Below are 72,089 nucleotides of genomic sequence, written 5' to 3' on the forward strand. Positions count from 1 at the left end.
TTTGCCCAGAGGATCCAGACTCAATGGGCAAAGAAAGGAAAGGTTACTATCACAGACCTTGAAAATGACTATTATGTCATTAAATTCACAAGGGCTGAGGATTTCAATGCTATTGTGAATGGTGGTCCGTATATTATCTCCAATCATGTGTTGGCTCTGAGACCTTGGGTCCCAAATTTTGATCCCCATGATTGCTCTGGTAACAGGATCCTTACTTGGGTTAGGTTCCCGGGCCTACCTCTTGAATACTACAGTGATAGGTTCCTGAACAAGATTGGTAGCCTTGTTGGGAAAGTCCACCATGTTGATAAGACTACCATTGGGGTAGTGAGAGGCAAGTTTGCCAGGGTCTGTATCGATATTGATCTCGCTAAGCCTCTTCTTTCTCAGTTCTGTACTCAAAACAAGGTCTATCATATTGAATATGAAGGTATACACAACATCTGCTATGAATGTGGTATGTTTGGCCATACCCTTGAGGGTTGTCCTAAGAGGAGGAAGGACGTGGATGAGTTGGTGCAACCTATCATAGGCGAAGCTGAGAAGAGTCAAGGGGAAGTAAGGAGCTTTGGCCCATGGATGCTTGCCAAGAGGCCAGTGAGAAGGAAGCCACGGGCTAATGTTAATGCTAATCATTCACCAGATATCAGTACGAAGATGACTACTCTCCAGATTGCTCCTGAGATCAAGGTCAGACCCCCGGATATTAAGAAGGGGATTGAGACTGGAGTGGACTCAGCTTCGGGTTCCGGGTCAAGGTTTGGTGTTTTGTCTATGGAGGAAGATCAGGACTCGGATCCTTCTGATAAGCAGATTGATTTAAGCATGCCTGGTCTGGAGTCGGTAGAGCATGCCTCTAGTCTGGGTAATTCTATTAATCCTCTCTTTGTCTCTAATGCTTCTGCTAAAGGCAAAGAGATTCCCCAGTCTATCCTGTCAGCTGGGAAGGGTTTGAGTAGGGAGGCGAGTACTCTACATCCTCCTGTTGATGCTCCTATTGGTAAGACTGTAGGAGTGAGTAAGTTAAATATGAAGAATCCCAAAGGGAAACCTAAAAAGAACCTTCATGGTTTGAATTCTTTGGATAAAAGGGGTCCTTTTGGGACCGCCTCTAGGCTCTCTGGAGCCCCGAACAAATACCTGATCGAGGGTTTGGGCCTGCGTCTGTAGTCTCCCCCTCTGATGGACTTCTTCGTTTGGAATGTTAGAGGTGCGGCGAGCAAGGCTACCCGCATTCATGTCAATGATCTCATTAAACAGTTTAACCCTTCCTGCTTTGTCCTTCTTGAGACCAAGGTTAGTGGAGCCAAAGCAGATAAGGTGGTTAGAAAGTTTAAGAATTGGAATTGCGTCAGGTCGGAGGCTACTGGCCGGGCAAGGGGGATTTGGCTCTTTTGGAAGCCAGGTCAAGTCAATATTGATATTGTTACTATGGACAGTCAATTCATCCATAGTAAGGTGTGTTACCCGGGTAATAAACCCTTCTTTATTACCTTCGTCTATGCTGATCCTGTTTCGACTAACCGACGAAGGCTGTGGGAGATCCTTCATTCTTTTAGCTCTAACATGGTGGAGGCGTGGTTGGTTGCCGGGGATTTTAATGACATTGCCCTCTTGAGTGATCAGAGAGGAGGGGGTAATCATTATGTGAACCGGTGTCTTAATCATAAGCAAAGTATGGATATGTGCGGGCTTTCGGACCTGGGTGCTGCTGGCCACAAATTTACCTGGAAAAGGAATAGTGTGTTTGTTAGGTTGGATAAGGTGTATGCTAATGTTGCAGCGATTTATAGGTTTCCTGAGGTCAAGGTACTTAATCTCCCTTTCCGTCACTCAGACCATTGCCCTATCCTCATTAATTTGGTCAAAGGAAATCGGCTGAAAGGTAATAGACCTTTTAGGTATCTGGTGGCTTGGGAGTCTCACCCCGAGTTTAAGGATTTCGTTAAAAGCAATGGCATCCCCACTCTGATGTTCTCCTCGCTACTGAGGAATTCAGGAGGAATGTGGCTGTTTGGAATAAAAATACTTTTGGTCATATTATCAGGAGGAAGAACAAACTCTTGAGGAGAATGGAAGGTGTTCAGTGTTGCTTGGAGGTTCGTTTTGATCATAGCCTGAATGGTCACCTAAGAGCTCTTCAGAACGAGTTGGAAGCTGTGCTTAGATAGGAAGAGCTTCTGTGGTTCCAGAAATCTAGGAAGGCTTGGATTCAAGACGGGGACCGGAATACCAGGTTTTTCCACCTCTCAACGATCATTAGGAGACAGCGAAATAGGATCGAGGCTATTAAAGACGCCAGTGGTGAGTGGATTTTTGAGGAGGAGGACATTCGGCACCTTGCCCTTAATTTCTACAAGGACCTGTTCAGAGAGGAAGCTGTGGACCTAGAGAGTGCCCACTCTGGCATTTCCTTTCCTCGTTTGGGGGAGGATGCTATTAATAATGCTTTCCATCCCATTGAGCTTAAAGAGATTGATCTGGCCTTCTCCAGCATCGATTCCACTAAGGCTCCTGGTATTGATGGTATCCCCGCTAGTTTCTATCATAAACACTGGGACACTGTTAAAGAGGGTATATATTGTGTTAGGTGTCTTTGGTGGTTCGAACGATATCAGTTTGGTTAATAAAACCCTCATTGTCTTGATTCCTAAGGTTGCCAAGCCTTCTTCCTTTCTCCAGATGAGACCCATCAGTCTTTGTAATGTCTTGTATAAAGCTATTACTAAGATTGTGGCTAATAGAATCCGGAAGATCCTTCCGGATATTATCAGCCAAAATCAAGGGAGCTTTGTTCCTGGAAGACAATTGATGGATAACGTTGTTATTGCCCAGGAGGTTGTCCATTCTATGAAGATTAAGAAAGGCAAGAAAGGGATCGTGGCTCTCAAGCTGGATCTGGAGAAAGCCTATGATAGGTTGAACTGGAGCTTTCTTCTGGATAGTTTAGCCAAAGCTGGTATCCCGGAGAACTGGAGGAATTTGATTGGAAAGTGTATCTCCTCTCCTGTTTTCCAGGTTATGATCAATGGGGATATGTCGGATGAGTTCTCTCTATCCAGGGGTATTCGTCAAGGGGATCCTATGAGCCCCTTCCTTTTTGTTATTGCCATGGAAAGATTGTCTCACCTGATCCAAGAGGCGGTGAGCAAAGGGACTCTCCACCCTGTTTCCATCAACAGACATTGCCCCCCTGTTACCCATTTACTCTTTGCTGATGATGTCATGCTTTTTGTGGAGGGTAATGAGGAACAAATTAAGGCTGTGATGGATATCCTCGACTGCTTTTGTGAGGCTTCTGGCCAGAAGATTAACATCCATAAATCCCGTATGCTTTGTTCCAAGAATATGGATAATAGCTTGTGTAGAAGACTGGGTGAGATGTCTGGCATTCCCCTGACTCAATCGTTTGGGAAATACCTTGGGGTCCCTCTTCATAGTGACAGGGTGTCCAAAGCCTCTTTTAAAGACATTTTGGACAAATCTAACGGTTTGTGTGCTAGCTGGAAAGCTAATTCTCTTTCCCTTGCAGGTCGCCTTACTTTAATCCAGTCTATCAACTGCGCTGCTCCAAATCACATCATGCAAGCCTATAAGCTCCCTGAGCCGGTCCTCAACGACCTTGATAAAATTAATCGGCGTTTTCTATGGGGAGAGTCTGGGGATGGGAGGAAGATTCATCTAGTCCCTTGGAAGGAAGCCTGCCAGCCTAAGAGCAGGGGGGTCTTGGTATAAGGCAAGCTAAGGACAATAATAAAGTCCTGTTAATGAAGCTTCTTTGGAGAATGTGGCAATCCCCCTCCTCCCTTTGGGTTCGTCTTCTGTGCGGCAAGTATAGGAAAGATAGAATCTTTGGTGGCCCGAAGGAGAGGGTTGCCAGCTGTTCCTTCCTCTGGAAAGGGCTTAGTGCTGTTTTTGCTGAGTTCTGTACGGGGATTGGCTTGGAGGTGGGTAATGGGAGATCCATTAGTTTCTGGTATGACACCTGGATTGGTGACAAACCGTTGATTGAGGTGTGCATCGCCCCTCCGCCGAATGATCTCCTCTCCTAGAGAATTGCTGATGTGGTGGACTCGGAGGGAGACTAGATCTGGTCTAAGTTCGACTCCTTTCTTAGCCTGGAGACCCTCCTTAATATTAGAGGTGTGAAGATTAGTAATCAGGAGGAGGATAAGGACAGACACTGCTGGGCCTTGACTAATAATAGTTCTTATTCTTGCAAATCGGCCTATGAAGCTTTTACCCCTAATAGGGCTGATCCTCCCTTGGAAATTTGGAAGTCCATTTGGGCCCTCAAAGTCCCCTACCGCATTAGGAGTTTCCTATGGCTGGGAGTCAAAGACAGGCTCCTCACGAATGCAGATAGACACAGAAGGCACTTGGCTGTATCTGGTGCCTGTAGCAGATGCAGCGGCCATGTGGAAACCTTGTGCCATGCTTTGAGGGATTGCCCGAATAGTAGAAAGGTTTGGGAAGGGGTCCTTCCTCACCACATCCTTCCTTCCTTTATGGGGTTCTCTGATATTGACTGGTTCTCTGAAGGCGTTAATGGGAATTTGTTGGCCAGTATGGAGCACGGGGCTATTCTCTTCGCTATTATTTGTCACCAAATGTGGAAATGGAGGAATGAAGAGTTATTTGCTGAGAAGACTGTCTTTATTCCTGACCTCCGGTTTTACTTCTCGAAAAAACTCTCTGTTATTACAAAGAGTTTTGAAGGAGAGCCCCTGGTTCACCCCTCCCCGGTTAAAGAGGTCCAGTTAGTTGGTTGGAGGAAGCCCAGGGAAGGGGTTGTCAAGTTGAATACGGATGGCTCCTGCCTTAGTAATGGCAGAATTGCTGCTGGTGGAGTTCTTCGGGATGCTGGTGGCACCTGGCTGGCTGGGTTTACCCATAACTTAAGTACGGGCTCCTCCTTTACTGCGGAGCTCTGGGGGATCTTGTCTGGCATTAAACTCGCCATTCGCATGAGTGTTAAAAGACTTTCAGTGGAGTCTGACAATTTGGAGGCTATCAACAGGATTTCGGATAGACAGGATGTTTGTCTTAAGAGTCAGAATCTCATTAAAGCCATCTTGAGGCTTCGTCCTGCCTTCGATTCTCTTACCTTCTCCCATATTTATAGGGAGCAAAACCGCGTGGCGGATCGCTTGGCAGCTGCTGGGCATGGGGGGATGTTAGGTGTTTCTACCCTTTCCGTTCCTCCTTCTTTTCTGTTACCTTCTCTTCTTGAGGATAGGATTGGGGTCAGTCTTCCTAGACTGATCCCGGATTAGGTTTTTGTTTGTTTGTTTTTTCTTCCTTCTTACCAAAAAAAAAAAAAAGAAAGTCTATTTATAATAAAGAAATCCAAATATAAAAATCAATATAATTATCAACAACATTGAAAATTTCTAATAAAAAAAGTTAATTAAAAATATTTACTAATATCAACTTACATTAAAACAGCTCTCCATAAAAAAAACTTACATTAAAATATAGAAATATAAAATTCAAAAAATAAAAATAACATAAACGTCTAGTATAATAAGGCTGGTTATTTATAAAAAAAGAAAAAATTGGTTAAAAAAGCGAAAAAATAACCATCAACAAAGATGATGGATAAAAACGTGGAGTGTAACAGATATAAGTGGGAATCAATTTGATTACCATGGCTATGGGAGGTTAACTCACTAACCAAACACTCTCTTATTATTATTAAGCATAACCAACGAACCGTTTCTTCTGTCTGGAAAATAGATAGCAGAGTTTGGTCCAGTTTATTTGATGGTTTTCTGGCAGGCAGGCATTCAGAGCCCAAGTTAGAAATGGCTAGGCCTTCAAATGTGAGCCCAGCTTCTTAATCAACATCCACAGCTTTTAAATTATTTAAAGCCTAAAATCTCATCAAAATGGAAATATTAATAAATTCTCATATTGATATTTAAGTTATTTTACATAGCTACCATTCGATTATATTTTATCAATATATAAATATAATTAAAGTAAAATAAAATACTATTGATTGTCATTATGTGAGGTGTGATAGCCACATGCCTCACCACGTGGTGAGGCGTGTGATAGCCACACGATCGCGTTTCGTAGAATTTTTTTTTTTTTTACAAAGACTAAAATAATAAAGGCAGTTTCGTCATTTCACGGGGCTAGAGATGGGAATTGATGGCTAGGTATAACAACACCCATAACAAAGCACATCAGATAGTAAATGGATAATCGCTTACTCATATTCAGAGCATATCTAGCTTAAGATTAGGATCTTTGCCTAATCAATCACTAAACACCCTAAGTTAATATTCTGGTTGAAATATCTTTCTCTCGAACATATCCCTAAATAACATACAACGTTAATGGCCTATTAACATTTCATACAACACAACTTAGAAATGCTAAAAAGATAAATACCATCGTATTGAGATGGGATGCTTACCTTTCTCTGCGGCTACTGTCTAGCCCATACAAAGATCATAAAGAGCTTGTAGATGGTACATCCTCAAATCCAAAAATAGTAAAAACCGGAGCTTCTAGCTCTCTCAAAAAGATGAAAATGGAAAATAGATCTATATTAAAAAAAAAAAAAAAAAATTGTATCCAGAATAATGTAATGTGTTTGCAAAAGCAAAAAGTTCCTTATAAATAGCCCTACCCCTTGGTATGGCAAAAATGAAACCTTCGGGTAAAATTGTATCAAATATTCTAGACATGTAGCATAACATCCACTGCAATTAACAGGTAAAACATGATTTTTCACTAGTGGAACCATTCATAGGTTGCCACCTTACAATCTATACAGGCTTCTCTTATCTTGTCCCGCCGTGCGTAATCCATATTTCTTTGTTTGACTTGCTTCTTACGGCAAACCCTTTCCTAAATGAGTGGATTTGTCCATTACATGATCATTGGCCTACAAAACACAATTCGTTCGATAAGTTTATATGTTTCATCATATTCGGCCCATTAAATAAATTAATCAAGGCTATCTTCTAGCTTTTATATGCACAGTTTACATCGCATCACCGTCCGACCGTTGGAACCATCCCTATTATTGATGGTTTTAGGCTCCTAGTCATTGGAACTACCACTACTATGGATTGTTTTGGGCTCCTGGTTCTGATAAATTAAGGCTGGGATGGTTAATTAACTCATTGGGTTTGTATTTATTTACAAAATTTAACTTGATTAATATATGATAAACGATAAGTTTTCCTAAGTTTGTTCAAAATGACTTAATGTTACTGTTTTAATCCAAATCTTGCTTAATTTTAAGAACTTTTATGATGCTATATAAAAATTGGGTTTTTACCACTTAAATGATAACATGTATGTATATGCAAAAAAAATTATTTAAGCGAGTTCAATTTAGTAATTTTTTTTACGCACACGCGCGTAAACTAATCATGTATTCATTACCGCTATTAGTGTTTGTAATTTTTGCATGATTAATTTTAAGGTTTTTTTTTGGTATGATACTTTTTTTGTTTCACCAAGTTTTAAGAAGATTCATGGAGTGAAACGTTAGTGGCACTATGAGACCTGTTTGTTTTACCTACTGTTTACTATTACTGTTGTTGTTGGAAAAATTGTTTTTCAAAAAGTAGGACTTTCATGGTTTGCTAAAAAGCTATTTTTGAGGTGTAAATGGCAAGTAGGAGGTCGTTAACCAAACACCTAAAACTCTCATTTTTGAAGTGAAAATGTAAATAGAAGCCTCAAAATGAGCAACCAAACACCACTATATCATAAAACTCATAAAAACAATTTAAATTTGTTACTATGAAAGTGTTGCTTTAGGTGATTTTATTTTGGTTTATTTCAATAAAATTGTATTTGTGTTACATTACTTCCAAATTAATAAGATGATAAAAAACTATTAGGAGAATATAAAAAAATAGGCTGAAGGTTTTAGAAAAATATCAATTGGACCCACACGTATAGCAACATTTTAGCTCTAACTTATGTGAAATAGTGCAGTTATAGCTGTGAGTAATGAAACTTGACGCCTCAACATTTGTGATTTGAGACTAAATTGATATCACTTCACAAATGTTGAAGCGTCAAGTTCCATTATCGAATGTTAATACTAAAATGGTGTTGTTTTGTACATTGAGGCTAAATCCACACTTCTCAACAAACCCAAGGCTATTTTGGTACCTTTAACTCAAAACTCTTCCAACATGGTTCACTTCCATCCTCATATAAGTTTAAAACCTCAAAGGTGATGAGGTTGATGATGAAATTGCTTGGTTTGATTTGATTATAAGGTTGTACATAACATAGCATTTAGCCACGAAATCTTTCTATTATTACGTTGGTTTTAACTGCCATTACAATTTCTATGATGATTTTCAAAACCGTCAAAAAACCCTTGTAAATCTAGAAATATTTTGGAAAAAAAAAACAAAAGTATTAAATAGTTTGAATTTACTACTTGGCTATCTACGGCTCACATTTTAACATATTTTAATTTTAATAATGCATGTAATTATAGTCATGCCTTCAACTTTGATCTTCTTTTACCTGTGTCTAGACTTCAAACTAGACATAATAGAGCTAAAAAAATTTCATTAATTTTACTAACGTAAAAGTCCTTAATCTTTGATCATTTTAATGTTATTTAGATGAGTATTTGATTAAGAAAGATAAAGTAGATGTTTAGTAAGATAAAACTCTCATAATCCATATAAAAAAAAATGTGGTTTTAAACAATTTTGAAGTCATCTCGGTTATTTTACTATTGTTTACTTTAATAAGGTACCATCAGCAAAGCAATGTAATTTATCTAATGTATTCATGATGATTTAGTTATAAAACTGGATAATATTTTGGATTAAGAAAACATATATATATATATATATATATATAAACTCATTCATTCAAGAAGACACATCGTTATATGGCCTACAATGATGTGGAACATTTCCGACACAGCCAAGGGAAAGAACCAACTTCAAAGCAGAGCCATCGACACACCTCCAAACCTTGGAAATCCCTGAAATTGTGTCATTTCAGTCTGACAGAACGTGTCAAGAAGTGACACGCCGTGTCGGGCTCTACAAAAGCCCCTACCCGAAATTGGGCAGTTGACATGTCGTGTCACTGACACGCTGTGTCAACTGCTATTTTCAGCATAACGCTGAAATTAGTTCTTGGTTGGTCAATTACGCTTTGGTCCCTGCTTTTACTATTTTGTCCCATAATTATTGACCAACATATCCCCTATCATTTATGTTTTACTATCTTACCTTTAGCTTGCTTTAATTAAAGGAAATCCTAGTGAGGTTATTGATGTAATTTCATTTCCTATTGGGAGGAGTATTTAAGCTCTTCTTTTCTTTGTAAGAAACAACTTTCAATTAATATAATTTTCATTATCTTTTTCATGAAACTTTTGTTAAGGTTTTCACCTCCAACAATGGGGGATTCTTGTTTTCTACGGTTTTAGTCCGTAAGTAAGATCTGGGATTAACTCCTTCAATTTTAACTTGAGATGAGAAGAACCTCTTTATTAGTTTAAGATTAAAACTAACACGTTCCGAGACCGATCCGTATCATACAATTAAAAAGAAAAATGAGTAAAATATATGTTCGATGATGGAGAGTACATGGATAAAAATTAAACTTTATTAATAGCAGAAACAGAATCAGTAAGCCTGATTAATTTATTTAAGTAACATTATTAATTGCATAAATATGCAGATATATAAAAAGGATTATCCAGCTCTAGGGACTCGAGTAACAACACCCTTATCGTTAACCCAAACTCTGACACGGTCGCAACGTAAATCCTGAGTTTCAGAAGTTCCTTCCTTCAACAAAATAGCCTTCACATTTTCATTTTGTTGGTCTATAATATTCGCCGCCGCTTCTCCGTTCTTTCCCAGCAGCTCCGGCCATGAAGTCTTTCCTATTCCTGTATAAATAATAGGTAAGTATTCATCTCGAACCGAAAAATCAAATTAAAAAAAAAAAGGTAAAAGTATACAAGTAGGCATAGTTACCTGGACAGTTGGTTGCTTCCATTATAATATCTTGAAAATCTGAGGTAGTATAGTATGATATATATTAAGGTGCATTTGAACTGGGTTTATATAGTTGTTGAGAGATGCTTAATCTTCAGTTTTCTGAGCCAGAAATAGTTGAATTTTCGCTTTCCTTTTTTTTTTCAAACATCCATAAATTTTGATACGACTCTTTTTTTTTTGGCATTATCTAATTAAGGCAAAGAAACATTACGCGTTCCTTATTTTTATTTGTTGGTTTATTAAAATGTTTAATCTTTTATTGAGTATATTAAACTTAAATTTTTTATTTTATTTTATTGTATTAAATTTTTGATGATAAAAAAACCAGCTTTATAAACTCAGGTTATAGTAAACTCGTCATTCGCATGGGTGTTAAAAGACTTTCGGTGGAGTCTGACAATTTGGAGGCTATCAACAGGATTTCGAATAGACAGGCTGTTTGTCCTAAGAGTCAGAATCTCATTAAAGCCATCTTGAGGCTTCGTCCTGCCTTCGATTCTCTTACCTTCTCCCATATTTATAGGGAGCAAAACCGCGTGGCGGATCGCTTGGCAGCTGCTGGGCATGGGGGGATGTTAGGTGTTTCTACCCTTTCCGTTCCTCCTTCTTTTCTGTTACCTTCTCTTCTTGAGGATAGGATTGGGGTCAGTCTTCCTAGACTGATCCCGGGTTAGGTTTTTGTTTGTTTGTTTTTTTTTCTTCCCTTCTTACCAAAAAAAAAAAACTCAGGTTATAGAGTGCTATTCATTTTAAATGCATTCGAAAATTTATATTTTTCATGGATGGAAAACAATTTTTCATATATGTATTTTGGTTATAGAGAAACTGTCAATACTTTATTAGTTTTTACTTTTTTATCTGTTTTTTTTTTCTTTTGTCGCTATTAATCTTTGGTCCTTTTGTCATTTTTTAGATTTTTAACCAAACATATCTTAGGTTTCGGGACAATTATAGTATGATACAAAATAACGTTGTTACTCTTATTTTTTATCTAACTGTTTATACCAAATATAGCGATTAAAAATCTATAAAAATAGAAAAAATAACTAACCGGTTAAAATGACAAAGAATAAAAACTTTATAATGTGTTTTTCAAAATAAAAAGCTTAAACAATGTGTGATTTAAAAAGAGAGATCCGCCGGCCTAGGTCTCTGGTTTCCGGCATGCAACGAGTTGAAACTGCAAGCGTTCAGTGACTCAGATTGGGGAACTTGTATGGAGACCAGGAAGTCCATCACTGGCTACGTTGTTCTTCTGGGCTCCGCCGTCATCTCTTGGCGATCTAAGAAACAAAACACGGTCTCGCGTTCTTCCTCGGAGGCTGAATACCGAGACATGGCCTCGACGTCCTGCGAACTTCACTAGCTCTGGCTCCTCTCCACCGATCTGGATACACCACCACAAACGGCAGCCCTGCTCTTCTGTGATAATGTCTCGGCCATGCATATCGCCCAGAACCCCGTGTTCCACGAACGCACGAAACACATCGACATAGACTGCCATGTGATTCGTGAACGGGTTCGCTCGGGACTAGTCCATTTGATGCCGATCTCCTCCGTCATGCAGTTGGCTGACCTTTTCACAAAAGCCCAACATTCTCCTCAACTTCGTTTTCTTCTTGGCAAACTCGGCTTGCTCAATAGCTACCAAGCCTAGTTTGAGGTAGGGTAAGAAGATTAACAATCAAAGTTTTCCAGAAGAAGAAGTTTTACAGGTTACAGAGAAGCAAGAGGAAGAAGAAGAGTAAAAAGGAGAAGTACAAACTGAAGTCTTCAAGTCTTCCCCTTCTCTTTTGATCGAATCCAACCCTTGAGTTGCCAAGGGCATTTCAGTCATTCACATCATATAGGGGCATTTATGTCCTAACACACTAATAGCACATTCCAGAACATAGTGCACAGGATACATTGCACCTCACCACACACAATCAACTCCTTCCTCAATCACAACCATTCAATGTAAGCCCTAAGATGAAGAGAGTAGATTGTGTCAAGTGTCCTTGTCCTTTTAGTCCTTTATTCCTTAAGGTTGTTGCATTTCTTGGAGAGCACACCTAAGAGCAATATTTATATGTAAATTGTTAGATTATGTTTTTAATGAGAATCAAACTAGTAAAAAGGCAAGAGCCTAATTACCTCATTCATCTTCTTAGTTACATTGGACCTTCCAAACAAGTTTTTTAATAAATTGAAGCCGTTTCATATATATTTTTTGGTTATTTGTAATATATTAATAACACGGTAAATATTTTAAACAAATTAACAAAAAAAAATTTGTTGGTTCAAAAAAAAAAAAAACAAAAAAATTTGTAATTAACTTATAGGTAGCAGTTTTAATTTTTATCATTTTAACATAATATTTTGTAATTTTGTTAATAATATACTAAGAGTCCGTTTGTTTTACCTACTGTTTGTTGTTGCTGTTTGTTGTTACAGTTTGCTATTGGAAAAAGCTGCTTTTCCAAAAACTGCTTTTGTAAAAGGCAGCTTTTCGGGTGTAAATGGCAAACAGGATGTCACTAACCAAACACCTAATATTGCTTTTCAAATGTAAAAGGCAAACAGAAGGTCACTAACCAAACACCTAAAATTATCATTTTTAAAGTGAAAAGACAAACAGGAGCATGAAAAGTAGCAACCAAACACCCCCTATATACTTTAAACGTAATTGATATTTAGAAAGTTAAAGTGACAGTTAAATATAAATCAAATCAGTTTTTTTATATATAATTTTTGCTAATATAAAACTAAAATTGATTTTGGTTTAAAATGCTATAATTAAATTTAAACTCATATCTGTATTTTTTATCCTTATTGGGATTAAATTTGTTAGTTATCTCAATTTGGATAGAAAGACTGGAAATTTCAGCAGTCTCACGTTTTTTAGGGGTTATATGAAAATTCTATGCCTAACTTTAGCCCTTAACTTGTACCTTACATAACTTAGCACAAGAAAATAGAAAAGTGGTCCGAAATTTGATTTTTTTTTTTTTTTTCTCTATGGAATCCTAAAATTGACTTTGAGATTTTCAGTTTGTGGTGTTTAGACTATTCATTTATGGCTGCATATCGATTACTTCATAATAATCATACAATGTTCACATTCACAAATCCATCGGTTGAGATATTTTGTTGCAATATCTGTCAATTTAAACAATTTACTAAGCTCATTAATAAATGCAGCAACATTGTGTTAAAAAATGGCAAAATTGTAAAGGTTAATTACAAATAAAATCTTATTTAATGATTTTAAAATGAAAATATTCAAGAATTAAATAATATTTTAAGTAATTTTAATTCTTTAATTTTTTAGGTTTGATGTCATTTTCTTCAATTTTTTAGATTTGATGTCATTTTAGGTGTTGTTTTCCAAAAGAGACAAAGTTAATGTTTAGAGAGAAAACTCCAGAAATGATGATTTTGAAAAATAAAAAATGTGGTTTTATAATAAATATAATATTAAACAACTTTAATTCTTGAAATTTTTTATTTTCAGGCCGTTATCGATCAAATAAAATCAATCAAAATTGGCTAACGATGCTAACAACATGGTTTGTTTTGTAATAAAAAAGATCACATATACTAATCTACAAAAACGTGAAACAACATAGGTTTCATTTGAAATTAACCCAATTGTAAATTTTAAGAAAATGGACCATAATACCTTAGCTAAGATCATTTCCAAGAGACACTTACTGCATTCTCTAAAAATAATATAAATAATTGACTATTAATGATTTAAGAGTGACTAAGACATATCATCTCCAACAATACTCCTCCTCGTATTCACTCCTTATTTATTATTGGGTTAAGGTGCAAAAATATCCCTAACGTTGGATCATGAGCAATTTTACCCATAACGTTGGAAGCTAAGAGCAATTTTACCCCTAACGTTGATAAATTGGGCTAATTTCAGAAATAATTCAATAAACTGTTTTCTTGGTCATGAATCTTGTCATCTATACTTCACATAAGCGTCATTGTATCAGTAATAAATCACAAACATATGTTGGGATGTGAAAAAATGAAGTATATATATATATATATATATATATATATATATATATTGTCTTTTTGGTACGAATTAGACAAAAAAATTTCAAAAAATTCACCGAATTTATAAATATTAATCTCTAATTCTATTGTTATGCAATTAGTGCAGAATAAAGAACAAAAACATCTTTGTTTTATAATAGTGTCTGAAATTGACCCAATTTATCAACGTTAGGGGTAAAATTGCTATTGGCTTCCAACGTTAGGGGTAAAATTGCACCATTTTAGACATTAGGCGTAAAATTGCTTCTTGCCCAAAACGTCAGAGGTATTTTTGCACCTTAACACCTTACTATTTTATCATTAAAATTATTAATTATTTTTATATTTACCAATAGTGAAAGCAGAGAGATTCCTCAATAGTAGATTATTATTAGAAAAATGAATTAAGGAAGAGGAAAAATTACAAATCTAGGCCAATTTGAAAGCTCATTTACATATTTAGCATAGTTCTCCAATTCCTTACCTATCTAGGCACTTTAACCTCATTTGGACAAAAATGTCCTCACCTTTCTCATTCTCCCTTTACTGCGCAGTTGGAGAAAATCGCAGAACTGGTTCTGATTTCCCTCCTCCTTTCTTTTCTTTCTCTTCATTTTCTACAACAATCGACATACGAGTTGCATTCAATCAAAGCTTTGTTCATCCAACATTCCAATTCAAAAAATCATGTAAGTCTTGTGTTGAACCTTACCTACATTTCAATTTCAAGTTCATACAATATTGTAAGATGATGGATACTTGATGTATATGTCAAATTCAAATGAAATTAGCTTAGTTAACAATAATGTTGAATCCAGATTTTGCTGTTTGAACTCACATTGTCATTGAAAATGGTGTATATCAGTATGTCTCTGCAATTCCCAACACTTGTTGCGTTGAAATGTTATGACCTAACGCGACAGTGTGGAGAAGTGATTTCAATATTGTCGCGTTGTATTATAACGCGAAAAACGTTAGTAGCCAACATATTGTCGCGTTGTTGTGTTATATCATAACGCGAAAATACATGCTGGTTAGAATATTGGTGCGTTATATCATAACGCGACAATAACTGTTGATTAAAATATTATCACGTAGTCACGTTATATCATAACACGGCAACACCTGCTGTTTAAAATATTGTCACGTTTTGTTTGTTAATTTGTGTTTTTTTGTGAAATGCAGAAGTATGTCAACTGGAACTATTCCATGTATGCTATAGTGGCACAGACATTGGAAAATCGTTCGAGATATTATGACATACGTGGGCGGTCAATCATCGTTGTTCCGTTTTGCAACTAACACCGATTTGCAAATGTTAAAAGGGAAAATTTACACTTCAATAGGTGTTGATGCAACCTCATTTGATCTACGTATGTCCATGCAGTCGGCATATGGTCCACACAAAGTTCTTGGAAGAGTAGCACCAATTGAAGATGACAAGGATGTTATGGTTTTTATAGACTATTGCCATATGAATCCGACTGATTTGATTCCTCTATATGTTGGAAATACTTATTGGAATTAGATCCACAAACCACAAGATCATAAACTCATGTTAACCCATTAAGATCTAAAGCGGAAGCGTACCTGAATCCATAGCGTAGAGATTGAAGAGAATCAGAGACACCTTAGGTTGATCGGTCTTCTAGGGCTAAAAGCAACTAGCACATCTACACTTGATGGGGGAGGTTGTAGATTTAGAATGCTAATGCCCTAGGGACCATAACCCTATATTTATACTGAAAACCTAATTGTCGCAATTACTAATCTGCTCATCATAGTATTAGTAAATTACAACTGGGTATCTACACATATTTAAGCCCATACCCATTATATATACCACAGGCCTATAAACTAATTTAGATCACTTAATCGGGCTCATACATATGATAGCCCATAATTACAATTATACATGTAAAGCCCATAACGTTGGATTTTAATCCAACAATCTCCCACTGGGCGAAACATGTATATTCCTGTAAATTATGAATCCTTTATGACGTCAAAATATGCTATCATATTTACTATAGGCATATACCAACAATTCCGTCTATTAATCATACTAACATAGAACCAAAGCAGAATCAATCACCTTTAGTGTAACCTTACCAACAATGATCACATATGTTAGCATAATCAAATGACATGAATTAAGTATGGATGTGTAGCATGGAAATTACATGTAATGTGATCTTAACATGTCTATTTCCAACTGGTCCTCATTAGTGAGATCAAGACTATAACACTTCCAGAATGGAATAAACTTAAAACTTTATTAACTGGAATCGGTACCGAATAAACAAACATGTCTAAAACTGAAGAGCATCCAAAATACAAACTCCCACTAAACTCAAATTTTCTTAAGCAATTCAAGACCCAAATGAGCAATATGCTCATGAAAGATAATGGGCAATAATCATTAACTGAGCGGATCCATAGAGTTTGTCCTAATATGCTCATTAGACACCGGTCCATTCTGAAATCTCTACTAGATATTTAATTACTAGTAGAACATAAGTGTTGACTTATTGTCATAATATATTATCTTTCTATATCTGAATTGCAGCCTAATGACAATTTCACAGTCAACCAAAAAACTAGATGCCTCATAATGCGCTACAGATATAGCTGCCATGATGGAAGAAATGATTCACCCATCTAATAAACTGAAATGAACTTTAAACAAAATGAGCATCCGATATAATCAGAATCAGTATACATAATGATCTCTACTTGATTTGACTCTGACATATTATATGCGAGCTTTATTCTATGTGAATAGCGCATGACCTTATTAGCTGCTTTTCTAAAACTTCAAAACTAAAATATTTGCATATTTGCTCATTACCTCAAATATGAATACATATCAGAATGCATACGTACTTGAGCACACAAAAATAATGTATAACTGTTTGGGCACTATTTGAGACTAAAATCGTCTCCTTTAATTATAAGGGTATCACCTGATTTGGAGTTCTCAAATAGAAAAATAAATTTCCTCCCACTGAATCCAAAATATACATAATTATCAAACAAATTCATCTCAAAATCAATGAGACAATAACTTAATGAAATTTGTGATCATAACCAGTTAGCAATGCCATTATAACTTTAAAGAATCTTTTAATGAAGCTAGAAAGAAAGTTTTTCACAAATAATGTCTTCTTTTCGTCTGAAGTCTTTGACAACAATAAATACCTTATATCTTTTCATAATTGTCTTTGAGAAAATTGACAAGATTTGAAAACTCTAAATTAATGGCATCAACCCACAATCGAGAATTGGAACTCCTTAAGGCATTGATAACTCAATACCATCTTTATGTTCTTAGAGATATACAAAATAATGATCAAACATTGTATTTCTCATTTCTCTAGTGAATTTCACTTTACTGACATTTATTCTTGAGGTTGTTGAGATTGTTTTTCTGGATGAGGAATCATTTAACCATATTCCCCCCTGCAAGCTCAAACATCCTCAAAGAATCTTGAATTACTTGTCTTCTAAATTCTGAGTAGTGGGAACATAGAATTTAGAAATTGAACTTATATTGAAAATTCTTTTTCATTAATATTCTCAAAATGTGCACCAGTTTGCAAGGTTTCATTATTTTAGAAAACAATATTAAACATATAAAGATTACCAAATATAAATAAATGTATAGTGTTCATCATAACTAAATTTTGATAAAGACAATTTCCTATTCTTAAACAAACATATTTGAATTTGTTTAAAATAGAAAGCAAAATCCACCTAACAGGGTGGTGCAATAAGTCTTCTTCAAATATGAATATACACCGGTCCTCAAATGTAATATTAATATGTATATTGTCAATACTTTCTACCTTAACATTCCCATATAAATGTATCTTTCACCATCAAATGAATGTTAGGTTAGACAACCTCGCACAAACACATCAATATGAATAATAATACCAAAAATATAATTCATCAAGTGCGTTCAATCACAAAAATTAACCTTAGAACAAACAAAAAAAGTGTACCTTTCTTTATACGCCAAGCATAGTTTTTGACATTATTCTTTTTATTATGTCCAACTTTATTGCATAAGAAACAAGTAGTTTCTGAATTTTGTCTCTTTTGCACTTTAATGACACAATACATGCATCTTTAATACTTTTCTTAACTTTATCATTTGAAGTGGATGCCTTATAAACACATTCATATCTCTCTTGCTGAAGTATATCCTCTTCTTGCAACTGACACATATATTAAAATTTTGAGAAATCAAGGGAATTGAGAATTCCATAAGACAAAAGCCTTTCAATTCTCTCTTGAGAAATGTGTCCTAATCTTTTGTACCACAATAGCAGAATTCTCATAATTTAATTTTCTCTTCATACCACACCACGTGTACTAGGTTTCATTATAAGAAGAAACAGCACCAAGCATATAAAGATAATCATAAATAGATAAAGAACCAGTGCCAATGGTAACTGAATTTTGAAAAAGACTCAATTTCCTATTTCCAAATGAACAATAACCAAACTTGTCCAAAGTAGAAATAGAAACCAAATTCCGTCTAAAAGACGACACAATAAAAGTCTCATTCAAATCTAAATAAGCACTAGCTTTCAAAAGTAATCTAAATATGCCTATTGCCTCTACTTCTACTACCTTGCCACCTCCCGCATAGATGTGTCTTTCACCATCATTTGGCTTTCGGCAGCTTAGGCAACCCTGCATGGACACGCTAATGTGAGTAGTAGCACCAGAATCTACCCACAAAGTATGTCCAGGTACTGGAGATAAATTAACTTCAAAAAATGAGCCCATCTTATATCCTTTTGACCTTATGACAATTATAGCTCATCTTAAATTTATCAAATTGTGCAATAAGATAAATTACAACCTTATACACGAGCATGTCATTAGACAACTGCAACTTAAAGTGTATTTGACTTAAAAGCAAAATGAGACATCTCTATAATGTGCTCCATAATGTTTCATTTTCCTTATCCTTAATGGTATCATCATGTTCATTATTTGCAAATCTTTTCTCAATTTCAGCAAAGAAACCTTATCTCTAGATACCTCATAAGTCAATATAATGCCCTTAAAACTTCTTGAATGAAACATTTCATGATCATCAGACTCATGCAATTTGATCTTCTCACTTCCAATGATGAATTTTATCATTATCAGTACCGGATGTCATTACGACAGTGAGTTAATCAATTCCTAATACAATGCCCAGATCAACAATATTGAGAACTAACATAATGTTCTCTTTCAAAACTTAATATTGAGAACTAGCATAATGTTCTCTTTCAAACCTTAAATAACATAATTCAATATGCAAATTGAATTAATTATGAGCAAATATAATGGCAGCAAATTCAATAACAGAGAAGTTAACAAGCTCGCATAAGTTATATATATTTGAATTAGGGCAGACAGAAAAATCAAATCATGGCAAATCCCATCACAAGATACCTAGCACGACATTAATATTTTATCTTTGGACAAAAATACTAACTCGTAAGTGGCCATCTTGTTGTAGCAATCAAATATTAACAATAAGTCCTGTCAAATAATAAATCATCTTTGGACAAATTTATTATTCACATGGAAAACTAGATAATTGTTACATATTTATTGCCACAGGTGTGTATGTAATTCGGCCAAATATTAGCCTTCCTTTGGGCCGGGTAATATCCGCATGAATTTACAGACACACAAAACCGAATAGATGTTATATATCAAATTAATCTCCACAAGAGAGCCCACTTTGGCGGGATGTTGCTTAAACTAATTTATATAAAACGTCTATAACCATGAATTGAATACAGATGAGACAAGTATACATAATTGACCATAAAAAAAACTTTAATATTTATATATTGTCATATGTAACTTAAAAACCAAAAATATTTTTTTTTGTAACCGAAATATTAAAACACAAAAACTTCAAAAGTCTAAAATTATGAAGTTTTTATGAATTAAAAACAATATAAAAGACATTAATATCTAAAAATTTTGATTTGTAATAAAACAAATCAACTGAAAAGTTTGAAGAGTTCATCAAATTAAAATCTTTGAATCAATGTTTAAAACCTCAAAAATAAAAATAGATATCATAAGCGATTCTCAATCCATAACATACAAGTAAAAAAAACTTGATCCAAAAGCAAGACCATAAGATTTTTCCATGTTTAGAAACAAAGAAAAAAAAACGATGTACTGAAAACATTGATAAACTAAAACATAAGAAAACCAAATTTAAAAGAATATTGATATTCAATTGAATGTCTCTGAATCAATTAATATTGATTCCTAAATCGTTAGCATAAGATTGGCGAAAACCAAAAGAAAAATCTTTCATCGAAGTAAAATAAAATCTCAATGAATCTACCATGAGTAGCTCTGATACCACTTGTTGGAAATACTTATTGGAATTAGATCCACAAACCACAAGATCATAAACTCATGTTAACCCATTAAGATCTAAAGCGGAAGCGTACCTGAATCCATAGCGCAGAGATTGAAGAGAATCAGAGACACCTTAGGTTGATCGGTCTTCTAGGGCTAAAAGCAACTAGTACATCTACACTTGATGGGGGAGGTTGTAGATTTAGAATGCTAATGCCCTAGGGACCATAACCCTATATTTATACTGAAAACCTAATTGTCGCAATTACTAATCTGCCCATCATAGTATTAGTAAATTACAACTGGGTATCTACACATATTTAAGCCCATACCCATTATATATGCCACATGCCCATAAACTAATTTAGATCACTTAATCGGGCTCATACATATGATAGCACATAATTACAATTATACATGTAAAGCCCATAACGTTGGATTTTAATCCAACACTATATACTACCTTTATACCACGAAGAAATGATGAAGGAAAAGACATACAACATAAAGAGACGAGTAAGCCCCAAGAAGAAGAGACACTGCCAAAAGTTGTGCATATACAATCAAGTTATGTTTCTACACACGAATTTGACACCCGTGGATTAGATGATATAATGGAAAATCAATTTTAGAATGGTGATGATGTTCATGATGGTGATGATGGTTACGATCACAATGATGGTTATGATATGTATCTCGGTGATGATTGTGTTGATGATTATGATACTGAAGAAGTTCAAAATGAAGTAACTCTATGGCAGAGTGAAGCTAGGGGTGTCAAAACAGAGCCACGAGATGATCATGTCCCGAAATATACCGAGGATTATTCAAAAAGGAAAAAAGACTGATCCATTGCAGTGGATTCCAGAGGCCCCTGAGGCACTCGTGTTGGCTATCGAAAAACCTGCAAATTGAGGTGTCTTCACTTTAAAGATGCACGATATTTTTGCAAACAAAAAAGAATTGCAAGATGCACTCGGGAAACATGCAATCTTGAATATGTATCAATGGAAGGTGTATGTTTGAAGTTAGATGTATATATGTTGAAAAAGTTAAGTGGCGGGCTAGAGGTATTGTGATACCGGGTTCTGAAATGTTCAGGCTTCAAAAAATGGATGCTATCGATCAACACACTTGTCCAAGAGATCAGATACTACCACATCACAGACAAGCAGGGAAACGAGTTGCATGTACACTACTTAGAGATAAATTTGATCTCTCGAATCGAGTGTACCGACCAATTAACATTGCTGAAGATTTTCAAAATGATTACAAAATTAACATATCTTACATGCAAGCCTGAAGAGCAAAGAGTTGGGTCGTAAATGCTCAAAGTGGTTCACCTAAAGAGTCATACATGTTGTTACCGGCTTATTGTGCGACATTGAAGGCTAAGAACCCGGGTAGATACATATTGAAACAGATGATGACGACCACTTCAAATGCTTTTTCTTAGCTTTTGGTGCTTCAATTAGAGCGTTTAAAGAACACATCCGTCCAGTTCTTTGTGTTGACAGAACTTTTTAAAAGGTAAATATCCCGACACATTATTTGTTATTGTTGGTAAAGATGGTAACAATCAGATTTTTCCACTTGCATTTTCGATTGGACATAGGGAAAGTAACGAATCATGGACGTGGTTTTTAACCAAGGTAAAGGACTGTATCGGCGATGTCCAAAATCTAGCCATAATATCAGACAGACACACGAGCATTAAACATGCATCGAATTTGGTTTTTCCAAATGCCATACATGGAGCTTGTGGATTTCATTTGAAACAAAATGTGAAGGCCAGATTTAGGGCCGTTAAGAATATAGATGATGTGTTTTGGAAGACTGCAAAAGCATATCGAACTTCCGATTTTGATGAATCATTCGTTAGACTCCGTGCTTTATATCCCGATGCCGCTACATATTTAGAGCAAGTTGGAATAGGGAAATGGTCACGTGCCTATTTTTTCACTCGTCGGTATAACATCATGACCACAAATATTTCTGAATCATTCAATGCTGCTATATGGAAAGGTAGACGTTGACCGATCATAATGGTATAATTTTTTCAATGTATTCATGATGATTATCCATTTAAGAAGACATATATAGAAGACACGTATAAGTGCATGGTATATAATTTAACTTGATAAAAAATAAAAATAAAACTAATTGGCCCTTTAAATTTACTCAGTGCCTTGTTAGCCAATTAAATTACTGTAAAAAAAACTATAAAAGAGGTTAATGAGACAATTTATAAATTTAAAGGGTAAACCAACTTTTGTTGACTAAGTTGAAGAGGTAAAATATATGATGACATGGAGAATAATGATAAGCAATTTTATTAATAGCAGAAGTAAAATGGGTACAACGCTGATTATTTTATTTAAGTAACATTATAAATTGCATATGTTGATAAATCGTAGATGGATTATCCAATTGTAGGGACTCGAACAACAACACCATTATCATTGACCCAAACCCAGACACGGTCGCAACGGAAATCCAGAATAACAGGAGTTCCATCCTTCAGCACTGTTGCCTTCACATTTTCATTTTCTTGTTCTATAGTATTCGCCGCCGCTTCTCCCTTCTTTCCCACCAGCTCTGGCCACGATGTCTTTCCTGTATATATAATCATTTTGAATAAATTATATAATATAAAAAAGATAGAAGTATACAAGTAGCTTTACTTACCTTGGCAGTTAATTTCTTCCATTTTAATATCTTGATATGATATGTATTAAGCTGCATTTGAAGTGGGTTTATATAGCTGATGAGATTCTAAGTTTTCTTCTGGCCGGATTATTTGAATGCTCACTTTCCTTTTTTCAAACATTAATTTCCATATTGACTTATCTTTTTGGCATGTGTTAATTAGGCATATGAATGCGTTCTTTTTTGGCTCATATGGTATTTTAAATTTTATTCTTTGTCCATGTAATATCATTGGTTAATATATTGTTTTCTGAACTTGTCCAAAAAACTTATTAGCTCCCTAAACTTTCAAAGTCTTCTGATAATCTCCTCAACTTATATAAAATGTTCAGTTAACCTCTTAAACTTGTGCAAAATGTAATCAATTGATCACTCGGTTGCAAAAAAATAAATTAAATGCGGAAGATGTATTGCACGAGTCTTAAAAAAAGTAAAACGACTGAAATCGGGATATACAGTTCTTAGATTAGAGAAGACAAGTTGTATAGTTGAGCAAACAATAACTTCATTTTTAATCTATTTTTGAATTATGTAATAACATTCTAAGATGCGTGGAATACATCTTTCGTATTTAATTTACTTTTTTTGCGATTGGGTAATCAATTGATTACATTTTACGTAAGTTCAGAGGGTTAACTGAATATTTTATGCAAGTTGAAGGGGCTATCAGGACACTTTAAAAGTTCAGAGAACCAATCAAGCTTTTTGGACAAGTCCATTAAGCAAATGATGTATTAAGCCTTTATTAATTATTATCGCATGATATGTACATATGATAATTATTTTAAATGTTTTTTTTTTCATATAGGCTTAAAATGTAGATACATGAGAAAAAATAATTTCTTATTTATCCATATATTAAGCCTATATGTAAGAAAAAAAATTAAAACAATTACTCCGTATACACATCACATGTTAAAAATTGTATCCTTAAAAAAATTAACAAATCAAATACATTTCTTTTGAACATGAATTTAATGTCACGGATAAAAATACCTTAAATTGACAAATATTATCAAATAATACCGCAATAAGCAAATAACAAAATTTTGGATATTTTATAAATAAGACTTTAATCTTTACAAGATATCACCATATCAGGACTTCTATTTAAATTTCAGCAAATCTCATGTGGCCCCTAAAAAACCATTTTGAATCCTTACATTAATTTCATCCTTTGACGGCTTGCTGAGGTGTTCATTTATATATGGGATAAGTCCCAAATGTGATCTTATGATTTTATGCAACGTGATTTAATTCTAAGTTATGAATTTATCCTAAACGTTTTTAATCAAAATTAATTGTGTTCCTAAATTATCGAAATTTTGAACAAGCTGATTTAACCGTTATTTGACTATTATATCGAGCTTTTAAAATAAATTTATGCATAAATTAATACAATTCTGCACATTTTGACTCATTGTTTGTAACTGTATTAGTAATATAATAAATATTTTAACCACTTTGGAAGATTTTTTTGTATGATAACTTATATATGACAGATTTAACGGTTAACATTTTGACATATTTTTCAGAACTATGTTAATAATATTGTAAATGTTTTAGACACAATTGATATTCTGAAATATCTAAAGTGACAAATGAATAAAAGTCAAAGCAGATCGTTCAAATTTTCAATAACATATAAGCAAAATTGAACTTGATTGAAAACGTTAAAACTAAATTTGTACCATTTTATACGTTATCACTAAATTTACACTTTGCAAAAACCTATCAGATTGAATTTAGCCATTATCTTTTTATTTATTCTACTTATGAAGGTGGTTGAATTAAGCTGACTATTGGGCTTAACTTGTACCTTACATAACTTAGCACCATGGCTTCAATGTTTGAAAAATAAAACAAGAAAATAGAAAAATGATCCGAAATTTGACCTTTTTATTTTATGGAATCCTAAAATTGAGTTTGAGATGTTCATGCATTAGACCTTTGCTCGTGGTTATTATATTATACCACTAGTTTTTGACTCGTGCGATGCACGAATTCATCTTAATATATAAATATTAACAAAAATATAATTTAATAATTACAATTAATGATATAAAAGTACTATATAAATTAAATAGGGTAAACTTCAAATAAAACCCATGTGGTTTCACTAATTTTCAGATAAAGAACTGTGGTTTACTTTTTGTCAAAACGAGGATTGAGGTTTTCAACTTTAGCAAAATAAGGACTTTTTCGATTGATACTATTAAAATCACACTTGACGACTTCAAAAATAACATATTTTAAGTACTGCTAATATTCTAAACAACTTTAATTCTTCAACTTTTTTATTTTGAGATTGTTTAGATGATGTTTGGTAAAGAGAGAGAAAGTTAATGTTTAGAGAGAGAAAGTTCTAAAAAAGATGATTTTCGAAAATCGAAAATGTAGTTTCATAAAAAATATGACATTGAACAACTTTAATTCTTGAAAATTTTCATTTTCAGGTCGTTAAATATGGTTTTAATAGCATTAATCCAAGTGCGAAACCTCAATCCTCGTTTTGACAAAAAGTAAACCACAGTCCTTTATTTAAAAATTAGTGAAACTACAGGGGTTTTATTTGAAATTTACCCGATTAAATATTATTATTTTATTTTCACATTTAGTTTAAATAATCTTTTTATAGATAAATATAATAATATAATTAAAATTAATATATTATATATTATATTATATTTTTTATCAGTAAAAAATAATGAAGTGACACCTCAGCTTCATCGTTCATGTTTTATATTATATATAGATTAAGTTTCTAATCCATGTGTTTATGACAAATATATAGGTTATGCCAATTTAATTGTATTCTAATAACACATGTTTATAATTATGTTGATTGATATAACAATGTTGGATTCTATTTTACTTTTCCATATTTTTTTATACACATAATATTATAATAATATAAATGACTGAAATTAGATGAAACTCAATCTAAACTAACAAAACATGTGAATAATAATATCATACACATAATATTATAGGGTAAATTAAAAAAAAAAACTCTGTGTTTTGATGTTGTTCCAAAAAAAACCATGTGGTTTGTTTTTACAAAAAAAAAGGACCGTGGTTTCACCATTACCCGAAAAAACGGAAAAGGGCTTAACACCGTTAAAAATGCTGACGTGGCAAGGGGTAGAGTTGGAAAAATATTTTTTTTATTTTTTTTTTCTTTTTCTTTTTTATTTTTATTTTTCTTTTTCTTTTTCTTCCTCCTCCTCCTCCTCCTCCTCCTCCTCCTCCTCCTCCTCCTCCTCCTCCTCCTCCTTCTTCATCTTCTCTTCTTCTTCTTCTTTCTTCTTCTTCCTCTCTCTTCTCTTCTTCTTCTTTTTTTCATCTTTTTTTTCTTTTTTTTTTTAATTTCCAGAATTCTGGAGTTTTTTCAGAATTTTGGACGTCTGAAATCCAGACGTTCTTAAGAACATCTGGGTTTCAGACATTGAACGTCTGAAATTCAGACGTTCAACGTCTGAATTTCAGAAATTTTAAAAAAAAATAGAAGAAGAAGAGGGGAGGAGGAAGAAGAAGAGAAGAGAGAGAGAGAGAGGGAGAAGAAGAAGAAGAAGAAGAAGAAGAAGAAGAAGAAGAAGAAGAAGAAGAAGAAGAAGAAGAAGAAGAAGAGGAAGAGGAGAGGAAGAATGAGAAGAAGAAAAAGAAAAAAGAAAAATAAAAAAAAAAAATTCCAACTCTACCCCTTGCCACGTCAGCATTTTTAACGGTGTTAAGCCCTTTTCCGTTTTTCGGGTAACGGTGAAACCACAGTCCTTTTTTTTTGTAAAAACAAACCACATGAGTTTTTTTGGAACAACATCAAACCACAGGGGTTTTTTTTTTTGAAATTTACCCAATATTATAATACTATAACTGACTGAAATTTGATGAAACCCAACCTAAACTAACAAAACATGTAAATAATAATATCATGTGAAAGTCGTTGTATGTGCATGCAAGTGACTGAAAATGGGTTAAATTGAATAAAAGTGGATTAAAGTGATTGGAATTGGATGAAACCAACAAAAGCCGATAAACCTAACAAAATATAAATAGTATATATCATGTGAAAGTGACTGGAAGTGGGTTAAAGTGACTGAAAATTAGTGAAATTGTCTGGGGAAAATGAAAAAATTAGGCAGCGCATCAACAATTTGATATAATTAAATAAAAAAAGTCTACGAAAGTGAGTTAAGTAGGGTGAAATTAACTGAAATTGGATATTAAAAAGTCAAACCGACTTTATTGAACTTAGTACAAAATTCTAGCCCATTGAACATAGAATTATAGGATAAATCTAGTAAAGTTTGAATTTGTGGCTGAAAATATTTGAGTCACCGAAATTAATAACTATAAATTAGAAAGAACAATGTAGTAGTGTGTCTCCAGAAAATAAAGTGTGCAAAACTAAGTGTGTCCAGTTTATGTTGTGAGCTTGTATGTATGTGAGTAGCTTGTATGTGAGTGAGTGCATATTAATAAATTTTGTTTTGGTTCAAATAAAAGTTTAATTTATTTTAAGTCCTCCAATTATTCAATAAGTGGTATCAGAGCAGACGGTTAGGGACCGGTACGTGGTCAAGTGCAAGCAGGCGGTCATGGATCGGTACGTTGTTGACTGCAAGCAGGCAATCAGGGACTGGTACATGGTCGAGTGCAAACATATGATCAGGGACCGATAGTTGAGTACAAGCAGGCGATCAGGGACCGATCATCGAGTGCTTTAAAAGTTCGTGATCTGGGATCGTGGTGGCACGAGGTATTGCTAGCCCGCAGTCCGGGACTCTAAAAGTTATTAGTTTAAGACTAAACATACTTGGTTGATTAAAAGAGATAACCAAGTCATCATGGCTCGGTAAGCACTCTGGAAAAACTTAATAATAATTATTATAGTACTTGGAGTACTCGTATATGCAATTTTATCTGCTCGGCCAAGATTTATGGGAGACTCTTGGAGGTAATGACACAACACCTCTAACGGAACAAACTGACCTTAAAAAGTGGAAGGTCAAGTGTGGTAAAGCAATATATGCTTTATCAATCTCGGTGGAGGATGATTTCGTGCAACGCATCAAGGATGCTAAAACCTCGAAGGAAGCATGGGACACTCTAGCTGAATTATTTGCAAAGAAAAATGATGCCAAATTCTAACAGCTTGAGAATGAGTTATTATCGGTATCGCAAAACGATGCGACATTAAGTGAATATTTGACTAAAGTTAAAACTTTATGTAAAAAAATTTCAAAACTTGATCCTGAAAATAAAATTACTGAAACAAGAATGAGAATGAGAATAATAGTCTATGGGTTGTGTCTAGAATTTAACAGGCTTGTCACAATAACCTATGGCTAAAGATCTAAATTTAAATGAATTAGAAAATATTATGGCTAATCAAGAGGCTCTAGATAAACAAATGTCTAAAGTCTCAATGAATGATGAAGATAAAATTCTTTTTAGTAATAAAAATAGAAAGGATCCAAAAACACTGATATTGAGATTGAGAGAAAGATCTAAAGAAGAAAGATGGCAGAAAAGTCCACAAAGAAGGAGTTAGCAAAAAGGGGGAACTCACCACAATCACAACCATAATGAAGAAGACGATAAGTTGTATCGACGTATGAACAATCAATGTTATGTCGTGGCAAAAGAGGTCACTATGCACGAGATTGGTGGTACAATAAATTAGAAGGCAATGCTATTACATGCACGCACACTCAAGAAGAAAGCGAAGAAGAATAAGATTTCCAAGCTTCAAGTGCCATGGTAGAGCCAGTAATATATGATTCAGTCAGATAATCCATAGTAGATGGAAAGAAAGAGCAAGTGTTTGCTGCTGGGCAGCAAAATGAGGAGGAACCAATAAGGCAGCTAAGTTGCCTTCAGCTCTTCAACTCTATACAAAAGAATGAATATCAAGGTGGTGATGAGTAACCACTCGAGGAGCCTTCTAATAGAGAAGAGGACAAGACAGATTCCCAAAAAGAGTCATCAACTTCGTGTGAAATGCTACCACCCAAATTAGAGGTGGAGAGTAAAGGAATTACTGAGATATTACCATCCAAGGAAGAGGTAAAGCATAAACAAGAAAGGATGACTGAGATGCTTCCATTGAGGAGGAAAGTCGGGCGTGAAAAATCAGTATTGTCCGAAACATTGCCATGAAAGATGAAGGTGGATCCTAAGTCAATAGGTACGTCAAAGGAGTTGTCACCCAATGAGAAGGTGAAGCCTAAGCCAATGTAGATGTCCAAGGTGCAGAAGCCACAAGAGAAAGTGGAGCACAAGGTGAGCATAGCTAAAGGTGGAGTCGTTACATCGAGAAAATGTATGCAAGGTGCTGACAACCAAAAAAGGTTCGCCAAGAAGGAAATCATCAAGTAGATGGTGCTGTTGGAAGCTCTAGCCAAGAGGTTGAGCGAATCAGCTAAGTTAGGAAAGGCTTGACAATATAGGGCTAGAAGGTCAACGATAGAAACCAAAGAGAGATTACAAGTATGCTTCAAGGTGACATAGGTCGAGGGAGACCAACAAGTTGGAGTGTGACAATCCCAATGGCGTGGGAAAACCCAACTGTGTAATAAACATTAAAGAGTAGCATCAGTTTCAGGTTTGGCAATGAAATACAAGATAATAAGAGCAGACACATAACTACTTGGATAAGAAACTCAACAAGAAAAAAAAAAACAAATCCTAAATACATGAATGCACTGTCAATTGAAGAAATTGAAAAAGAGCCTACGTCGTACGAAAAGAATCTTCAAGCAAGAAGAAAGCTCGCAAAAGAAAATTTTCGGAATGCAACTTGAAATGGCCAGTAAGTACAAAGTAATTAAAGTCGGTGTTGAGGGGAATATTAAAAAGTCAAACCGACTTTATTAAACTTAGTAGAAAATTCTAGCCCATTGAATATAGAATTATAAAATAAATCTAGTAAAGTCTAGATTATTGAATTTGTGGCTGAAATTATTTGAGCCACCAACATTAATAACTATAAATTAGGAAGAGCAATGTTGTAGTGTGTCTCCAGAAAATAAAGTGTGTAAAACTAAGTGTGTCTAGTTTATGTAGTGAACTTGTATGTATGTGACTAACTTGTGTGTGAATGAGTGCAAATTAATAAATCTTGTTTTGGTTCAAATAAAAGTTTAATTTATTTTAAGTCCTTAAATTATTTAACATTGGATAAACCACGGGGACTCTCGATGCTTTGTGAAATTTACAATGTCATAAAACTCGAATCGGACCGATTGGTTCGATCGATCGAAACGAAAATCGACTAGACTTTCGGTCCAAGTTACACCAATTTTTTTGATGTACAAAAAACTGACAAGAACCAGAGTTAGACCGGAAATCAACGGTCAGACTGGAAACCGGTGCAACCCTAGTTCTTTTACATTTAAAAGAAAAAATTTGAATTTTATAAAAAATAAATAATGAATTTGAAACTTATCTGTTAGACAAACAAATACATTATAAATGAAATAAAATTCATTCCACTAGGCCCATATCCTGATGGACCACTTATTGACCTTTGGAAGGTTGATCCACTTCTATTTATAATTAATTACTAAACCTATCCTATTCTCATCATATAAGCGATGTGGGACTTTTTGTCAATCATACTGCAGCTGCTTTTAAGTGATTATTATATTCAATTGTTATTTTTTTTTCAAATATTCAACTGTTATTAGACCTCTCATCTTAGTTGTATTTTTGCTCTTCTTTTTCTTTTTTCTTTTCCTTTCATTTTCGACCAAAAAAAATCCATTTATTATTTACTTAGTATTTTTAATTTCTTATCATAGTTTTATTAATTACATTTGTTGTAAGTTTTTTTAAAAGGACATTTGTTGTAAGTTTATATTTATTTATTTTTTGGTAGGGAAAAGAAAGTAAAGACAAAACAAACACCACAACAAATTAACTCGGGATTAGCCCAGGAAAGCTAACCCCCATAATATCTTTAGAAAGCAAAGATAACATGAAATCGGGAGGAGAAGAGAAAATAGAGACGCCCAAAGCCCTCTCATGGCTCTCGGCAGCAAGCCAGTCTGCCACCCGATTCTGCTCCCTGAAAACATGGCAAAAGTTGATAGAATCGAAAGAGGAGCAAATCCTTTTAATTGCTTTAACTAAATTCTGGCTCCTTAAACACAGAGCCCTTTTATCAGAAATCATCTTGATTGCTTCGAGATTGTCTGACTCCACTAGCAGCCTCCTAATCTCCAGATCCTCTGTCACCCTAAGCCCAGAAAAGATATCCCAGAGCTCAGCAATAAAAGAGGAGCCCAAACCCGGATTCTGAGCAAAACCTGACAACCAAGCACCTCCTGCATCTCCCAACACACCGCTGGCAGCAATTCTTCCGTCCTCTTTACGCGACCCATCGGTGTTCAACTTTACCATCCCTTCACCTAGTCTATCCCAGCCTATCAGATGAATAGTCGTCTTTTGGATAGAACCTGTTAAACTATCAATCTTGAAACTCTCAATTATTGAATTAACTTTTCTGAAGAAGAGAGCCAGCAAATTAGGAATGACAACCGCTCCTTCTCTAAATACCTCAACATTCCTCCAATGCCAAATTTAGTGGCAGACCATAGCAAACAGAATTACTCCATGTTCGAGCTCAGCCAACAACTTCCCTTCAATACCCTCCCTAAACCAGTCTTGTTCTGAATAGGAAAAGAAGGCAGAAAGACACTGCTCAGGCAGAACTTTCCTCCACACGGCCTTACTTCCAGCACAATCTCTAAGAACATGGCAACTCATTTCCGCATGAGCTTTACATCTACTACAAGCATCAGAGTCCACCAAATGTCATCTTTTCCTTTCAACACTCGTTAGAAGCCTATTCTTAGCACAAAGCCAAAGAAAACTCCTAATACGATAAGCAACCTTCAAGGACCAAAAACTTACCATATGGATAAGTAAGTTTATATTTATAATTAACTATAGTTTATATTTATAATTTTAAATTAATTATATATAATTAATATATATTTTTTATTTATTATATCATCTGGTCCGACCATTCCGAGCCATCCGATCCGACCAAGTGACCCGTGACCCAATTATAAATCTGGTTTGATGTCCGGTCCGATTGTGATAACATTAGAAATTTGCAATTAGGACCCATGAGTCAATTTTTCGATCAAATAATTGTGGTTTAGTTAATTTACAAAATTAGGCCTTGTATTTTGGGCAATTTGCAGAGTCAGTCATTTTAATTGCTTCAAATCGCTCCCATTTGGATTAAAAAATCACGAGAATAATATTTGATAGAGTGGCTGAGTTTGTAAACTGCACATAACTTCTGTTTGCAAACTTTTAAACCACAAAGACTGTCTGTGCAAATCGGCTAAACCAGAAGGTTTATTTTTATACTTTTCTAAAAAAATAATATATTTAATGTGAAATATGATTGAAAGTGTATGAAAGTGACTAAAATATGGTGAAATTCACTGGATTTGATTGTAGTTGCGCAAAATAAATGAAATTTGTCCAAAAAAAAAAAACTCGACAAGGAATGAGCATATGGTATAATTACCTGAAGAAAATAGTGGGGACATGAAAGATATGGAACAATTGTTTTCAAAATTTCTAGATTCTCTCTTGCCTTCCATGCTTTTTGTTTACGCATAATATTGTAAGTAACTGAAATTGTTTGAAACCCAATCAAAACTAAAAAGGTTATAAACAATAGATATGAAGTTAAAGAGACTAAAAATGTATGAAAGTGTACAATAGTCACTGAAATTGTTCGAAACTATTCTCAAATATCAAAGTTGTAAAAAAAAGTTAGATGTTAGTCAGGTGAACAGGGCTCTTGGGAATTAATTGTGGATTAATCAGATTTGTATTTTCTTATTTATGAATAAATAACTTTTTATATAAATGCAATTAAAATATGTATTTTATTATCTAAAATTATAAAATGATTTAATTGGAGCATAAATCCTTAAAAATGTGTTAAGAATAAAACTTTAACAACAATATCATTGAAACAACTGAAACAAGTAAAAAAATAATGTTTATAAGTAATTATAATTCTTTGAAAACTATGAAGCAATGTCCTTAAACTCTTAAATCATATCATAGAAACAAGTTGAGAATTGAATTAAACAAGAATATTCGAAAATAATAAACACAATTCACCAACAACTATACACTACAACAAATCACCACTTGTGCCACGAATCATACCATGAAAATTCAAAATTTGTGGCATAATTCCATTTTGCCACGGAAAAAATAAATTCCACCATACACTTATTATCAAATCATATATTTCTGCCACATGTCAATTTTTTCTATGGCAAACATACACTAATGCCACGGTAAATATTTACTCGTGGCATAAAATTAAATATGCTACCAGTATTTTATTTCGTGGCAAATAAATTACTTATTCTAAAATTCTTTTCTAATATATTAAATTTTTTTTATCTTGTATTTGTGGCGGGGAGAACAAATTTATTTTTGTGGGGTATTGAAGAAGGGTAAATTTCATCAATGGTGTACAACCTTTGCACAATTTCACACTTTGATGTACCACCTTTATTTTGTCTCACTAATATATATGACCTTATAGGTAACCTCTCAATATGGTGTATAGCAGGTAAAAATGACCGGTCAACACAAAGTCAACGCGCCACGTCAGCAGTTTGACCGGTCAAAGAAGTCAAAAATTGACTCACCACATGTGCAATTACTTTTATACCCTCATTTGAATTTTCTTCTTAAAATTACTTTTCTCTCTCTTAAACCCATCTTCTTCTTTCTTACCAATTTCTAAATTTCTCTCTAATTCTTTCGTCTGTCTCTAGAACCAATGAACAACAATGTTCTTAACTCTCTTTATTTATTATAATGTAGTCTGTAGTTATTATTAGTGAGATACAAATTATAGTAATTAATTATTGTAAAAAAACCCATCTTTTTAATCGTTCTCACTTCCAGAAAAATCCAAATTATCCCACCTTTAATCTTCAACATCATCCATTTGAAGTCCACAAGCATCACATCCCCTGCAACTTTTAATGAATATTTCTTCTGAGCTTTTATAGTTTTAAGACTATTATTATATATTATTTTTGCATAACAATGAAAACCCAATTTCAAGAAGAAAACCCAATGAAAACCCAATTTCTTCTGTTCGCCATTGTCGTGGAAAAAAGTTGTGGTTATTTACGGGACTGGACTCTTGATGAGCATAGCGTTTTTAGATCCAGGAAATCTAGAAGGAGATCTCGATTATAGCATTGTTGAGAGAGAAACAGGAAGATAGAGAAAGAAAGGATAGAGAGAGAAAGAATTTACAGATCTGGTATTTTTCCTTGATTACAGTACAACAGTTCAGACCGATCTTCGGGTTGGGCTTTCATTTGATGAACATTGATGGTTTTCTTTGCAATGGAATGTGTCGATGGATTTAGGATTGGAAGATGAGGAGACGGTTCATTTGGAAGAAAAGAGAGAAAAATATTAAGAAAGGGAAGAGAGAGAACTGAAAAAAAAAAAGATGAGGGTATAATGGTAATTGAATATAAGATGAGTCTCATATTTTGTGAGAAATAAGTTGAAAGGGTGACATGTCAGATTTGACCGGTCATTTTTACCTCCTGTACACCATGTTAGGACAAAATTAAGGTTGTACACTAAAGTGTGAAATGAGGCAAAGATTGTACACCATTAATGAAATTACCCTATTGAAGAAAGAAAAGAATCAGCACGATTATGCACTTGCTCATAGTCCATCTAACAATTAACTTCATCCCCCTCTCTCTCTCTCTCTCATAAGTTTCTCTTTCACTGTCCAGCAAGGAGATCGCCGCCCTGTCTCTCATCAATCCAGCCAGCAAATAGTCATCGCTCAGTTGAATCGATTTCTCCATTATGTTGCTTGTGATCAGAAGATTAGGTTTGTCTTCTTTCACATCTGCACTCTTTCAAAACCAAAAGATTAATTGAATTCTCTAATTTAACTTAAATCCACTATGACAACCAGCTAGGTTAAATTCTCATGAGTTGAATTTGGTTTGTGTTGTGATTTTCCTTTATTTTATAAATTTGTTTAATTTTGAATTCAATTGATTATTTATCTTGAATTAGGTTTTCTCTGTTTGAAGAAAAACTTCTTATAATTCAAAATTGGCCATGTAAAAATTAGGATTTGTAAAAATGTAGTTAAAGTTACTATAAGGTATGCTTAAAGCTTCACGTTGGAATTGTTGAAGTTGTGTCTGCATCAACTGCTATGAAGATTTCTCATGGAATCTATGTTGAATATATTTTTAAGAATGATCAAGGGGCTTAAAATATTTGTTGGTGTTTTAATTTACCTTTTTGTAGAGATGTAATGAATGTCTCGATAAAATACCAGTCCTTGATTTTGAACTTTTGGAATATTCAAGTAGACAAGATAAGACAAAACAAAGTACAAATATTTATTGATTTTCTGCTATGAAAATTACTAGAAAAGTGGCATAGTTTAGCCATGGTTCATGAAATGTTCGGGAATTAAGCTTAAAATAACCATTGAAGTTGTTAGATATGATAATTTTTAACCCAAATTGAAGTTTAGGTATCTGATCAATCCCGAAACTGTAATATTTGACAAATTAGCCAAAACAATTGTCAAATATTACCACCTTCAGGCTTCAGTTGATATCTTAATTTTGATTTGGGTTAAATTGATCTTGTTTGCCGACTACAAGCATCATTTTGACCGTGAATCCAAATCTTTGGTATATTGAGTTCTTGATTTTTTTATTTCAACATATTGAGTCGTTGTTAGGGTCTTTCCTCAAGCCGATATTCCTATTAAGCTCTTTCAAGATATGGGCTAAATAGGTGTTCAGTCCGCTAAGTCCAGTTAGTCCAGTCAACTTACCAGCTTAGTTGGTGATCTTTCTATACTATAAAAATGAAAATCGGTTAGCTAACACGCGGGGCAGGGCTCCTTTATAAGATTGACTGACTTTTACATGAAAGAAGGAATGAGATGTTGTCTTGGAGAAGTCTTTAGGTTAGGGAAAATTGCTCTTTTTTCTTTGAAAGCTACAAGTATCAAACTTTTGCCACCTGCGAAATCGTTTGATTGAAAAAAGCATACTAACAGCATCACTCATAGCATAGTGGACATGGGATGCTGTCCTTTATGGATGCTTTTTCTATTGATATAACCAGATCAAGATGGTCGAGGAAGACGGAGAGAAAACAACCTTTATCACCATATCAGATAAGAGGGCATGTTCTGTTACAAGGTGATGTCGTTTGGTCTAAAGAATGTCGGGTTCATTGTCAGCACAAGAGAAAGCATTATTCCTAGCTTGATGGTTAATGGAATAGATAGAAGATCTAGCGACTTGGTAAGAGAGAATAGGGCTAAGAAAGAGGCTCCCTGGTGCTTTATATAACATTCCTAATTCCTTCATAATTATCATTCCCCTCGCTCCATTAGCTATTAAGAAGTTGAAATAGGCACTAGCACACTCAAACCTTAACCCTATCTCCTACCTCTACTAGTGAGAAGTTTGAATTTAGGAGCCCAGATAACCTGACTGAACTACCGAGTAAATCAAACAGGAAAACATCTGATAGCATGGCAGGGAAGTGCTAACATGCTAAGACCAATTCATCATCCCAAACTTGCTCGCTGCAAGTATTCTGCTCACTTTGGATAGAACTTCTTTTGAAGATCATTTCACATCTATCTTGTGATGTAAATGCAACTACTGGTTCATTGCTAGTGTACACCCTTACCAAGGATGAAATGCCAAATTGAACTGATACTTTTGGCCAGTCTCCTCTAGTCTATTTTTCTCTTATCTTAGGCTATTTCTCAGTTAGCATGGTTTGCATCGCATGATTTTTTCCAATTGCATCTGCCTAATTTTCATGACTGAGCTCATAGCCAAATAATAAGAAATTTAAGCCAGCTTTAACGTGGAGAATTTAAATTGACCCTCAATCAGATCTTTTTTAGTACAACCAACACAGTAACTCTGAGAAAAGCTGATGCCCATGCCTATAAGCTCAATCATGAACATACACCTTATTTTATACTCTCATAATTTTTCACAATGAGTGGGCCTTTTTATAGTTAATCACCATGATTGTTTTTCTTATATTTATCTATGTATATATATATCAACCAATTAAGTCTACCTTTTGCTCTACGTATTAGTTGAATAGAAGCTTCTCAACTAGTTATGTGATTATGATTTTAAATTTGATACTCATTAGTGTAATGTGGTATTTCATTATCTAATCTGTAACTTTGTTTTTTTTTATGATTATTCAATATGTAACTTTTTTTTTAATAATTATTCAATCTGTAACTTGAAAAAAACAACAAAACTTAACTATAAATAAGTATTGATATATACTTTTTAATATATATATATATATATACCATATTTTAATATTTATATAGATTTGGGAATGTTTGTGAGGATTTTTCGAGAATCTTTTCGGAAATATTTTCGGGGTTGTTCGAGGATCCGTGTTCGGAGATAGTAATTCCCATCCGTCCACGTTTAGGTTTCGGGGATAAAATGTCCCCCATGTTTAAAGTAAAATTCTGAATGAAGAATGTATTTTCATTCATCAATTGCATCAGTTACACTCCGTTTATATACATAGTAGAATGGGGATATAAAGGGTATTTAGTATACACAAATTGTGACAGCTGGTATCCTTTTGCACCTAACTCTGTTAGCTATACTAACTGAATTATGTTACTTCTTATTTGCTTCGTGTACTCTTCTTAACACTCCCTCCTCACGAAAGCAATTCTTCAGTTTGATCTTACTTTTGTCTTCAGAAATCTTCTGCAGTAAAACCATTCCCATTTTGAAAATGACTGGCAACATCTGCTTGTAGGATAGAGGTTTTGTGAGAACATCAGCTAGTTGATCTTTAGAATGTATGAAAGGGGTTTTGAGTAAACCACTTTGTATATGTTCCCTTATGATATGACAATCTATATCCAGATGTTTAGTCCTTTCATGATACACTGGGTTTTCAGCTATGTGTATTGCTGCTGTATTATCACAATGCAATGGTATTGGTTTCTCGACTCTCAACTTCAGCTCCCCTAACAAGAACGAAATCCATTTTACTTCACATGAAGTAGTTGCCATGGACCTGTATTCTGCTTCAGCAGAAGATTTACTCACTGTTGGTTATTTTTTTGCCTTCCAAGAGATTAAGCAATCCCCTAAGAACACACAGTATCCACCAACAGACCTTCTAGTCTCTTTGCATCGAGCCCAATCTGCATCACTAAAGGCTGTCATCCTTACTTTATCTTTAACAACTTGTTCATCAAAGTCATTTTTACAAAATGCTCTCAAAGATAAACTGGACTGTTTAGGATACAATAACCCCATATTTGCAGTTCCTTTGAGATATTTCAAAACATGGATAGCATCATTGAAGTGAACCTTGCTTGGATTTTGCAAGAACTGACTCAGTTGCTGAGTTATGTAGCTTATGTCTGGTCTGGTGAAGCCCAGATATAGTAGCTTCCCTATTATTCTCCTGTATTGCTCATGATTATCTATTAGAGGACTATCTTCTGCAAAATCTATTCCTGCTAGAAGAGGACTTGAAACTGCCTCTGCATTTTGTAAACCAGCTTCATTGATCATATCAATGATGTATTTTTGCTGAGACAATACAAATCCCTTTTCTGATCTGGATAATTCTACTCCTAGAAAATACTTAGCAGTACCCAAATCCTTGATAGTGAATGCTTTGTGCAGTGCATCTTTAACTTCTGTAATAAGCTTCAAGGAAGTGCCTGTTATTAACACGTCATCCACATATACTACCAAGACTATGAAATCTTCCCCAACCCTCTTGGTGAACATACAATAATCATGGACTGATCTAGTGAACCCAAAACTTATCAAAGTGTTGGTAAATTGCTTGTTCCACTGTCTTCCAGCCTGTTTCAAGCCATATATAGACTTCACAAGTCTGCAAACCTCTCCAGGCTTTGCATTATACCCCTCAGACGGTTCCATATACAACTCTTCCTCGATGTATCCATGCAGATATGCATTGTTTACATCTATCTGATATATTTCCCATCCAAAATGTGCTGCTAAAGCAATTATCAACCTAACTGTGACTACTTTTGCAACTGGGGCAAAACTGTCATGATAGTCTATATCCCACTTCTGGTTGTAGCCCTTGGCTACTAATCTTGCTTTATACTTATCAAGACTCCCATCTACTTTGTATTTCACTTTAAGTAATAGAAGAGATAGCCTTTTTACCTTTTGGAAGAGAACACATTGTCCAAGTGCCATTCTTTTCTAATGCCTCCAGTTCTATCTTCATAGCATTGACCCAGTTCGGATCTTTGATGGCTGCTGCATAAGAACTAGGCTTTGGAATTTTAGCCAAGTTGCTCAAAAAAACAGCATGATTATTAGTAAATGGTGGCATCTCCACATTGTTATCATTGTAGATAACATGAGTAACAAAGTCTGAAGTCCAAGCTGGAGGTTTCACATTCCTGCTTGACCTTCTTAGATGTTGTTGTTCAGTCTCATGATCACTCTGGGTACTTGCTTCTTGCTCTTCCACTCCTTCTATAATGTTGCTTGATGGATGTGTTTGATGGACAGGTACATCAGGCAAAGATGAATCCTCTACATCAAGGTGAAGTGTTGGTGAATGTCTATTATCTGCATTTTCTGTAAGAAAAGGACTGAGAGATTCTTCATTTGAATCTTCATATATAGGTAAACCTATATTGTTCTGTTGTGATCCTGGTAATACAAAAGAAAAATTGTTAGAAAAATTAAAATCTTTCTCAACAAAGTGAACATCTCTTGACACACACAAGCTATGTGTCTTGAGATTATACAACTTCCATCCCTTCTGCCCAGGTGAACTTCCCAAGTATACATATTTGGAAGCCCTGTCTTCAAATTTTCCTCTCTTTGCATCTGTGTTTACTGCATATGCAGTGCACCCAAAAACCTTTAATCTTGTGTAATCAGGCTCCTTTCCATATAGTACTTTGTATGGTGTCTGCCAATTCAATACCTTGGTAGGGTACAAATTAATCAAAGTGGCAGCATGAAGCATTGCCTCACCCCAAAACTTTTGAGTTAAACTTCCTTGTTTCAATAATGCCCTTGCCACTGTAGTTAAACTTCTGTGCCTCCTTTCCACAGTTCCATTTTGCTGTGGAGTATGAATACATGACCTTTGATGAATGATCCCCAACTGCTTGAACAATGCCTGAGTATTCTGGTTTGTGAATTCTGTACCATTATCGGACCTTATGGTCTTAATGTTTGTGTCAACCTGATTTTGTACAAGTCTTATATAACTCTCAATCAAGCGTGGTACTTGATCCTTGGATTTGAATAGCACAACCCACAATGCTCTAGAAAAATCATCAACAATTGTCAATATAAATCTGTCCCCAGTTAAGGAAACATGTTTGTAGGGGCCCCATACATCCATATGAATCAACTCAAACAGTTTTATTGATTTAGTAGAGCTATTACAAAATGATTGCCTCACTGCTTTACTCCTCAGGCATACATCACAATGCTCAAAATCAGAAATCTGTACTATTTCTTTATTTTGTATAGCTTTTACATGCTTCATACTACTAGTAGACAAGTGTCCTCGACGCCAAATTTGCATATTCTTTGAAACATCATGTTCTTTGGCAACCAAACTATGATTTATTGTACTACTAAAACTAGCATATTCTTTTATTACCTCTTTATTGAAAGATCTCCTTGTGAGAAAATAAAGTCCTTCTTGCAAGAATCCCACGGCTATTATTCTTTCAGATGCTTGGTCCTGCAAAATACAGTATTTAGCAAAAAATCTAATGCTAATATTCTGATCTTGCAACAATTTCCCTACAGAGAGCAAATGGTAATGGAACTCTGGCATATATAACACATTTCTCAACACAAATTTGTTGCCAAGTTCAATGTCTCCTTTTTTGGACACATTCTGAGACTCTCCTGTGGGCAAGAACACTTTCCTGTGCTCATTTGACAATTTAACCACATTATGCATAACACTATCATCAAATGACATATGCGTGGTTGCTCCAGAATCTATTATCCAAGCAAATTCAATGTTTGACAATTTTGACTTGCATTTAGAAATTTTACCTGCAGAACTCATACCAGCAAATGCAGAAAATTCATGATTCTTACTGCTATCAGCCACTGACTTATTCCTTAAAGCCTTTTGAACTTCTCTTTGTACCAAAACTTGCATTGATTCTTCTTTTTCACTGTCAGAATCTGCTTCAACTAGTGGAGAGGACTCTTCCTTTGACATATAAGCATGCTGGTTGTGATTGTTGTTCTTCTTCCCTTTATACCAATCCGGATATCCTACAAGTTTGAAGCAATCAGCCTTTTCGTGCCCAGATTTCCTGCAATATTTACAGAACTTCTCATCTTTGTTGCTGTTATCACTTGATTGACTCCGATTCTGGTTGGAATTATAACTCCCACTAGATTTTCTACCGCCATTCTTGTTTTGAGATTTAGACATAGAAGCATTGACAAAATCCTCTTTCACCTCACTTTCTATGCTCCTCTGCCTTTCAATTCTCATCAGCATGGAATAAGCCTTGTTTACTGCAGGAAGTGGTTCCATTAGAAGTATCTTCTCACGCACATGATCAAAATCACAATGAAGACCAGAAAGAAATTGCATTAGATGTTCTTCCTCAAGTTGATCTTGAGCTTGCTTTGGCGCTTCTCCATAAGTACAACTGAGTAAAGGCTTGATTTCAGCTAATTCATCCCATTTTCTCTTGATTTTGTTAAAAAAATCAACAAGACTGAGATTCCCTTGAGTTAGAATACTAATTTCCCTCCTTAACTGAAAGATTAAGGGACCATTACTCTCACCATATCTCTGTTCAATCTCCTTCCACAAAGAGAAAGAGGATTTGGCAAACAAGAACACATCAGCCAATTCTTTAGTGAGAGAGTTGCGAATCCAAGAGAAAACTAGATCATCATCCCATTTCCACTTAGAATATTCATCCGAACCTTCATCATCAGGTTTAGTATTCTTCTGAATGAATTTTAACTTGCGCTTAGCACTTAATGCCAAAACCATTGTTCGTTTCCATGCGATGTAATTACTTCCATTCAACAAAGTAGAAACCAAAAGCATGCTAGGGTTGTCATTGCTTGTTACCTGTTGAGGTGTAGTCATCGTTACCGGAGGAATTGAACTCCGATCTATGTTGTGATGAGTTGTTGAAGGAATTGAATCGGGAATTTCTGGAACACTTCGAGGTGAAATATTGCCGGAATCGTCGTCGGAATCTTCTATTTCTGAATTCACAAGAGAATCACGCACAGTCTCTGCGTATGATTTCGATCGAGATTTCTTTGGACGCATTCCGTCAAAAATCGATCAAGAATTTCCCAGTCTGATCATAAACCCTCTCTGATACCATGTTTAAAGTAAAATTCAGAATGAAGAATGTATTTTCATTCATCAATTGCATCAGTTACACTCCGTTTATATACACAGTAGAATGGGGATATAAAGGGTATTTAGTATACACAAATTGTGACAGCTGGTATCCTTTTGCACCTAACTCTGTTAGCTATACTAACTGAATTCTGTTACTTCTTATTTGCTTCGTGTACTCTTCTTAACACCCCACCCTAACCTCCAAACAGTTAGGTGATTCCACGCCCTCATCGGTTGGGATCCCCACGGGTTTCGAGGAATCACCGCTCCATTAACACCCAAATCTCAGTATGGAGTGAGGTATCATTCTCAATTTATCTATCAAGTCAAGGAATTAAATAAGTAAATATTGTGGCTTAAACGGTAGAAAGTTAAGGAATTAAATAAGTAAATAACACGGCTTAAGCGGCCTTCACAGCCTCAGAATAGGAAGTTTTGCTCTACTTGAGCTGCTATTTAAATAGAAGGGTTTTATGCTCAATCTCTCTTGTCTGATGACTTACACATTTACACTTAATAGTTTATAGTTCAGCTCTCACTTCATGACAATTTTATCCATGAACATATTTATTATTTAGCCTAAATAAAAGTATAGAAGCAAACAAAACTTAATTGTGATTTGCAAAGCTAAATTATATATATAAAAAAAAAAAAGAATGGTCGGTTGCGGCAGTCACTAGAAAGATAAATTATCAACATATAATGGTTAAAATGAATAACCATTTGATTAAACAAGCCAACTCATGATTTGAAAGATAATACCATTATTTGATTAACTTCACTTTTTATTTATTATTCCATTCAATTAGTAAGTTCTTTGAAGAAGAGGAAAATTTAACTTTTCACTTTGTTATCTATGAAAGTAACTACCTATATTCTTGTATTTCAATTTGCACTTGGACTAGTTACTAAATCTTGGAAATGCTGGTAGATGTAGGAAAGTTTATTGACACACTTAACTATTAAGTAGACATATAACTAGGCTTAGAATATCATTTTTATGTACATTTTCAACATAATTCTGAATGGTATTAGTGATTATACTTGTCATCACTAAATTCATTCTTTGCACCTTGTTCGATCAGGTGCAAAGAATGAATTTAGTGATGACAAGCAGTGGCGAATCCAGGATTTGAGGGAGCGGGGGGCAAAATTCTACGTAAAAAAATTTTAGACAAAAAATGTAAAATTGTTCAATTTTTGGTGACGAAAAATGCAAAATCGTTCAATTGTCATGCATTATTTTCATGATTTTTTTGATAAAAAAACGTAAATTATAATGTTTCCGACTTGTAATCATCCATTTCTGGGATTCTCGGGTTGTTACGTATCAAATATCTCTAACGTTTTGGGTCAGGTGCAATTTTACCCCTAATGTTTGTAGCCAATAGCAATTTTTATCCCTAACGTTGATAAATTGGATCAATTTCAGACATTATTATAAAATACAGTCATTTTTTTCTTTATTTTGCACCAATTGCATATCAATTTTGTAATTTTGCACCAATTTTACCTCTAACGTTGATAAATTGGATCAATTTCAGACACTATTATTCACAACCGAGAAGACAGTTTGATGAATTATTTCTCAAATTGACCAAATTTATCAATGTTAGGGTAAAATTGTTCTTAGCTTCCAACATTAGGAATAAAATTGCTCATGCCCCAAAATATTAGGGGTATTTTTGCACTTTAACCCTTAATTTTGGATTTAATTTTTTTTTTTTTAAATGGGATGAAGGGGGGGGGGGGGGGGGGGGGGGGGGCGGGGGCAAATGCCCCCTTTGACCCCCTACATCCGCCCCTGATGACAAGTATAACTAGGCTTAGAATAAATTCTCTAAATTAAATATAATTGCTAGAAACTGTCTCTTCTCACTACTACTGTGTTTTGTGTATTGATAACTTCACTAAATTAAGTTATTTCATTATACATTAAAGTTAAATACATTTCCAATATCTATTGTGAATTTTTTTATTTAGATAGATAATTATGTACTTCAAAAATTGAGTTATTAGTGTTATTTAATTGAGTTAAATTTGTTCTTGTTGCTCATCTTGTAGTTATAAACCTTCTTATCACATGGATAATTCAGATGTTGAAAACAAGAGGTTAGAGTGGATGAGATGTGATGATAGGATGGATGATTTATATATAAATGGAGTTAAAGAGTTTTTAGATTTTGCTTTTGGTGATTTAGACACAAGTAGTGACATAGGGGAAGGGGATAAGAAGGTACCATGCCCTTGTAAGCGGTGCAACAATACTCGACATAAATCAAGTGAAGAAATTTATAGTGATATGTTACTAAATGGAATTGTATCAGAATATGTTCGTTGGATTTATCATGGAGAATATAAACCCCCACAAAAAAGAAGTAGAACTGATTTGGGAGATGGTGAGAGTGATGATATATTTAGGATGATCTACAAAAAATTTGGAGTCTCAAATAATGATTCAGATGAGAGATTTGATGATGAGCAACAATCTACCGAGGTCAATGTATCTGATTATAGTAAGGATACAAAAGAGGCAAAAATGTTTGAAATTTTGATGAGAGATGCTCAACAAACTTTATACCCTGGTTGTGAAGAATTCTCAAAATTATCGTTCATTCTAAAGTTGTTCCAAATAAAATGTATGGATGGAATGACTAATAAAACCTTTACTAGTATGCTTAAAATGTTCAAGAATGTTTTACCCAAAGGTGCTGACGTGCCATCGAATTATTATGAAGCACGGAAGATGATTACTGATCTAGGCTTTGCTTATGAGAAAATAGAAGCATGTGAAAACGACTGCATGCTATTCTGGAAAGAGAATGTTAACCTTGAAAAGTGTTCCATTTGTGATACAAAGCGTAATAGAGCTTCACCGAAAGTGCTACGCCATTTTCCACTACAACCAAGGTTGCAAAGGTTGTTTATGTCATCTAAAACAGCAAGTGACATGAGATGGCATTTTGATAAAAGAGAAGATGAGTAAATTGACGATTTGATTGAACTTTGATTATGTGTTTGATAGATTTGGCATTTGACCTAGAACTTTTGATTGAGTATTTGATAAATTGATCTCATCAGCAGTGGTTCTGGCCCCCTTGTATCTAAGAAATATTAAAGACATGCTCGCACCCCTAAGATGGCTTGAAAAGTGGTACGCTCTTTCTAAATCCAAATTTCTAGTTTTTCTTTTGCCTGTTAGGTCCACTGAATCCAAATTTCTAATGTTTTTCTCCTGTTAACTATCTTAGATCCAAATTTCTATTTTTTTTTTCATGTTAGGCTCTTTCTAAATCCAAATTTTTTTATACAATTTGGTCAACAATATGTAATTTGAGAGCAAATTTTCTCTCTAACTCAATACAATTAATTACCTAATTCATTCATTCGTTTTTTAATTTACATGGGTTGAACAAATAATCGACTTTAGTAGTCCTTTTACCTGTTCAAAGTTAAAGCTTGCTGTTATTGTATTGAAAGGAATTATATTAATGAATTTGTGACTTTTGAAATTGTTTAATTAGGAAATAGTTTTTTATTTGTGTCGGGTCACAAATTAATTGAATAAGATTCCATTATTGTGTTTGAAGGTTGGAAGCGGAGATAAACACCTCACAATTCGGCTTTCACGGCTGAGTTTAAATAGGAATCTTTGTTGAAGTTCCAGAAGTATCTTTAGTGACTATTGGATTGAAAGTCTCAATAATTTATAAAGGGTATTACTATTTACCGTCCCTAAATTATTTATCACCATCTCCATTATCCTTGGTATAAAAAAAATTTCAAAATTGGAAAATTTGAGAGAAAATTCAAAATTTAGCCTAAACGGATGCGGCATACCATTCAATTCATGGCGGGAACGGATGCCGCATCCGTTCCCACCACTACACCATATATTGTATATTGCAACCATTTTTTAGAAAGTGATGCCTTAAAACATTGCATTAGCTAAATTTATTTGACTACTACTATTCATGAATGTATAATGCAATGATTCTAGATAAAGTGTTGTTTTTGATATTTTTTTGTTGTTTTATTTGAGCTAAGGTAATGTTTGCACAATATTTATAAATAACGTTGCATTTTTAACTTGATAATTAAAAAAAGCAACATTTAATCAAGGAAATAACGTTGCGTTATTTCACACTAATTAATTTCCTAAAATATCACATACTTTTTGGCTCTACCATTTCCCTCCAAAAAATAAAAGAATAAAAAAATGACTTTGGCTCTACAATTTCCCATCAAAGTAAAAAGTAATAAAAATAAGAATAAGATAAAAAATTTAAGGAATAATTTTTTTCTATTTATAACTTGATTTATAATAATTAATTGTCAAAACATAATTTTTTTTATGAAATTATCTATAAAAATTATTTGACTTACAATAAATAATTTAAGTTGATTTATTAGTAAAAATGGTGAGCAGCTAAATACCGCACTCAAATTACTATCACCGCCTTCATTTGGACTTTTTTGCCCTTCTCATAATTTTGATCAAAAACTAAAAATTCTCTCTCCAAAATCATAAACCCGAAAAACAATAATTGAAATTATGAAAATAATTGATGTGTAACAACCTGAACCACGAAAATGGACGATTACGAGTCGGAAACATTAAAATTTATGTTTTTTTATCAAAGAACTCATGAAAATAATACATATTTTTCATGACGATTTTGTATTTTTTGTCACAAAAAATTGGGGAATTTTGCATTTTTCGTCATAAAAAATTGAACGATTTAGTATTTTTCGTCACTAAAAATTTTACGATTTTGCACATTCAAAATTTGGCCTAAACGGATGCGGCATCCGTTCGGCCCATGGTGGGGGCGGACGTGGCACTCCGCCCCACCAATGGTGAGAACGGATGGTGCATCCGCTCTTGCCATGGGCCGGGCGGATGCGCCATCTGTTCTTGCCATGGGTCGGTCGGAGTGCCGCGTCCGCCCCCACCATGGGCCGAACGGATGCCGCATCCGTTTAGGCCAAATTTTAAATTTTTCTCTCAAATTTTTTTTCTCAAATTTTGAATCAAAAATTATGCAAAGGGTAAAATTGTCAAAAGATGACGGTAGTAAGGAATTTAAGGGCGGTAAATAGCAATACCCTAAAAATGTGGAACAATGGGCTTAGAAAGAACCCTTCTAGAGAAATGTGGAATATATTATATTTTGTGAAATTAGTGTAAAAATTGGGGGAAGCAAATTAGTGTTATTTCTTTAAATTAATTGGTAAAGTACAAACCAAGAAAAAGATATATAAAAAAAAAATACTCAAAGAAACCCTTAAATCCCTAAACTAAAAAGAAGCGGGAATACTAAAAGTTAGAAGCGGGAAGAAACCCCAAAATCCCTAAACTTACTTTCCTTTCCTTTCCTCTGCGCGTGCGTTCTTTCTCTTTATGATACAAAATCCCTAAATTTACTTTCCTTTTCTCTGCCTGCGTTCCTTCTCTTCTGAATTTCAGTTCGTCTAGGTTGGGTATTTGAGCGGTGAAGGCCCCAAGCCTTCTCTGGGTGATCTATTTCTAAAAACTTCAGTTCATCTGGGTTGGGTCTTTGAGAACAGTGATAGCCCCAGACCTTCTCATGGTGATCTATTTCTACTGTTGCAGGTATTTTTTAATGTTCTTATTCTCACTCAATAGTTTTCCAATCTGTTCTTCTCTTGGTACTTTATTTGTCATTTGGTGTGGTGATTTATTGGTTTAATCGTGATGATTTTGTTGCATGAGAAACACATCCTGTTGTTGATGCCTTGTATTTTTGTAGTGTAATAATGTGCACAATTGGATATGGTGATATAACCCCAAATAGCACAGCTACGAAATTATCTTCTATATTGTTTGTGTTGGTTGGATTTGGATTTATTGATATTTTGCTTTCTGGAATGGTTTGTTATGTGCTTGATTTACAAGAAAATTATTTGTTGAGGAATGTTAGAGAGGGAATGATGCAGAGGTTGATGATTCTGTTATAATTGATGTGAAGAAAGGGAGAATAAGGATTAGAATAAGAGTAGCATTGGCGTTAGGTGCAGTGGTTCTATATGTATTGGAACTAGTGTTGCTGTTATGCATTTTGTGGAGAAGCTCTGATGGGTATATGCTTTTTATTTGTTAAAACAGTTCCATGACATGGTATCAAAACTTGTTTGACCAAGTGTTCCAGGATTTGGTTGAGAGAAACTTTCCTCTTTTGAAAGTCATTCCTAACTTGAATGATAATATACATAAATCAAAATTTAATTTGTCTATTTATTACACTAATATAGGGACTTTCTTCCAAAATCTAACTCAAAATCTAACTCAAAAGAGGACTTTCTTCTCTCTTTCTCTCTATTGGTAATTATCCTTTAAAATGGTGGACAAGACTAAGGGGAGGAAGGAAGAGGTTGTAACCAGAGAGTACACCATCAACCTTCACAGGCGCTTGCATGGATGGTAAACATGATCATGATTCGAATTCAGATCTATTTCCTGTTTTTGTTTATAAAAACCTATGGTTTTGGATCTGTTTTGAAGATTTTCTGCAAACTTTTTAAAACTTCAAATATTGGAGTTCAATTTCTGAGGATATTGTTTATAAAAAAACCTATTGGGACTCTAATTTCTGAGGATATTGTTTGATTTTTGAATTTGACCTTGAAGGTTTTCATTGTGATAGATTCTAATGCTTTGGTGCTGATGTTACCAATTCCTTACTGTTAGCGTTTGTAATTTCAAGTTTCCATTGACTGTTATGTTATGGCCCTTGGAAAGATTATCACTGGTAAATTTGACTTTAATTTCTGAGGATATTGTTTGATTTTTGAATCTTATTAGTGAATTAAGTAGTATTTGTCAATTATCATTAACTTGTGTTTAATCTATTAGAAATTTGACTTGCTATATGAGTATTAATCTATTAGAAATATTTGAATTTGAACTTTAAACTTTTCATTAGGATGTTAATGGATATGTTATTGGTGTTTGCAATATAAAGTTTTTTCGGTTTGATTGTGGTAGATTCTAATGCTTTGATGACTTTGGTTTCTCAGGATATTGTTTGATTTTTGAATGTTATTAGTGAATAGTCTCATGAACTTAATTGAAATAAAATATTTAATTAATATTAAACTGACATATAATATAGGGATAAGGTATCAAAATAGGTCTATAGTTTTTTGGAAAGTATCAATTTAGGCTCCACGTACAAAAAAGCATCAATATAGACTTAACGTTTAAAAAATGGTACCAATTTAGGCCTCGATAACAAAATGAGACACGTCATTGATATTACTCCGTTAAGTTGTGTCAATTGTACGTGGAGGAAGAAATCAGAACTTAACGAAGTAATAGGAATGATGTATCTAATCCGTTACCGAGGCCTAAATTGGAACCTTTTTTAAACGTTAAGACTATATTGGTACTATTTTATACGTAGAGCCTAAATTGATACTTCTCCAAACACCATAGGCCTATTTTAGTACTTATCCTTATAATATAATACAAATTTCAATCACATTAACACTTACATGCAATATATTGCATGTTTGAGTACAACAATATGGTTACTTAGGTGTTAAAACTCAATTCTGAACTGTCTGGGTTTAATACTGGTTTGCTAAAAATGGGTGCAAGATGGTTCTGGACTGCCTGGGTTTGGGTCCTGAACTGGCTAAAATTTGGGAATTATCTCAAACGTGGACTGGGCGGTGGGCTACTGGACAAAAAAAATTCAAATTATAAACTGGATACTGTCCATACTGCATTTCCAGCAGCAGACTTGCTGCGAACACTGAATGGCCCCCTTATTTTTTAAAGGTGTAACAATAATACTGTCCATACCGCATTTCCAGCAGCAGACTTGCTGCGAACACTGTATGGCCCCCTTATTTTTTTTAAAGGTGTAACAATAAGAACCAAGAAGATTTTACAAAGATTATCTAGCACATTTGATTAAGAATAATTAATAAAAACCCATAAATATGCTTATAGTCCTCATAAAGAAAATAACCCAATAAATATCATGTAAAACCCATATTCAACTACCATAAATTGCAAAAATAATATCATACGTATGGAAGAAATAAACCAATTAATTTTGCACATATACTACTCTAAGTGGGCATATAATTCAATGAATTAGGAATAAAAAAACTAGCATTGATAGGCTAATGATACCCATTGGCAGAAAATAACAAATCCCATTTTAAATTCCCAAAGTTAACAAATGAAGAATTAGGTGTTAGAGGTTAAAGTACAACAATGTTAAACTAACCAACTTAATGCCACGTCAATGTCATGTGTCAAGAGTTTGCTTGAACACTATACTGCTACTTTGTTTATTACATTATGCTTTTCTATTTGATACATTCTGATATTTTATTTGATAATTCCAAACAACTACTGCAAGGCAGCTACTGCTAAGGTCATAAATACTGTAAAAATATATATTGAAGAAAACAGATTTACAAGTTAAGTCTTTAAATAGAAACGTTTTAGATCATTTTCTCGTTCAATCTTTAGAAATTATGAAAATGATGCTAGTGTGATATTTTTGTTATTTTCAAAACAAAAAAGTACAGCAATGTGTAAACTTGGCAGATACTTTGGCATCAACATCCTTTATCGCTGACTCACTGTTATACATTACTAGTTTGAATCGATTTGACTGATTCGTATTAATTAATTTCCTAGTTTATTTTTTATAAGGTGGTTTTTGTTTGTAATGGGTCGAGATGATAAGATTTGGTTGGAAAATCCTAAATACAGTGAGGAGTATATAAATGGAATAAAGTCATTTGTTGATAATGCATTTGCTAAGTATGCTGACGGAGACCAATTGAAGTGCCCATGTAAAAAATGTTACAATCGCAAATGGCTTTCTCGAAATGAATTATATGATCATCTAATATGGCATGGTCCATATCCGATTTTATGTGATTGGATTTATCAAGTTGCGGCTGAAAATATAAGTGGAGACATTGAGGGGATTAATCATACTTTGGAAAGTAGTTTTGGGGATGATTTGAATACGATGCTACATAACACTTTTAGGCATATAGGCGATGAAGCAGAACAAAATGAAGGTGGAGGTAGATACGGAAAAAATGTTGAAGCAAAAAAATTTTATGACCTTCTTGAGGATGGAAAACAACCATTGTATCCTGGTGGTTGTGATAACTTTTCTAAGTTGAAGTTTATAGTAAGTCAGTTATATAATTAAAATAGCATTTTTAGGTATGTTATGATTTTTTTTTTATATGAGTGTTAACTAGTAAGAGGGCGAGCCTTGGCGCAACGGTAAAACGTTGTTGTCGTGTGACCAGAGGTCACGGGTTCGAGTCTTAGGAGCGGCCTCTTGCCAATTAAATTGGCAAGGGAAGGCTTGCCCCCAATACACCCTTGTGGTGGGACCCCTCCCCGGACCCTCGCTCAGCGGGGACGCGTAATGCGACCGGGCCGCCCTTTTTATGAGTGTTAACTAGTAGGATTATTTGAATTTTTCGGTTGAAATTGTTATTCAAAGATTTGAATTTAAGGTTGAACAGAAACTACAAAAGATTTGATTTTTTATATGAGTTTGCTTGAACACTACATTGCTACTTTGTTTGTTACATTGTGCTTTTCTATTTGATACATTCTGATGTTTTATTTGATAATTCGAAACAACTACTGCAAGGCAGTTGCTGCTAAGGTCATAAATACTGTAAAAATATATATTAAAGAAAACAGATTTCCAAGTTAAGCCTTTAAATAGAAACGTTTTAGTTCATTTTCTAGTTCAATCTTTAGAAATTATGAAAATGATACTAGTGTGATGTTTTTGTTATTTTCGAAATAAAAAGTACAGCAATGTGTAAACTTGGTAGATACCTTGGCATCAACATACTTTATCGCTGCCTCACTGTTATACATTACTAATTCGAATCGATTTGGCTGATTCGTATCAATTAATTTCCTAGTTTATAACTACTTAAATAGCATCTTTAGGTATGTTATGATTTTTTTTTATACCTAGTAGGATTACTTGAATTTTTTGATTCAAATTGTTATTCAAAGATTTGATTTTAAGGTTGAACAGAAACTGCAAAAGCTAAAGCACATGTAAATTGGATTTTAGGAGTATTGAATTTTTTGCTTTGTCATATTCACATGAAAAAACTAAAGCACATGTAAATTGGATTTTCATGTTGAACAACAACTGCAAATGAGTTGTTTGTCTGTACTTTGGTTTTTTTTTTATTTTAGAGCTTACACATTGTTAGATGTATTCAAAAAATAAGTGTAAGGATATATATTTAGATTTAGATTCTAACTTGAGTGATAATTTTTGCATATGATAACTTAAGTGGTAAATTGAGTGATATATTTAGATTTAGGCACTAAGTTCCTGGTTTGCACCATAGGGAAACCTGTCTGAAATTTACAGTTCATTTGTAAAGTATATGATTGGTAAAATTATAGTTCTCTAAAAATTACAGTTCATTGGTGAAATTGAAGTATATACCATATGATTGGTACTAGTGCTTATAGTATAAGCAATATGATTTGATAGTTTATATTTAATTTCTTTTCTAGGTTAATAATTATTTGAGTCAAAATAGGTACATGTGCTTATAGCATAAACTATATGATTGGATAATTTACATTTCATTCATATTGATTGATGTTTGAAGATAACATTTATTGGTTTTAATCATTCTTTAAGTTCAATTTTCTTTAGATTATTTCCTTCAATAAGAATTTTTATTATTTGGATTATAGGCAAGGCTTGAAGAAAAGTTATCATCTGGAGGCGAAAACACTCAGATAATTGAGGAAATACTTGGTGAAACATCATCTCATGGTCGTTCATGGCTTGTTGGTAGGATAGGCCACATAAAGAAAAGAAAAGAGACTCCTGAATCTTCAGCTTCCATGAGTAAGAAAAACATTTCTGATGAGACAATCGAACAAATAAAAGCCGCAGTTAGAGAGGAAATGAGGAATGAAGTTAGAGAGGAGATGAGGAATGAAGTTAGAGAGGAGATGAGGAATGAAGTAAAGATTGAAGTTAGAGATGAAATGAAAAAGACCATGGAAGCACAAGTTGGCACTATTATACAAAGGTTGGTCCAAATGAATCCAACATTGAATCTAAATTTGGATGGGATTGTTGCTTCCCCAAATACCAATGACTCTTTTCCTTCATAAGCATATTGATGAAGGAAAAATGACTTATTTTTGCTTATGGTTGTTAGATACTTATTGTACTGTTGAATTTTAATTTTAGGTACTTTTAATTGATAGTTGGGCTTTTTTTTGTAAACAACTGTTATGTTCCCATCTATTTGATAACTATTGCCTTTTAGATCAACAAGTGTTGCGTTACATATTATAAATCGTTGTTTTTTGATAATAAGATGTGTTGCATTTACATCAAACATCGTTGCAATTACAACTGAAAAATGTTGCTCTTGAATAAGAAAATGTTGCTTTAACAATAAAATATTATTGCATTTATAAAATACAAAGTGTTGCTATATGATAAAATGTTGCCTTTATTATAAAAAAATTATTGCTTTTGTTGACAAAAAAGCGTTGTTTTAGACAATATAATTCAAAACTAACATTGCATTTGTAAAATATAAAGTGTTGTTATAGGTTATGAAACATTGCCTTTAATCTAAACAACCGTTGGTTTGTAAGCAAATATTGTGTTGCTTTTTGTTCAAAATGTGTTGCATTTCATTGAAAACAAGTGTTGCAACAAATTACGAATGTTGCATTTGCTTAACAAAGGCAACATCTTTGTTATTTTAAAAGTGTTGCTTTTGGATTCAAAAAAACGTTGCCTTTTATATTATGCGATATTTCGTTGCCTTTGTTGTAAAAATTGGCAACGGTTTTTGTGGTGTTGCATTTGATAAGTAACGGTTGCCTTCGATAGCAAAGGCAATGGTGAATTTACCAACGCTTTTAGAATGACCAAAAGTGTTGCTTTAACCCATTTTTTGGCTTATTGTAACACTTTTAGGCTCCTAATGCAACCTATTGTGGTTGTTGCAGTAAGCCATATATGGTGTAGTGCACCATGGGTCGAGCGGTATGCCGCATCCGTTCCCGCCATGGGTCAAACGGTATGCCGCATATGTTCCCACCATGAGTCGGGCGGTACGCCGCATCCGTTCCCATCATGAGTCGGGTGGTATTATTTTTGTGACGAAAAATACTAAATCATTCAATTTTTTGTGACGAAAAATGAAAAATTCTCCTATTTTTGTGACGAAAAATGCAAAATCGTCATAAAATATATGTATTATTTTCATGAGTTTTTTTGTCACATATCAATTATTTTCATAATATCAATTATTGTTGTTCGGGTTTATGATTTTGGAGAGAGAATTTTCAGTTCTTTATCAAAATTATGAGAAGGGCAAAAAAGTCCAAAAGAGGCGGTGATAAATAATTTGAGGACGGTATTTAGCAGTTGACTTTATAAATCAATAATGTGTACTATTAATTAAAGTCTCAATAATGTTTATCTCATCTAATAATTACATCTTTTATTGATTGATTTAGTTAACTACTCTATTCTTTCAGATAATAATTTCATTTTTAAGTTAACTTGCTGAAATTACTTTTTCTTTTTACACTCAACAACATATTAATATATACATAAAAAGTTTTTTCTAACTGCTCAAATCCTCTGCAGAAACCGAAAAAAAACTCATTTCTTCTTCCTCTTTCATTCCATTTTTTCTGTCAATCTTCCTATTTTGTTGATCAATTTTGAGGAGGATGAAGGATCTTCCTTCTTCCTCCTCACACCGGGTTAGATTTTTGTAATTTTTTTATTGATTTTTTAGTTTGTGTTCATATATTTCTTCGAAACTCTTTATCCGTCTGATTGTATCTGCTCTCTATTATTCTGTCGTTTATGCTTTTTTCGGATTTAGCAAAAGCGGAAATGGTTTATCTTATCCGTAGATCAATAAATCTACGTAGTTGCAACAAAAAAGTGACTCAGATCCGAATATTCGGAATGGTCTAAAGGATGAAGTTTGGATTGCAGTGTCTTTCTACAGATTTAGATTAACGAGGAATATATTGTTGTTTTGTGTTTTTTATGGGTTCTTTTTGCTCTTTGTAGTGATTTTTAGAATCTCCAACATAAAATCTATCATCATACTCTATTTTTTTTATTGTTCTATAATATTTATCCATTTAAGTTTTCAATATATATAATTTTTTCCTATATACCCCTATTAATTAACCAGTGAAAGGTAAATCAAGTCGAGATATATAAACAAAGTTTTAATTTAATAAATTGTTCTATAAATGAGAATAGTAGAGACTATGTTTACTTCGTTTTTGACAAAAAATCATAATATTTAAGTTTATTTTCTAAAAATCAATAATTATATTAATATTGTGATTTGTTTAAATTTATAATTTCTCTATATATAAAAAAATCAGCAAAAGGTAATGTATGTTAATAAAACACATTAGTTCATAAAACTAAATCATAAATAATACACAACTGAATATCTTTATAAATTATTCCACTCAAACTAATTGAATTGATAGATAATAATTGGGGGTTTGGTCCTTTTTTCATGAATCTATTATTGAATTGAATTACGATTTCATAATTGCATCTTTGGACCGATCAAATATAATCTAAGAGACTAATATTTTACTTGGCTCTTTCCTTAATTCTGACAGGAAATCCACCTTCCATTTTACTGGTGAGGTAGGCTATATAAACTGGTTTTTCACCACTATCAGCGGCTGGCACCACCTCAAACCTACTTAAAACTCCGGCAACTACCCTTTTCATCTGCAAAAATGCCATTTCCTTCCCCAAGCAAACCCTCGGCCCCGCCTGAAAAACTGGATAAGAGTACGGGTCTTTAGCGACGAAATTCCATTTCTTATTATTTGCTTCATCTTTAACCAACCACCTTTCTGGCATAAATTCAGCCCAGTCTGGACCCCAAAGAGCCTCCATCCTTCCCATCGCATATGGATGATACGTCACCCTAGTCCCCTTCTTTACCTGAGTTCCGTCGGGAAATATGTCGTCGCCTTTTGCCATTTTGTTGTCTACAGGTACTGGAGGGTACAGTCTCATGGTTTCACACAAACAAGCATGAGTATAAACCATATCCTTCACTTCTTCGAAAATCGGATCCTCTGATTTGTCACTAATTTCTTCAAGTACGGTGGATTCTATTTTTTGGTGACAAGATATTAACCAGAAGAACCATGTTAATGCTACAGATGTTGTGTCGCGACCAGCTAATATGAAGCTAATTACAACGTCTGTAACGAAATTCTCATCTGATACGCCGGAGCTCAAAAGTCGTGATAAGATATCAAGTGATTCGATAGACGAGTTCTTTTTCAGTTCGGCCTTCTTTTCCTTGACGATATTCGTCGCTAAATCACGCACAAGAGGAATCATTTCCTTGAGACGTTTTTCAGATCCAATACAAAAAAATTTCTTCATTTTCCATATTATAGGGAACGCACAATTGAATCTGTCGCTAATTATCTTAATGGTTTCTTCAAAAGCTTCGGCAAATGGAGCCACAGGAAGAGATTGTAAAAGATATTCAGGATCATATCCGAAAGCGATTTTACATATATTATCAAAAGCAAATCTTTGGAAAATATCTTGTAAATCAAGCACTGTTTCATTGGCAGCAGCAGCTGAAAGAATAGGAATCAATCGTTGAGAGAGTTCGGTGTCGACGACAGTTTCGATGAATTTTCGCAACGACATGGTGTTGAATTCGTGGCTAGCAATTTGGCGCTGAAACTTCCAAGTGTCACCATCGGCATTCAAGATGCCATTGCCCAGAAAATCAAAGAGGGTGTAGTGCATGTTAGGGCCTTTATGGTAGATATGGAAGTGAGTCTTGAGAATGTGCTGAACATTTGCTGGATTCCCGGTGAATATTTGGCGGTGACCGAGAGGCCTGTGGAGGACAAATGTTGCAGATGGTAACTTCTGAAGAATATCAGATGTCCATTGAACTCGGCGATCGAAGTGTTTTTTTATAGCTATAGCAGAACCGATTATCGGATAAGATTTTGGGAGATTATTAGAGATTGTTGTTTTAGATTTGGAGGAAATAATAATGAAAATTAATGAGAAAAGGAAAAGAAAGACTGAGAAAAGAAGATAAATATTAGACATGATTATATATTTAGGGGTATGTATGTATATGATATATTCAAGTATGGTTTTTGATGAGTTCTTATACTAAAGTTTGGGGGCTTTGCCAGCCTGGGGTCAGTTACACTTCAATACACTACATGTGTTGCAGGTGTTTGTTAACATCAAAATTAATTAAATTAATAAAATCATTTTCAACATTATATTATATTGATAACACCAGCAAATCTAAATCATCATATAAAGTAAATCATCAGCAAACCCCATAAATGACCTTTTAAGTATAGTGATATACATTAGTTTTTACCTAATTATTTATATGAATAATATAAACACACAAAGTAATCAGTTTTGATGTTAATGATCATGTATACCGTCAGATCCAGACTTATTAGAATCTCAATGTGGAAATTCCAAGCATTCTAAGGCAAAGATCTAATAAACTAGATCTAACAGTGAATAACTAAATTCATCTGGTTATTAAGGTCAATGTGAACACTACTGCACAAGGTAATATTTACTTTGTCAAAAACAAAGTATATAAACTCAACGTTCTAAAAAATAAATCCTAAATTTTAAATTATAAACTACAAATTCTTTTTTTTTAGAAATATAAACTATAAATTCTAAAATATATTATAGGCTTAATGCATATATACAACTTGTCAAGTTTTGCCTAATGGTACCCTGAACTTTTAAAATAACTTATCACACACTTATAGTTGTCTTTAAAAACCTACCGCACACCTATAGTTGACTTTAAAAACTTATCACACACCTATAGTTGGCTCATTCGGACCTCATATACACAAAATCGTTGATTTTTCGTCTTTGACGGATGAGGTGGCATACCGAACGAACTCCCGCGCTTTTCTTTTTTTCTATAACACGCATACCATCTCGTTTGTTAAAGACGAAAGATCAACGATTTTGTGTGTAGGAGGTCCGAATGAGCCAACTATAGGTGTGTAATAGGTTTTTTAAGCCAACTATAGGTATGCAATAGGTTTTTAAAGCCAACTATAGGTGTGTGATAGGTTATTTTAAAAGTTCAGGTTGCCAATAGACAAAACATGCCAAGTTCAAAGGTGTAAATATACATTAAACCTATATTATATGGTAATAAACCCTAAATTTCAGAGTCTAAAAGATCATTCAAACTCAGCCGTTTTAGGTACGATCTGAACTTATTAATGGTGCGAGATGTTATATAGGAAGATACAGAATCACCAACTGGCTCGTCAGAGACGTTACATGCATGAAATGAATGTATCAGAAATTGTTGGCTTATACATAAATTTAACCTTTCCGGTCAACTGATTTCATCACAACTCTCACGTTTTAATTTTGTTTTTTTTCCTAATGAAACGTAAATTTTGAAAAAAGCAATAGATATTATTTTATTATTCAAAGTGAATTACTATATCCAGCCATGAATTCCCACCCCTTGCCCCATGAAAAGACCAAAATACCCTTTAGACAATTTTTACAATTTTCAAATCCTCTCAAACAACCTAAACTCTCTTTAATCTAATCCGGATTAATTTATCAACGAAAACATGGATCCGGACTAATTTATCAACGAAAGGGACCTATGATACGTATTCACGTTTGATTTTGATGTTTTTTGGACGTTTTTTGCATCGGATTTTTCTGTTATTCGAAATCAGAATCGGGACATGGGGGCGTGTGGGCATCACGCCGTCACCATGGTGGGGGCGTATGAACATCACGCCGCACCACAGGTGACGGCGTGATAGCATCACGTCTCACCATAGGCGACATCGTGATGTTCATACGCCGTCACCTGTGGTGCGGCGTGATGTTCATACGCCCCCACCATGGTGACGGCGTGATGCCCATACGCCCGTGTGGCATATGGGCAATTATTTATTTACTTTTTTTAATTTAGTTAAATTTAATTAAATTTTTGTAATTTTTAGTTTGTTTAATTTAGTTTAACTAAATTTTTATTTGTAAATTTTAGTTAAGTTTAGTTGTTGTAAATTTTATTTTGTTTAATTTAGTTTAACTAAATCTTTATTTTGTTAATTTTAGTTAAATTTTTATTTTGTTAATTCAGGTATTTACGGGTTTAATTCAATAGCGGACTAATTTTTTTACAGGTTTAATTCAACAGCGGACTAATTTTTTTTTACGTAACAGGTATTTACGGGTTTAATTCAATAGCGGACTAATTTTTTTTGCCCTCCCGACACGCGGACGTGTGGTTATCACGCCCCACCGTGAGGTCGGACTTGTGGCTATCACGCTTCACCGTGTGGTCGGGCGTGATAGCCCTACGCCTCACCTTGTGGTCGGGCGTGTAGCTATCACGCCCGACCACACGGTGAGGCATGATAGTCACACGCCCGCGTGTCGGGAGAGCAAAAAAAATAATATTTGCCCACCCTTAACCCATGAAAGGGCATTTTCGTCCTTTCACGGGGCTAGAGGTGGGAATTTGAGGTTAGGTATAACAACACCCTTATTCAAATGATCTGTAAGGCAAAATTTTCATTATAACTTTCCAATATTTAATAATTGTTTGACAGTAATTTTTATTTATCAGTCTGACCAAGTGAATTTGGTTAATCACCGTTGGATTAAAGCTTATTAAAATTATGTGATGGAGATTAAAATTATCGTAAGGCTTAGATTCACACCTTCTAAATCTAATGGTGACCGACCAAATTCACTTGGTCAGTCACTGACCAGGTGAAAACCACCGATTGTTTTAGTAATTTTCATTTGATCAGTGACTGACCAAATGAATTTGGTCAATCACCGTTGGATTGAAGCTTATTAAAATTATGTAGTGGAGATTAAATTTTTTTTTCACTAAGGCCAAGGACTATGAAGCTGTTATTAATGGGAGCCCCTATATTATTTCAAATCATGTTTTGGCCTTAAGATCATGGGTTCCTAACTTTAATCCAAGAGACTGTTCTGTGAATAGAATCTTAACTTGGGTGAGATTTCCGGGGCTTCCGATTGAATATTATAATGAAATTTTCTTGAAGAAAATTGGTGGGCTTATGGGTAAAGTTCACCATGTGGACAAGGCAACTATTGGGGCGGAAAGGGGGAAGTTTGCTAGAGTATGTATTGATATTGACCTATCTAAACCTCTATTATTGAAATTTTGCTTACAACATACCATTTACTATATTGAGTATGAGGGAATCCATAATATATGCTATGAGTGTGGGATGTTTGGACATACTTATGAAGGTTGTCCTAATAAGAAAAAGGTAAATGAGGATTTGCACGAACCTGTTGAGGTTAGGAGAGATGGTATCCAGGAGGATGGTAATAATTTTGGCCCTTGGATGGTTGCTAAGAGATCTGGGAGACGGAGGACGCGTGCGTCTGTGACCCAAAGTATTCCGCCCGACATCAATAAAGAACAGTCTCCGATTCAAACTAGAAATGGTAAAAAGGATATGTTTCGCCTGAAGGCAAAAGAGCTTGTTGTTAGTCCTATGGACTTCAGTTCAGGATCAAGATTTGGGGTTCTACCTGTGGATGAAGGAAATGAGTGCTTGGTTAAAGGTCCGGGTTCACCTCCTGAGTAGTTGAATTTAGGTATGCCAGATTTGGAACCCGCTGAACCTTTGGTGAAAAGCGTGGATGCAGTAAACCCCCTATTTGAGAATAAAGAAGAGGTCTAGGGATGCCCTCAGATTCAAATTTTGCAGGAGGATGAAAGGAATAGGGATGATGTTATCCCTAAAGCTACCAATGAATCCAGGAATGTTAAGGCCACGGGAATTAACAAGATGAGTATGAAAAAACTTAAAGGCATTCATAAGAATAACCAAAATTCCTTTGGAATTTTAGAAAAATGGGGGTCGGCAGGGACCTCTTATAGGCTCGTAGGAGCCCCTAATAAATATCTGGCCTAAGGGGCGGGTCTGTTTTTGTTGTCCTCCTTGTTGATGGATTTATTTGTGTGGAATGTCAGAGGAGCAGCAAGCAATGCTACCTGCCTCCATGTGAATGATTTAATTAAACAGTTTAACCCTTGTTGCTTTGCTTTACTGGAGACTAAGATCAGTGGAGCTAAAACGGATGATGTAGTTAAGAAATTTAGAAGCTGAAAGTGTGTTCGGTCGGAGGCTATTGGCCATGCAGGTGGTATTTGGCTTTTCTGGAAGCCTGATCTAATTAATTTCAACATCATGAGGATGGACAAGCAATTTATTCACTATAAAGTCATATGTCCTGGAAAAGACCCTTTCTTTCTCATCATCGTGTATGCTGATCCTATCCTCACAAATCATAAACGGCTTTGGGAGGTTTTATATAGTATCAGTGCTAGAATGGTGGATGCTTAGTTTGTTGCTGGTGATTTTAATGATATTGCTCTTATGAGCGATCAAAGAGGTGGAGGTAATTATTATATTAATCGTTGTCTGAACCATAAACAGGATATGGATTTGTGTGGGGTGTTGGACCTTGGTGCGGCTGGTCATAAATTTACGTGGAGACGTAATAGCATGTTTGTTCGCCTGGACAAAGTTTATGCTAATATCATGGCTCGTAGTCGGTTCCCAGAGGCAGTAGTGCTGAATCTTCCCTTCCGTCATTCTGATCACTGTCCCATCTTATTCAGACTGGCTAGAGCTCCTCATCCTAAATGGGTGAGACCTTTTCGGTATTTAGTGGCTTGGGAATCTCACCAGGAGTTAAAAAAATTTGTTCATGGAAGTTGGAAGCCTCAGTCTAACGTTTTACAAGCTGCAGATGGTTTTAAAAGTAAAGTTGTGGACTGGAATAAGAATGTTTTTGGCCACATCATTATAAAGAATCATAAAATTCTGAGTAGGATTACTAGGATCCAACGTTCCTTGGAGATCAGGTATGACCATAGTTTGAATTGTTTACTCAGGTCTCTTCAGAATGAGTTGGAAGCTGTGTTGCATCAGGAAGAGTTGCTTTGGCTCCAAAAATCGAGGAAAGCTTGGATTAAAGACGGAGATCAAAATACTAGGTATTTCCATCTTTCTACCATTATTAGAAGGCAAAAGAATCGGATTGAATCTATCAAAAATCCTAATGGGGAGTAGGTTTATGAGGATGTGGAGATTCGTCAGTTGGCCTTGGATTTCTATAAAGATTTGTTTCGGGAGGATCATGTGGAGTTGGAAAGAGCTCGGACAAAGGCTACTTTTCCTTCGGTTAGTGAGGAGAAGATTCTTGAAGCCTTTCACCCGATTAATTATAAAGAGATTGGCCAGGCTATCTTTAGTATCTGGGCTACCAAAGCTCCGGGTATTGATGGGCTTCCGGCTGGCTTCTATCATAAACATTGGGGAACGGTTAAGGATGGGGTATGCAGTTTTGTCGAGGGCGTTTTTAGAGGTTCTGAAGATATTAGGCTAGTTAATAAAACCCTTCCTGTTCTAATACCTAAAGTGGAGAATCCTTCTTCTTTCTTACAAATGAGGCCGGTTAGTTTGTGCAATGTTCTTTATAAGAATGTCACTAAAATTGTGGCTAATAGACTCTGTTGTATTCTCCCAGATATTATCAGCCAGAATCAAGGTAGCTTTGTGCCTGATAGACAGATGATGGATAATGTCGTTATTGCACAGGAAATGGTTCATTCGATGAAAGTTAAAAAATGAAAGCGTGGTGTTATGGCTTTAAAACTTGATTTGGAGAAAGCCTATGATCGGCTTAACTGGAGTTTTCTTCTTGAGTGTCTGAGGCTTGTTGGGATCCCGGAGGATTGGAGGAGGTTAATTGAGGTATGTATTACTTCTTCAGTGTTTCAAGTTATGATAAATGGGGATATGTCGAATGATTTTATTCCTTCCTGGGGCATTCGTCAGGGTGACCCTATGAGCCCTTTCTTGTTCGTTATTGCTATGGAGAGGTTGACTCACCTTATACAGGAGGTTGTGGTCACTGGGAGTTTCCATCATGTGTCCATTAACAAGTTTTGCCCCCCAGTGACGCACTTGTTCTTTGCAGATGATGTGATTATTTTTGTCGAATGGAGTGAGGAGAAAATTGTTGTGATTATGGATATCCTCAATTGCTTTTGCTCTGCTTCAAGGCAAAAACTTAACATCCAAAAATCTCGGATGTTGTGTTCTAATAATATGGAATAAAGTCTCTATAGACGGTAGAGTGAGATGTCGGGCATTCCTCTTACCAAATCTTTGGGCAAATATCTTGGGATATCGCTCCATAGTGAGAGAGTGTCTAAAGCGTCTTTCAAGGATGTATTTGACAAAATTAATAGTAAGTGTGCTAATTGGAAAGAAAAATCGCTTTCTCTTGCGGGTTGTCTTACTTTGATTCACTCAGTGAATTGCGTGGTGCCTAATCATATTATGCAAGCTTGTCATCTTCCTGAACCAATACTTAACGGTTTAGATAAAGTTAATCGGCGTTTCCTGTGGGGAGACTCAGTGGATGGAAGGAAAATTCATCTTGTTCCTGGGAAGGAGGTTTTCCAGCCTAAAAGTATGGGTGGCGTTGGGATTAGACAAGGTAGGGATAATAACAAAGTGTTGTTAATGAAACTCCTTTGGAGGATGTGGCAATCTCCGTCTGCACTGTGGGTCTGGCTCCTTTATGCGAAATATAGGAATGATAGAATTTTTGGGGGGCATAAAGAAAAAATCCAGGTCTGTTCCTTTTTATGGAAAGGGGTTAATGCGGCTTTTTCAGAGTTCTGCACTGGTATTGGTTGGTCGGTTGGTCGGTTGGTAATGGGAGATCGATTAGTTTTTGGAATGATACCTCGTTAGGGAAGCAGCCTTTGTTGGAAATTTGTACTTTTCCTCCCTCCGGAGCTTTGAAATTGGAGAATTGCGGATGTTGTGGCTGAGGATGGAGAGTGAGATTGGTCTAAATTTGATCTTTTTTTCGATCTTGAAACTCTCCTGAGAATCCGGGCAGTCAAAGTTAGTAGTCTGGAGGAAGATGGCAATACTCACTGTTGGACATTTACTAATAACGGTGATTATTCTTGTAAATCTGCAAATAAGGCCTTTAATTGCGATCCAGATGTTCCTCCTTCGAACCTTTGGAAGGTTATTTGGTCCTTGAAGGTTCCTTATCGTGTTAGGAGTTTTCATTAGCTTTGTGCTAAGAATAGGCTCCTGACGAATGTTGAAACGAAAAGACGCCATTTGGTGGACTTTGATGCTTGTAGTAGATGTAAAGCTCATGCAAAATCTAGTTGCCATGTTCTTAGAGATTGTGTTGGTAGTAAGGCCGTGTGGAGAAAAGTTTTGCCTGAAGAGTATCTTTCTGCCTTCTTTTCCTATTCGGAACAAGACTGGTTCAGGGAGGGTGTTGAAAGGAAGCTATTGGCTGGGCTTGAACATGGCGTAATTCTGTTTGTTGTGGTCTGCCACCAAATTTGGCATTGGAGGAATGTAGAGGTGTTTAGAGAGGGAACTATTGTCATTCCTAATTTGCTGGAGTTCTTCTTCAGGAAAATTAAATTAATTAATGAGAGTTTTAAGGTTGATAGTTTAGCGGATCTATCCAAGGGATGGTTGTTCATCTGTTAGGTTAGGGAAGACCAGGTGAGGGGGTGGTGAAGTTGAATACCGATGGGTCGTGTAAAGAGAACGGGAGAATTGCTGCAGTCGGTGTTTTGGGAGATGCAGGAGGTGCTTGGTTGTCGGGTTTTGCGCAGAATCTGGGCTTGGGTTCTTCATTTATTGCTAAGCTCTGGGGTATCTTTTCAGGGCTAGGATAGCAGAGGATCTAGGGATTAGAAAGCTGCTCGTGGAGTCAGACAATCTCGAAACGGTTAATATGATTTCAGATAGAAGGGCTCTGTGTTTAGGGAACCAGAATTTAGTTAAAGCAATTAGAAGGATTTGCTCCTCTCTCGATACTATCAATTTTTGCCATGTTTACAGAAAGCAGAATCGGGTGGCGGATCGGCTTGCTATGGAAGGCCATGAGAGGGCCATGGGCGTGTCTATTTTCTCTTCTCCCCCTAAGTTCCTGTTGTCTTTGCTTTTTGAAGATAATGTGGGAGTTAGCTTTCCTAGGCTAATCTCGAGCTAGTGTGTTGTGGTGTTTTGTTTTTACTCTCTTTTTCCTACCAAAAAAATAAAAATAAAAAAAATTATTTTTGAGCTTTAATTATCAACTTAAATTTTTGATTCAATTGGTTTATTAATATGATATTAAAGCTAAAAATGTTTGAATATCCGTACACATTCTTCCTCTTTTTCTTCTACAACCAATTCAGTCGGCTCTAGCATCATGAGTTGTTCAAAAAAATTCTCTCTAATGAGTTCATGCCAAACTGATACCATATCTTATCTATTATGCTAAACTTTGTATTAGATGTGATTCAACCAAAAAAAAAAAAAGAACACTGAAAAGTATATTAACAGTAAATAGAAATCAAAAGAACAGAGTTAGACAAATATGGAGCATGTATTAGCAGTCTCCTTAATTTCGTTGCTATTGACGATCGTCTCCCAGGATACAATAGATTATGCAAACGAACTCTTGCTGTGAATAGATTCGTTATCATCGAAGTAGGAAAACAGCAACGTACAGAGAGCGGAAATTATTCAGAGAGTAATTTTTTCAAAGTCTCTAGTCCCTGAATTTTTATTCACATAGTTTATACCCATCGAGATCAATTGACTAAATCTGTTATCATACGAAAGCTTTTCTACCCGCGTTCATCATTCGGAAGCTTTTTATATCACACATTCACCCATTCGTTTCAAATTGTGCTAAAATCCACTTCCAAATTTTTCACATACTAAATTTTTTTGTTTTTTTTTCAAGGCTCAGCCTTCCTTATTGACCAAAATTATGTCCAAACTACAATATACATTGTTTATACCTATTTATCTTCTATAATTTTCATTTACCATTTTACATGAATTCTAGGTTTGCAATCAATAATTACAACACCAACGTTTTCTATGGAACACAAATGAAAAATAACTATTAATTATTTTACTCCATAAACACTAATTATATCTCAGACTGTTGCTTGTTGCAATTGTTTAACTACGAGGTCTCAAAACAGTGGCAGAATGAGGGGGCTGGAGCCCCAGCAGCCACCGGAAAGTTTAAGAAAATATATTTTTTCACTTGTATGTTAGAACCAGAAAACCTAGCCCCTTCCATTGCAGCTGCTCTTTGGAGAAGATGAAGGATACGAGGGACTGTTTCGTAATTTTGTTTTCTTATTCTTTTAAATCAAAACGACGCCGTTTTACTTAATGAGCAAAACAACGTCATTTCGTTAAATGAAAACTCAAACTGCACAATTGTGAAATCACACAGCACAACTTGGGAAATCCCTAGTTTCGTTAAATGCAACTTTTTATTATTTGACACCTTATATTTATCCTTGAATCTATCATACGTTTACGCATTTGAATTTATCATTTTAAAACTATCATACACATAAATGACAAAGGATATCAAATCAGCAAATAAAGATATAGAAGATTCAAAATTGAAAAATTCAAATGTAAGATAGGCCTTTATTAACAAATCAAATGTATAGTAGGTCTTTAATTTTTTTTTTTGAAGAAAAACTGAACTTTATTCAAAACTTAAGGAAGCATCCTGATTGAGACTATTTCAAATGAATAAAGGGCGGTCCGGTCGCATTACGCGTCCCCGCTGAGCGAGGGTCCAGGGAGGGGTCCCACCATAAGGGTGTATTGGGGGCAAGCCTTCCCTTGCCAATTTAATTGGCAAGAGGCCGCTCCTAAGACTCGAACCCGTGACCTACTATTTCAAATGAATACAGGGAAAAAAATCATGGATAAAAGAATTAGTATAGAAACAAACATGTCGCGCCAACAAATGGGTCATTTCGTTCGCTAACCTTGAAACAAATACCACCGAAAAACTAGTGTAGTTACTAAGTAAGGTCCTCACATTGCTAATGGTATTACCAAATTCCGTGAAGTCTCTACGCTTTGTCCGAGTGCAATCGATGACTGATTTAGCATCTGACTCGAAAAACAATATTGTGATGACCAAGATTCTGAATCCATTCCATGCTTGCTCTTAACGCCATTGCTTCGGTAAGTTTAGCTGTTACCACTCCATTCACGTGTGCACTATAACCCACGATGAAGGAGCCTAAACTGTCATAGAGAACCGCTATAGTACCAAAAGCTCATGTTTCAATATATAAAGTCACGTCCATATTGCACTTCAGCCATCCCATAGCCGGCCGTCTCTAAGGTACGTTCTTTTGCTCCTTGGGCAGGCTCGTTGCTCTTCCTCCAGTCCGGATTCGCCACTCCTCCTCTTGTTGGAGTTTAGTGTCCTAAAGACAATTGTTTTAGGATATAAATATTAATGAATAAATTGTTTATTTAGTCATTTGTTTAATCAGATATATAGCATTAAAATGTAACTATATATAAAGGCACAAATCTTTCATAAAGAAAGTAATCCTAAGTTTATTTAAGTAGTTATAAAGTGTTCATACAAGCATGAAGTGAGACTATACTTTATAATAGACCAATAGACTTAAAATCAACCCAAGTCAAGTAATATGTTATAAGGGTTGGCATATTACTGTTGAGACTTGCATGTAACAGTATTTTCTGTCGAGACAGAAAGCTGATCTCACAAGCTTCAGATATTTAGATATCTAGACAGTTACATGGATCTGGTGAAGGAGTTCATTAGGATTGGGACCCGGCTTGAGATAACAGCATGGATTAATTTATCTAAAAGTGTCAATTGTTCATCTCATTGGTATTAGTAGGTATAACTAATCCTCAGACTTAAACATTCGTTAATTAGTGATTCTGGATTATGGAGTCTGATACTTTGATTCTATGTGAGCACGATCCAACAGGTGAGAGCCTGGGGTGTGTGAGAGCAGGGTTGGGTATCACACAAAGTAATTGCAGAATAGTTAATGTCAGATTGAGCATTCGTCACTCCCGATAAGTGGGAGATATATCCAAATGGCCGCTTGTGGTGAATTGATTGAAATCCTTGCAAGGTGATAGAGTTAAGAGTAGAAATGAATATTTCACTTAACTTATCTTTCAGAGTGAATTAACCTTGACATGTTCCATGGTTATAAGGAATTGACCGACAGGATATAGTTGATGAAGGATCGTATTATACTGTACCTAATACAGAAAGGTTAACGTCAGTTATCAACCTGACTTCTTAATTGCTCTGGGGGAATATCATAGGTTCTGCTAGTAACAGCTCGCGACGGTATTCCGTTATATATATGTTGGAATTAATCGTGATGAATAATTTCAAAGGATATATACGGCTAGTGGCAATAAAGAACCTAATGGGTCGCATATGGGACTTGGAATCGGAGGACGAAAATGTAATTAATGAGACACTATATATATGGGCCGAAATTTGTAGATTAATTAGGGATAAATTAATTTGATTAATAATTATAATTTGATTATGGTTATGAATTAAATTAAAGGATTATCTGATAATATTAACTAGAAGTTTTTATGTGATTGAAACTCTAATTAATTATCTCTAACATTAATTAATTATTAATTTGATTAATAATAATTACCTAGATATAATTAGTTATTATTTAGATAATAGTAAAGTGTTTATTTAATTATCTAATTAGGAATCCTATTCCGAATAAGATTCCAATTATTTACTTACCTAACACAACTGGGATTAGGGTTTTGAGAAGTCTATAAATAGACTCCCTAACCCCATAATTCGGCTAACACTAAATAGAAGAGCTAGAGGAATCGTTCCGCAACCGTCTCGGCTACAGGGTCGGCTCGGGACTACTTGAGGCCCTAGGCAAAATATAAAATATGGGCCCTTATATACAAGCAAAACTATAAAAATAAATAGATGTATTTAAGTATAATATCATCCTCTCTTTTGGCGGAGGAATACCTTACAACTTTTACAAATACATACAAATATATATATATTTATATACATGAAATTACAAATTTAATATTCATCTAAAATTTGCTCTAGCCCGTTGAGATGCAAAATCACTAATTAAACTTTTATATTCAATATCCTTTAATGTCTCATTTTCAATAGACAATAAAGCTAATAAATTTAATCTTTCCAGTGACATAGTAGAACGTAAATAATTTTTAATTAACTTTAATTTTGAAAAACTTCTTTCTGCAGACGCAACTGTTACAGGTATTGTTAGTAAAAGTCGATAAATAATAAAAGAATTAGGAAACGAGTTTCACATCAATATTTTTCCAATTCCCAGGATCATAGACATTAATTGTTTGATTATTTAAATCTTCTAGATTAATATCTGAACCTAAATCCGTTTGATTATCAACATTCTTATCTAATACTTCCATATTGATTTCTATACTTCTAGACTTCTCCATAACCATATCATTTTCTGGTTCATGTGATGTTGAGGTAGTTTTTATCAAAAACTTATTAAGAGCTCCTTTTTGTGATTGTACGAATTCTTCGGCTCTTTTTTTCTTTTATCTTTTTTCATAACCAGATTCATATTTTCTCTTAATTATAAATTGCAATTTTCAATTTAAATAAAGAAAATATACAAAAATAACAAACAAAATATGAAAACTATAAAAAATATAGCAAAGTCACCTAAAGAAACATCAAAGGAAGTATTAAATGGGGAACAATAATTTTATACCTGATAAGATGAATCAGTGAACAAAAATCAATCTAGATTAGAATAGTTGAGCAAAATTGTAAGTGAGTATGAAGAAGAACTTATAGAGAACCAGATTAGAATAATTATAGTTGAGCACAATTGTAAGTGAATATAAAGAAGAACTTGTAGTATAGAAATTTAATTGTAAAGAACTCAATTTATAAGGACTGATCTTGTCTTTTCAAGTTATTGAACGTTAGAAAACTGATACAATTGAATCTGTTTTCTTTTCCAAGTCTCTGATCAAACACAAAAAGATGAGATAACGATCTACTTACTAGCATTTAGTCAATTGAGTGGGGCCTCTTTTATCCTTTCAAAAATAAAATATGGCAATATTTTGTACTTTCCAATCTCCACATTAAATGAAACTGACAATTTTTTTTTTACTTAAAATCTTATATATGTAGCAAATTTATCTCAGTTCTTTTTTTTTACCAATTAACCAAACTAACCTATATATTACTATAATAATATATATGAGGCCCTAATTTTTAGGGGGGCCTAGGCAATTGCCTAGGTTGCCTAGAAGCTCAGCCGGCCCTGCTCGGCTAATTACAATCTTTCTTACTCTTTCTTTGATCTCGTATCGATTTCTGTTAGAGGCAATCATTGTGATTGCTATTATTAATGTTGATTACTTATTAGTTATCTTTTTCTGTGTTGTTTCTTTTGTTGTTCGTGATACACGAATTAAGAGTTGTGGGCACTTCGTTTTGCAACCATAGATAGTTCATCACCGAAGGTATTACTTTCTATCTCTCTTTATATGAAATAACAATTAACAGATCTTGAAAAAGGGAAATAGATAAAATAGATAAAATTTTATTATTCCGCTGCGCCTAGGCTTGTCTATTTTCCTTCACCTCCAACATAATCGTCAAACGTGAATTGTTGCTGCTTGCCCCTATTTTCCGCGGTAGCACTATGTAAACGGGAAGTGGATCCCCTCCTATCACGAACAGCTACGCGTTCGAACAAGTCCGCATTCTCCAGCCTATTATTTCTTGACGGTAGGCCCTCAACACACATTGTAAAAACATGAAAATCGATGTTTGAACCACCTGCAGGCATGACAGTAGCAGCTCAATTTGCAGGAATGACAGCACCAGCAGGTCCACTTGCAATATCAACGTCATCAGCTCATTATGTACTAACAGCAGCGGTTCTACTTGTAATAACGACAGCAGCAGTTCCTTCGCCAATATCAATGTCAGCTTGGACAGCTTCAACTATATCAGCAGCTTCTGCAAAAGAAACCATACCATCAGCAGCATCGCCAGTATCAGTAGCACTAAACACCTCCTCTAATGTTCGGCTTCCAAAAAAATGAGTCGGTTCTGTATTTACACGAACTGTGTCCCTGCTAACTTCCGTGATATCAGTATCCTCCGATCTAGAAATTGTTGCATCAGTTCCCATTCTGTTCTTTCCAACTGTCAAAATCGAACCACTCGATCTTCCTTGTCTTACTTCCACCTTTTTTTACACGTTTGAGCCTCCCTCCATTCTCTCACAAAACCAAAGGCAAAAATGATGACATCCATCGGAGAGCGATCCTTTTGGTTCCACAAGACATTATTTCTAGCTTGCCAAATAGCCCATAGTACAACAATGCCCTTT

At 34.7% G+C, this 72,089-nt stretch overlaps 4 protein-coding genes across 7 annotated transcripts; 1 reads left to right on the plus strand and 3 right to left on the minus strand.

The window, feature by feature from the left end:
* Positions 1-22,760: 22,760 nt before the first annotated feature.
* LOC136218173 (proteinase inhibitor-like) lies at positions 22,761-23,289 on the minus strand. The gene is made up of 2 exons (XM_066004940.1): positions 23,139-23,289; positions 22,761-23,066 (listed from the first exon to the last, which is right to left on the minus strand). The coding sequence occupies exons 1-2, from the start codon at positions 23,158-23,160 to the stop codon at positions 22,873-22,875; spliced, it is 216 nt and encodes a 71-aa protein (XP_065861012.1). The 5' UTR covers positions 23,161-23,289; the 3' UTR covers positions 22,761-22,872.
* An 11,430-nt stretch (positions 23,290-34,719) lies between these two features.
* LOC136218170 (uncharacterized) lies at positions 34,720-53,993 on the plus strand. Of its 4 annotated transcripts, XR_010683668.1 has the most exons (6): positions 34,720-35,082; positions 39,806-39,922; positions 44,724-45,813; positions 46,250-46,375; positions 48,130-48,276; positions 53,413-53,993. XR_010683668.1 is itself a non-coding variant. In XM_066004937.1 (2 exons), exon 2 carries the CDS (start codon positions 44,743-44,745, stop codon positions 45,643-45,645), a length of 903 nt encoding a protein of 300 aa, XP_065861009.1. In that variant the 5' UTR covers positions 34,726-35,082; positions 44,724-44,742; the 3' UTR covers positions 45,646-46,128. The 4 variants fall into 4 exon arrangements, 1 of the variants encoding a protein (XP_065861009.1); XR_010683666.1 differs by lacking the exon at positions 39,806-39,922 and having other exon boundaries at positions 34,726-35,082; positions 53,413-53,992; XR_010683667.1 differs by lacking the exons at positions 39,806-39,922; positions 46,250-46,375 and having other exon boundaries at positions 34,726-35,082; positions 53,413-53,991.
* On the minus strand, positions 40,983-41,741 carry LOC136218171 (uncharacterized). Its single transcript, XM_066004938.1, has 2 exons — positions 41,342-41,741; positions 40,983-41,003 (listed from the first exon to the last, which is right to left on the minus strand). The coding sequence occupies exons 1-2, from the start codon at positions 41,715-41,717 to the stop codon at positions 40,990-40,992; spliced, it is 390 nt and encodes a 129-aa protein (XP_065861010.1). The 5' UTR covers positions 41,718-41,741; the 3' UTR covers positions 40,983-40,989.
* A 2,146-nt stretch (positions 53,994-56,139) lies between the features above and the next one.
* LOC136218172 (cytochrome P450 94A2-like) lies at positions 56,140-57,870 on the minus strand. The gene has a single exon (XM_066004939.1). It carries the CDS (start codon positions 57,833-57,835, stop codon positions 56,327-56,329), a length of 1,509 nt encoding a protein of 502 aa, XP_065861011.1. The 5' UTR covers positions 57,836-57,870; the 3' UTR covers positions 56,140-56,326.
* Positions 57,871-72,089: the final 14,219 nt, after the last annotated feature.

This window comes from Euphorbia lathyris, chromosome 2, assembly GCF_963576675.1.
Source record: "Euphorbia lathyris chromosome 2, ddEupLath1.1, whole genome shotgun sequence".
Lineage (NCBI taxonomy): Eukaryota > Viridiplantae > Streptophyta > Magnoliopsida > Malpighiales > Euphorbiaceae > Euphorbia > Euphorbia lathyris.

Excerpts from the sequence above, each read along its gene's own strand:
- LOC136218173 (XM_066004940.1), bottom strand. The coding sequence starts at position 23,160 with ATGGAAGAAATTAACTGCCAAG. Across the intron at positions 23,067-23,138 it reads GGAAGAAATTAACTGCCAAG|GAAAGACATCGTGGCCAGAG; the intron begins GTAAGTAAAGCT and ends TTATATATACAG.
- LOC136218171 (XM_066004938.1), bottom strand. The coding sequence starts at position 41,717 with ATGTCTAAATCTCAAAACAAGAATGGCGGTAGAAAATCTAGTGGGAGT.
- LOC136218170 (XM_066004937.1), top strand. The coding sequence starts at position 44,743 with ATGGATAATTCAGATGTTGAAAACAAGAGGTTAGAGTGGATGAGATGT.
- LOC136218172 (XM_066004939.1), bottom strand. The coding sequence starts at position 57,835 with ATGTCTAATATTTATCTTCTTTTCTCAGTCTTTCTTTTCCTTTTCTCA.